The sequence below is a fragment of the Malus sylvestris genome, chromosome 2 (assembly GCF_916048215.2).
Source record: "Malus sylvestris chromosome 2, drMalSylv7.2, whole genome shotgun sequence".
Lineage (NCBI taxonomy): Eukaryota > Viridiplantae > Streptophyta > Magnoliopsida > Rosales > Rosaceae > Malus > Malus sylvestris.
This window is the reverse complement of record NC_062261.1, coordinates 11662678-11734766: the sequence shown is the minus strand read 5'-3', so window position 1 is coordinate 11734766 and position 72089 is coordinate 11662678. Positions and strand designations below refer to the sequence as shown.

General features: G+C 39.9%; 2 pseudogenes; both read right to left on the bottom strand.

Moving 5' to 3' along the window:
* Positions 1–29012: 29012 nt before the first annotated feature.
* Positions 29013–49160, bottom strand: LOC126601263 (uncharacterized; annotated as a pseudogene).
* Positions 49161–50061: 901 nt separating this feature from the next.
* LOC126601254 (uncharacterized) lies at positions 50062–63521 on the bottom strand (annotated as a pseudogene).
* Positions 63522–72089: the final 8568 nt, after the last annotated feature.

The following is a 72089-nucleotide window of genomic DNA, read 5'->3' as shown; positions in this document are numbered from 1 at the left end:
ATTTGAGGAATTGTGTGCTTGTATTGTTGTTGACTTGGGATTGGACACATTGGTATGTTTGCACCATTAGGAAATTACTATTTCCTTATCGAGACAACAATGTGTTGTTGATATCGCGGGCGATCGACTGTGATATCGATGGCTTATTCGCTGGATTCATTAAATAAGTGGGCAGGTAGACCGTCTACGATTGTTGTTATAGATTAGTTATTGTTGGGGCTCAACCCAATGATGTACACACTTATCCTCGATGTACGTGACGTTACGAATGCTTGGGTGAGACCCACTTCCGATTTCAATTTCAATTTTCAATACAAGTATTTTAACTTACCTTATTATAGTTACATATTTGTACTTTGACTTTACAAATGTTTGGTCGAGTCATCTCCATTTTCAGTTTTAAATTTAGTACGAGTTTTTGACTCCTATGGTAGTACATATCAATTTTGACGTTATCATAGTATACGTACATACTTTTGACCTTATGTTGTTAAATATTTTCGACTTTATATCTTTATAAAGTATGTTTCTTCTATTTTGCTGATGGGGGAAGAAAGTAGGAGCTTGGAGGCATGATACAAGATTTTGCAACTTGCTCGTGACGGTGTGGCATATTCTCTTTGATGTAGCCACTTTGACTTGATTTCTTCTCTCTACATATATCTTTTCCTATCTATGAGTTTTTGTGTATAGTAAGTTATTTCAAATTTTGGGGACGAAATTTTCTTAACAGGGGTAGATTGTAACAACCCGTCCTGGATTTTTACAAAACGGAAATGCAATTTTGTAATTTCACTTTGGTTGTGAGATATTTTGAAATGGTTTGCTTTTGGGTCTTAAATTATGTGCCTTGTGGGGCCACTTCTTTTGGGTTTGTCCCCCCAGCCCAAACTCTTTTCTCCTCTCCCTTCCTGTGAGCTTTTTCTCTCCCTCACTTTCTCTCTAAACTCTATCTTCTCTCATTTCCCTCACCTACCTCATCTCTCTTTCTCTTTAAACAACAACGACAACACTCCCACCACCGTCCAAACCAAGTGCACTATGAGCTTCATCTCGTCCTCACGAGCCTAGAACACCCAAACTCACCTCGAACCCAGATAGTCGAGATTGAAACCCAAGTCGGGCCGCGACCTTTCAGGCCATTTTTCGGCCAAACCACGACAAGTTAGCCATTTAGAAAGGTACCATTCTCTTCATCTCTTCAAGAAGTATGATTTTCATTTTTCAATCACTTGATTTCGTCGAGTATTGAAGAAGTTAGGAACGTTTAAAGTTTTCCTAGTTTTCCGACAAGCACTGCCACTTTTGAGGAACGTTTTGGCCAAACCACGGCAAGTTTCCATTGTACAAGGTACCATTCTTTTCTTCTCGTTGAGAAGTATGATTTTTATTTTTGAATCAATTGATTTCATCGAGTATTGAAGAAGTTATGAATGTTTAAAGTTTTCCTAGTTTTGCGACGAGCATTGCCACTTACGAGGCATTTTTCGGCCAAACCACAATGAGTTAGCATCGTGCAAGGTACCATTATCTTCATCTCGTTGAGTACTTCAACTTTGGTTTTTGAATCACTTGATTTGGTTGAGTATCGAAGAAGTTATGAGCGTTTGAAAACAAGCACAGGAACCGACCAACCCTTGGCCTGAAATTGGAACGACCCAACTCGTGACCTAAAGATCCGACCCAAAACTAGCCCAATCCTAGGGCCATGTAACCAGGCCCAACTCAACAAACCTAGCCCAGACACCTAAAGCCCAAACCCAAAACCCAATTGGAAACCCAACAAACCCAGCCCACTCACCCGTTGACCGTTAACTTCGATCAACATTGACTTTTGGTTGACTTTTTCGGATTTTTGCCCGAGACCCTCTGATGTGAAAATTAACTTGACACACAAATTAAACCCTATTGATGACAATTGTAGTAATGATGCAAGTAGGGATCGTTCTAGACCGGTGATTAACTAGGGATGCTAATCAACACAAATAAGATTCAACACACTAAACTAGACTCTATAGACTCAAAACTAACTCAAAACACTCAAAACAGCAAGAAACAAAAAGACTCAATTCTAGACCTAATAAGTGATTTGGACGAAAATAGAACTTAAAAGACTCAAAAGACCAAAAGAAAACAGGTTTTGACTCTAAAAACAAGACTTAATGAATGGGGATTTTGTTTTGACGAAATTGAAAGTTAAAACATAAACTTTGAAAACAAACTTAACAAAAACGATTTTGGATGAAAAAGAATGGTGAAAGGCTAGTTAGAGGGTTCCTTCTCCACACATGAAACATATGCATACGCCTCGATTTCCAGTTACTCTTTCAACAAACCATGAATGACAATGCCCCAAATTAACTAGATTGCACCAATTAATTCTCAGATTTCCCTAGATTCATTGAATTGAATGGAATACGCATTACAACCAAATTATTCTTATCAAGGACCCTAACAGATTCATTGAATTGAATGGAATACGCATTACAACCAAATTATTCTTATCAAGGACCCTAACTATGGAATACGCATGATAGAGACACATATCAAAGATCATTAAGTTCAATGGAAATCATAAGCATTGACGAGGCATTCATAACTATGGAATACGCATGTTACTCTTGCCAAGGATTTACTTAACACAATCGTGACTAGCAACTTTTACTACTTATGAATATAAGTTAATAACGATTAGGTGAAATTCCCTTATACTCTAGCATCAAATTCATGCATGCAAACTAAGTGTCGACCCTCAATCAACATACATAAACATGTTATCAATCAAATAGATAAGTAAACCACATTCACGATTTATGAAATCATAACTGGAGGAAATCAGGTCATATAAAACATATGATCATGGCCTTGAATTCCCCTCTAACTATAAAGAAATTAGTTCCTCATGTTCGCAAGTAAACAAAGATAAATAAATTTAAACATTGACATAAAGATAGAAAACACCTAGAAACGCTCCAACAATCCAAGCTCCTTGAATGGCATGCACGGCTCCAAGAGTCTCCTTCCTTCTCCTTTGCAAACTCACGGCACAAGAGGGATGTTTGGGTGAATGGTGTAGTGAAAATATGGTAGAGGGTGGTGACTAAATGGTGCAGCAAAGGATGGTATTTATAGGCTGAAATTCGCAGGCCCTATGTAGCAAAGGAAAAGGATTGAAAGACCCAATTTGTATAGGATAATAACACACAATCCTTGAAGGAAAAGGCTAAGGCTTTTAGAAACCAAGGGGGAAAGGAATAATCAGGTTTCTAGAAGTTCTAGAAAGGTTTGGGGCGTCACTTTTGTAGGACAAGGGATAAGGCCTTCTAGAATGGTTGTTTTGTGGCTGATTTCTAGAAAAACAAGGGATAAGGTGTGGCACCTTTGTAGGAAGGGATAAGGCTTCTAGAAATCAGGTTTTAAGTCTCCAAATAGGAAAAGAAATCCCTTTTGTAGCTGAAATATAGGTAGATTAGGATTAGGATAAGATAGGATAGGATAAGGTTATGGATAATGTTTTGGATAAGGTTTCTTCACTTGAGCTGATTCTTTGGCTTTTAACTTTCCTTCTTCAAGTAGGAAACCTTGTTTGAGTAGGAATCTTTAATCTTCTAGAAATCCAACTTCAACTAGGAATCATTCTTCAACTAGGAATCCATTGTTGACTAGGATTTCATCTTCAATTAGGCACTTTCCTACTTCAATTAGGAAACTTTGCATCTTCAATTCTTCAACTTTGAAACACATTCCTAGCTTCTTCAATCCTTCAAATTCGTCCATTCTTTGTGCTCTACATGCATGAGCTCCATTCTAGCTCAATTTTGCTCCAAAATGCTCCAAAATGCATCTTTTTGCTTACTTTGTCCTTAAAACCTGAAAACACATGAAAATAGCTTAAAAGACTAACTTAACTAAGAAAACACAACATAAATGCATAAGAACTAGCTAACTAAGGCGCATAAATATGCTCCTATCACCCCTTTTACGTTTTTTGACATCCTGAATCCGTTTATGATGTCCATTTCCTGAAATTCAATCATTTTAATATAGTTTTATTAATTGGTCCCCTTATGTGCTTAGGTACGTTTATTAGTGGCGTTTCCATCCACCATTGTTTACTTGGCTCTTCGCCAACGGTGTAAGGTGAGTACACCCCTTCTAAAATGCATGATTTTACTATTAGAAATGGATACATGAAAAGCATGATTTTATGGCTACGTTTTATGAAACATTTTTGAGTAAATTAGTTTCACACTTTATGAATTATCATGCTTTATCGATTTTACGTTCTTTATGGTATATATGATTGATGACTATATACCTACTTATGAACGTGGTTTTACGATATGATGTTTTAGCTACTGAGCTTTATGAATTAGTATGCTTTATCGATTCTACGTTCTTTGTGGTATATAATGGATGATTGTATACTCACTTATGAACGTGGTTTTACGATATTACGTTTTAGTTACTGAGCACCGATTTGAGATTGTTTTATATATATATATTATGTTCTTGTTATTATGTGCTTATTCAGTGGTCTTGCCTACGAGCGAATGATACTGCCTACAAGCGAATGAAATCATTAATTGCTTCGATCGGGTGATGTAGGGCCTACGGGCGAATGATACTGCCTACGGGCGAATGAAATCATTAATTGCTTCGATCGGGTGATGTAGGGCCTACGGGCGAATGATATTGTCTACGGGCAAATGATATTTATATGTGGCTTCCGTCGGATGATGTAGGGGCCTACAAGCCGAACGATATCTATATGTGGCTTCAATCAAGTGATGTAGGGGCCTATGAGTCGAATGAAGGCCTATGGGCGAATGAAGAGTTCTATATGCCTATGGGGGAATGAAGGCCTTCGGGCAATCTTGATACCACTACTTAGCACACTATATATGATATATGTTTTACAAAGGTTTTATGGCATGCTAGGATTTTTGGAGAACCTATTACTTATTATGCTATATGAGTTTTCTAAAATTGGGGGTTAGTACGTTGTTGAATAACTATTTCAGTATTACTTATATATCAACTTAGTCCACTCATGTTTTGTTTTGCGCCCCTTTTAGGACTTAGAATCGAGGCGAACAATCTCGGCGTCAAAACACTCCCGCATCGGCATCTTTGAGTCCTCTCGGTGTAGGACCCATTCCTTTGTTCTTTCAATTTTATATTATTTCTTGGGTTAAACTCTATTTACTACCGTGAAGTTTTGTGGGTTTCAACATTTAGTACGTCAAGTTTTTTTGGTCCCAGAATCATACCTAAAGTGTAAATTTTGGGATAGTCTCATACATCCGTTAGTCATATTGTTAAGTCTTCCATTAAGTGATGACATGGCATCCATGTGGATAATGACTGGGTGCCACGTGTCATTAAAGGGTCCACGTGGATTTTTTTTTGTTTTTTTTTTCTTTCTTTCTTCTCTTCAATGGGGTTCATGTGGATTGTTTTTTCTTCTACCTCCCTCATCCCCCCGCAACCTTTCCCTCCCTTATTTCTTCTGCAACTTGGGTCTTTGGGTTTCAAATTCGAGTACGAAACCAAGACATTGATGACTTGACTCGACACGTCTTCTACCTCCTACTTTTTTTTGGGCTTCTCCTACCTCACCCCTTTCGTTTCTTCTCCATTATCCCGCCTTTGCACCCACCCATTTGCACTCACCCTTCCGTACCCACCCTTCTGCACACCAACCTTCAATTCTTCTCCCAAACCCTCAATTCTTCTTCGATTCTACACAGAAAACAACATAACTCTTACAACCATTCTCGTTTGAAAACAAAAAACGAGTAAACAGAAAATCAAAACAAAAACCAAAATCAAAAGAAAAGGAAAATCAGAAATGATTGAAGGAATTTTAGACTTACTATTCAACTTTTGTAAGCTGTTAAGCTGTAATCGTCTGAGAGGTACAAAGCCGAAATTGAGTATGAAATAGGAGAGTGCAAAGTCACGGTCAATTCAAGGGCAAGGGTTTAGGGATGTTGAAAAACTAAAATGCCCTTTTAATCTTTTCTTCTTTTCTTTTTGGCCCTCAAAAGTCACCTAGTGTTTGTGGACTTCTCCGAATTAACATTTTTTAGCTTCAAAGTTTGGATCTTTTTATCTGAATCAATCAGAGGAAGTGCTGGAGATGGCGAGTGTGGTGGACCCAGTGAAAGATCCAATCCCAACGTCGACGGTGCTGATGGCGGCGGCGAAGCACATTCATTTCAGTTGACAGGCCGAGAACATGGCTTTCCTCAAGTACAAGAAGAAGGACTCGAACCCCGAGAAATGTCTCAACAAAGGCCGTCAAGTCACCCGATGCATCCTCACCCTGTAAGCCAATCTTAAATCCACTTCCTACTTTCTTCAATTTGCTAAAGTGGTTGTGCCTAGGAGCAATGACAGTGAATCAGCGGCAGGAAGGTTGAATTGAAAGGTGTGGTTACAAAATTGAAGGTGATTTGGGGGAAAAAAAAAATAGGGATTGGGAAAATTAGGGCTTGGGAGGAAGGCTCAGAGGTGGTTTGCCAGAGAGAGGGTGCGGGGAGGATGGGTGCAGGGAAGAGAAGGGAGGGAAAAGAAGGGAGGGGGTCAGAAGGGGTGAAGGTGAACCCCTTCTTTGAAGAGAAGAAAGGAAGAAGAAGAAGAAAAAAAAAATCTACGTGAATCGCTCTAAAGAGAAGAAAGAAAGAAAGAAAAGAAAAAAAAAATCCACGTGGACCCTTAAATAACACGTGGCGCCCAGTCATTATCTACATGGGTGCCATATCATCACTTAACGGGAGACTTAACAGTTTGATTAACGGATGTATGAGACTGTCCCACAATTTACACTTTAGGTATGACTCTGGGACGAAAAAAATTTGATGTACTAAATGTTGAAAACCACGAAATATGAGGGTAGTAAACAGTATTTTGCCTTTATTTCTTTTTAGTGTCTTGAATTAGTTGTATGCTCTGAACACGTTCCATAATTGCATAATCATTGTATTTAAATTTATAAGTTTTAAGTATGTTCGTTACTTCTCATGCATGTTAGTATGGTTTCGTCATCTTCGGGTGTCGGCCAACACGTGCCTACCATGGTGTTTGGAGGATATTAGGGTTGGGCGTGTCAAAGTGAATTCTTCTGCTTATATTGTTGAATATTCCTCTCATTTTTATGGCATTTAAGTTTAGCACATGTAAATTTTAGCTCTTTAAAATATATGCGTACGTACTTAGTTTGATTACTTGCAATGATGATTATAATGATAAATGTGAAACATGTATTCAAGGAAAAATGATTAAGAAACCTTTTCCAACTGCTGAAAGAAATAAAAATTTATTAAACTTAATACATTGTGACATATATATGTGAATTTAATGGTGTTTTAACAAGAGAAAAATGATATTTTATCACATTAATAGATGATTGTTCAAAGGTCACTTACGTTTATGGGTAAATTACATTTTGCCCCTTAGGTTTGGGGTTGATTGCAACCTCATATAATATCTTTAAAACATTTTAATTTTATACATTTACTTATCATTTATTTAATTTTCATACATCCATTAGAAAATCAATTAAGTAAACTAGTAAGTGATGATGTGGCAAAAATAATAATTTTTCTATGCATTTAAGAAAAATATAATTTAATAGAATATTAAATACTAAATTAATTAATAAATAATTTATTTATATAGCACGTCATTGATATGGTCCAGCTTTCATGGGACGTCCGTACAATGTTGTTTGAGGTGGTTGGTATTGGCCCATTAAGGCCTTGCCATGACTCATTTGTGGAACATTATGTGACCACATTACTTTAGTCTAAAGTAGAAGGGGGAACGACACTGTGCAATGTTGGGGTAGATTTAGACACTGCAGTTTCTGACACGACATGAAAATAACGGGTTTCGGGTCAATACGATAACTAATCGGATCATTATCGGGTGACCCGTTAATAACAAGTTCTTAACGGGTAATACGTGGGTAATCCGCTTCGACCCGTTAAGAAACAAAATTATTTTGATAATTTTAAAGTTTAATTACTAAAAGATTTATTATAAAATACAATAGCCATATTAATATATACAATATATTCTATATCAAATATATAGTTTTGTATTAATATTCTATACAAGTTAAAAAAAAGTTTTAGTCATTATTTATTTTTATTATGAGAGTTCCTTATCATCTTTACTAGGATAAATTTTACTTAATATGTTGTTGTCCAAAATTAAAATAAACTAATATAGTATTTATATAGGCAATAACTAAAAAGACATACATACAAGTATGAAAAAATGTGAAAGAATATATAAACACTCGTGATTCATCTTTATTCCTCCATGAGTAGATAATGATTATGAAGGAAATATTTGTGAAAACAAGTTCATTTGAGCAACATCTACAACATGCAATTAACAATTAAAGGCGGAATCATGCTTGTATGCACTCAAAAACAAAACTTTACCCATGAAATTCAAGGCCTAGTGAGTGTGGTGAACCAAGACTCAACTCAAGAACAAAGTGAGTTGAGAAATATTATACCTTTGTTGATTCCTCTTTGCATAAGCAAAGGCTAATCACCCAAGAGATAGGGCATTCATTCCTTACTTCTTAGCTCTATGGATTTCTTGGATGAGGATGGTAGAATGGATTCTCCAAGTTCCCAAAATAGAGAACCTCTAAGTCTCCACACCAAGGAAATACTAGAAGAAGAGATGAGTAACCTTTGAGAAGGGAAGATTGCTAGCTAATCTCCTCCAATGGGGCAGCCTCCTAGAGGGAAACAGAGAGACTTGTTCTATCCAATTTCCTTTAAAAGAAACCTTAATGAATTTTGACTATAAAGTTCTTTATATAGTCACTTCACTTAAGTGATAAAAAGAGCCAAAATCCTATATCATCAATATGGCCGGCCTTCTATGGTCTTTGGGCTGTTTGGGCCCTCTTGAATCTTTATTCATTAAGTTGTCATACAACTTAAGTCAATGGGCTTGCCATTCGAAGTCCATTGGGCCTTGAGGCCCAAAACTAACCCGAGGTCTAAAACAAACTTATTCGTTTGATTAATTAACATATTAATTAATCATAGTCATAAACAATTAAACCATCTAATTGCTCTTACTCAACTCCATTATTTCTTCAATCTCTATCTTACATGGTGGACGATCCATTAGGTTCCTTTTAGCGAGGCAGTGGGCAATTGTTACTCTTAACGATCGATTGTGAATTGAAACTTACTTTCAATTCTCCCTTTAGTGCTTATACACCTTTAGGGCTTCCACAAACCATGAGTGACACCTAGCAGTATGTCATGGCTACCCAAGCTAATCAGAAGAGGTGGAGAACCTATTTAGTTTAGGATTACAATACAATACAGTCTTTCTGTAATACAATACTCTTGACCACATTGTTTGGTTTGATAGTTTATTCATGTCTAATATCCAATGTGATTCATTTACTTATATGATTACCTTGAATGTGATTTGGAACGACTTCCTAAATCTCATTCATACTTTGGCCAGAGATTCTTAATCATATCATAGAGTATTCTCCCTCAAATGGTTTGACGGTTAGAAATCCCTTGTTGTGCACTCACTTGCCTCTATGGCTAAGTGGCTTAACCCCGACTATGTCGTGTACACCCTTTGACATAGTGACTTTGATATAGTCAAAGATCAAGGACCTAACCACAAGACAACTATGATGCCTTAGGTCAAATGACTACTTTGAATTATCCCAACCATGAGTTCTCATGTATGAGAACTCCTTGTTGATCGTGTTTAGGTGACTCATTCTCTATTGAGCACCTACATGCTTGTCTTGTGTCAATCACATCAATGACTCGAGAATAGTCACTCTCCCTAAGAGAAGACACAACACGTACTGATCTTAACAGACTGTCAAAGCCCAATTGGCAATTCTATGATCAGGAATGTTTAGGGTATGTATACAAAAGAGAATGGTCTCATGAATCTAACTTCTTTAAATCACATTCTCCCAATTACATATTCCTTGGACTTATCATTTAAGCATATAACATTTATATGAGATGGCTTAAAACAATAATCTTTGCCCTTTATATTAAACTAGATTAGTTTAACATGTGAAATGTCTGTAAAGTATCATCATATGATTATTTTTAGGGCACATTTCCAACAGGTTACACTTACATTATCGTTTAGATTTTTAAAATCCTCCAAACCCTCATGAATAATGGTTTTTATTTGAGTGCAAAATTAATAAAATTACTAATAATTATTGTAGAAGTGTAAAAAAATGTAAAAAAAAAATATACAATCACTCATAATGACAAGCTTTACAACTTTCATGAAGGGGCCAGCTTCGAAATCCAACACTATATTCCATAAACCTTAAATTTATATTTAACAGTCGATTGCCATTTACACTTTATTCTTCTTATTGCCATTTACACTTTATTCTTCTTACTGAATTTCATTTTTAAAATTTTCTTTTTTTAAAACATGATCATATGACGGATGTAAGAAGATGAACGGTTTAGATCTTTGATATCACGTTTCGATATTTACGGTTAATTGAAATATGAGTCGATGTCATATAGTTTGTAGAAACTTTATAAACATCAAGCAATATTTTCACTAATCGTAAAACTTTGAACATAATATCAACGATCCAAACCGTTCATCTTCATACATCCTCTAATAGATCATGTTTTCAAAAAAGAAAACCCGAAAAAACAAAATTTGATGAGAAAAATGAAGCGTAAATGCAAACAACAATCAACGGTTAAATTTTGATCTATGATTTATATGATTATAGGGGTAAATTTCGAAGTTAAGCTCTTTACGAAAGTTGTAAAGCTTGTCATTACGAGCATTTATATATATTTTTTTCTATATTTTACATTTCTTTAATTAAAAAACTATTAAAGACTTTACTTAAATAACAGTCGTAAGATAAATGAGAGCAAATATGTACCGTTTGAAGAAAATGAAGGGTTTGATTGGAAGAAAATGTGCAAGGTTCCAATGTTCTAATGTTCCAATGTCCTTAATTTTGCAAATCTTTTGAATATTTGATATTTTGTGATGTTCTAATGTTTTTATTATTATTATTTTCGGTATGTAAATATATACTTAAAAGAAAATTATGTTTTTATGTTTTGGATGTGACAATATGATATATATATATATATATACATACATATATATACTTACTTAGTATAATGTTTTTCATTTGATTATTTATTGGTTTAAAATATTTTTTCCTTAACAGGTAACGGGTCAAGTCATATTACATGTTAATATTATCGGGTCGATTTCGGTTCGGGTCATTTTACCCCTTTATTTTAACAGGTGTTACACGACACGACCCATTTAAGATATTGGCTATGACACAAAAACGACACAAACACGGAAAACACGACACGAATGTCAGGTCTAGGTAGATTTCACTTTATTTACGAAATTGACACTAAAGCTTCTAGCCAGAGATTTCGGTTTCTTTATGAAATTGACACTGAATCTCCCTACTCCCAGATTTCACCTGATTTGCAAAATTGCCACTGGGCGTCAAATTTTTTTTTATTGTGTTAAATGACGAGACTACCCAACTCATCTTCAGATCCCATGATGAGGATGATGAGCTAGAGGGGTATAATCATCGTTTTATCATTAGGGTTTCAGATTGGGGTTAGGTTCCTTCCACATCTTCATTCTGTCTTCGGCACAGGCAAAGCCATGTCGATCCTGGCATTGGTGAGTGTGAGGGCGACAATGAGAGAAAGTGAGAGTGACAAGGAGAGAAAGAGATTTCAAGGATCTGAAGGTAGAGAGAGTGATTTCAGGGATTGGTAATCCCATCCCATGTTTTCCCCCCATCAATTCGTTCTGTCTTCGGCACAGGCAAAGCCATGCCGATCTTGGCATGGGTGAGTGGGAGGGCGATAGTGAGAGAAAAAGAGATTTCAGGGATTTGGGGGTAGGGAGAGTGATTTCAGGGATTGGTAATCCCATCCCGTGTTTTCCCTTCATCTCTGTCACACTCAACCTCTCTCTAAACCTTTCTCTTTCACTCTCTTTTAGACTCTCCCTTTCTCCCAACTCTTCATCTCTCTCAACTTTAGTCCTAATGATAGGAGCATAATTATGCGACTTTGTTATCTTATTTCTTTGCATTTACTTCGTTAATTTCCATTTATTTTGGTAATTTATGTTATTTTCATATTATTGTAGGTCCACTTGGTAAATATGACAATAAATAGCTAAATGGAGCAATTTGGAGCAGTTTTAGACTTGGATTGGATAGCATGCATGGATAGCATATGGGTTGAACGTTTTTGGTGTTTAAATGGTGCTAGATATGTGCTAAAATCTGAAGAAATTAAATTTGAGGCTTGGAAGGCAAGGAATTAGACAAGAAAGAGGAATCCCAGTTGGAGAAGAAAATTATCTCATCCTATCTTATCCTACCTTATCTTATCTTATGCAATCTTATCTTATCTCCAGTTGGAAGAAGGATTCCTAATCATATTTCAACACTTTCTACCTGATTTTTAGAGTCCTAAAATAACTCAAAAACATCAAAACCCTTTCCTCCTTAGATTCAACCCTTATATATATGAAATTCCTGCAAAGATTTAGGGTGCCATGCCTACCATTCATCCATTGAAGTTGCTGAAGTTTTCAGAGTTCTTTCTATCTTTGTTTTAGGTTTCAATGTTTATTTTAAATTGCTTTTCAGTTATGATGAACATGCGTAACTAAGTTTTTTTTTAGTTAGAGGTGAATTCGAAGCTATGATCATATGTTTTATATAAATTGATTACATCCAATTATTGTTTCATAAAACATGAATGCGATTTACTTATCTGCTTTATAGAGAACTTATTCTTGTATGTTTATTAAGGGTGCACACTTAGTTTGCATGCAGGAATTTGATGCTAGAATATAAGGAAATTTCACCTAATCGTTATGAACTTATATTTGCAAGTGGTAAAATTCACTAGTCATGATTGAGTTAAGTAAATTCTTGGTAGGAGTATCATGCTTTTCATAGTTACAAATGCTTTGTCAATGCTTATGATTTTCACAAAACTTAATGATCTTTAAGATGTATCTCTATCATGCTTTTCATAGTTAGGGAAATTGAGAAGAATAATTTGGTTGCGTCGTTGAGTCCAATTCAATGAACTTAGAAAAATCTGAAAGTTAATTAGTGTTGTTCACAATTAATTTGGGGCATTGTCATTCATGGTTTATAGGAAGAATAAATAGAAATCAATTTATATGCACATGATTCACGTGTGGAGAAGAATCCTTTAGCTATCATTTCATCAATATTTCATTCACAACTTAATTTACTTGCTGCGATTTAATTTTGTTTTAGTTAAATTCGTCCAAAATCCCATCAGTCATTGTTTTGATGTTAGTTTAACTTAGTTTTCAGTTTTACAAGTTTAATTTGTGTTGATTAGCATCCCTTCTAATCTCCAGAATAGAACGATCCCTACTTACTCGTATTACGATTGCATAATATATAGGGTTTAATTAGTGTGTTAGTTTTGATGTGGTAGAAACTAACCCTAATTTGTTCTAACCCTAATTTTTTCTTTCATTCCTCAATTTTCTCCATCCGATTCAAACTGGGTTTTCAGATTATTGATGCACATGGATTCACGGAGAGAGAGAGAGAGAGAGGGGGAGAAAACGATTGCACATAGACAAGGAGAGAGAAAGAGAGAGAGATCGCATAAAGAGGAGGATGACAAAAATTGAGGAGGAACCCATGTCTGCAGAGAGTGAGTAAGTTCTGAACCTTTTTTCTCTAATTTTTGGCTATGCGATAACAAATTTATGAAGCAGAAAAATCAAGGAACCTTGCGTTTAGAATTTAATCCTAATTTTTATCTTAATTTATCTAATGTTGTAGAATCCATGTCCTATTAAAATTCTGAGATGGTTGATCGGATCATATTTATATATATTTTTACTTTAAATTCACTCGTCTTTTCTTGGTTAGTTCCTTATATTTTTGAGCTATTTACGTTATTTTTGTGTTTATAGGATTTGTTATGCAAAGAAAATAAAAATAGAACAAGTGAAATTTTATGTAATAAATTCGTCAAAAGCAAATTTAAATTACAATATTGCTAACCCATTGTGACGCTAAATGATAAACCAATATTTAAACTATATATTTCATCATTTTATATTTCTTTTCTTGTCTAATTTAGTTGGAAGCTTTAAGTATTTATGATACTTTTGATATATTGTGTTTGTAGGAGTAACATGATCGAAAGAACTTATTTTTCTGCTATATGAGGCTGCTAGAAACTAAATGAAAATAAAAGGAGACAGCTAAGGGGAATAAAAGAAAGCTGCCTTTGCAGCTGGCGAGAAAAGAAGAAGTAGAAAATAAACGGACTGGTCAGCGGGGAAGAAAGGGAAAAGCACTGAGCAATTAAAGAAAGAGTAGTGGATATAGACAAAATGAAGAGGGAGAGTAGGTGAGAAAGGCAGAAAGAATAAAAAAACAGCTGCCTTTGGCAGCTGGCGTGGATGACAGAAAATGGAAAAATAAAAAGATGAAAAGAGAGACACGTGAGGAGTCAGAAACGAAAAGAAGGGGAATAAGAGAGAAGTGAAGGCATACTGCGGGGGGAGCTGCCTTTGGCAGCGTGAAGGATAGAAGCGGAAAGAAAAAAAAAGGCTGCCTTTGGCAGCATGAAAGAAAGTCAGGCGGGGAGAGAGAGAGACCACAGTGCACTGTGATCAAGAAACAACAACAACAACAACAACAAAGCCTTTTCCCACTAAGTGGGGTCGGCTATATGAATCCTAGAACGCCATTGCGCTCGGTTTTGTGTCATGTCCTCCGTTAGATCCAAGTACTCTAAGTCTTTTCTTAGAGTCTCTTCCAAAGTTTTCCTAGGTCTTCCTCTACCCCTTCGGCCCTGAACCTCTGTCCCGTAGTCACATCTTCGAACCGGAGCGTCATTCGGCCTTCTTTGCACATGTCCAAATCACCGGAGCCGATTTTCTCTCATCTTTCCTACAATTTCGGCTACTCCTACTTTACCTCGGATATCCTCATTCCCAATCTTATCCTTTCTCGTGTGCCCACACAACCCACGAAGCATCCTCATCTCCGCTACACCCATTTTGTGTACGTGTTGATGCTTCACCGCCCAACATTCTGTGCCATACAACATCGCTGGCCTTATTGCCGTCCTATAAAATTTTCCCTTGAGCTTCAGTGGCCTACGACGGTCTCACAACACGCCGGATGCATTCTTACACTTCATCCATCCAGCTCGTATTCTATGGTTGAGATCTCCATCTAATTCTCCGTTCTCTTGCAAGATAGATCCTAGGTAGCGAAAACGGTCGCTTTTTGTGATCTTCGCTAGATTGCTCCGGTCATTAGTGTGGATAAGTATATAAATGGATAGAGATAGGAAAGCAAACACAAGATGTACGTGGTTCACCTAGATTGGCTACGTCCACGGAATAGAAGAGTTCTCATTAATTGTGAAGGGTTTACACAAGTACATAGGTTCAAGCTCTCCTTTAGTGAGTACAAGTGAATGATTTAGTACAAATGACATTAGGAAATATTGTGAGAGAATGATCTCGTAATCACGAAACTTCTAAGTATCGGAGTGTGGTGTCGTCTTGACTTGCCTTATCTGTCTCATAAGTAGATGTGGCATCTTCTCTGGGAGTACTCTTCCTCCATCCAGGGGTGGTATCTTTAACTGGTGGAGATGCACAAGGTAATGTATCAATTTCACTTGAAGCTTACTTGTAGTTTCAGGCTTGGTCAAGCGCGATACAAACCATGTAGTAGGAGTCCTCCAAGTCGCCGAGCTAGGGGGTCTGCTGAAAGAGGTGACAGACAAGGTAAGCAATCAGAGCTCCGACTGATTGTTCACCTTCTCCCCATCTTGCAGCAGCATGAAGGATAAAGAGAAGAAAAATGAGAAGAGATGATATGAGATACTTTTGCTTTTGAAGAAGTAACTTTCCACAGGCTTATTCTTGAACTGAGCTGGAGGGTTTTCTGGTTTCCTCCAGAGTATAAGGCCGGCTGAAGAATTTGAGGGTCAAAACAAGTCCATCAAATCTAGAGTACGTTCCACCCTGCTGATATGGGATACTTTTGCTTTTGACAGAGTAATGGATGTATCGGCACGTGTGCTGTTACGCTTGTCTCCACATGCTTCCTTGTATCCTTCGCACTTGCCCTATCTGTTCCTCAAGCAGATGCGGAATCTTCCCTGGAAACATAAGATGTTGAAGATGAGTACTCGAGAGCAATGCCAGGTAAGTAATCAGGTAAGGGGTTCCAGGCAGTCAGTTCCTGGCTGGAAGCTTGATTCCAAGTGCTGACTGATTGCTCTCTTTCTCCTTGTCTTGCAGGTAAAAACAAGGTCAAAGGAAAAGACAGGGAAAAAGCATGATATGGGATACTCTTGCTTTTAACCCTGATGATATGAGATATTCTTGCTCTAGTATAGCTTGTTTGCAGAGGTATTATCGGGGGGAAAGAAAGCTGAATATTTCGAAAGGCTTCGTTGGGAGTGCCCTCTCAGATATGATGAAGGGTTGAGCATTTTTGCAGGTCTGCCTGTCCGTTGGGGATGGAGGTCGACATATATAGGAGTCTCCCTAACAAGTAGTAATGCTATTCCTTTACCCTGCTTGGTCATAGCACGGTAGTGGGAGCTGCCAGTTTCACATGTTTTAACTCTGTCAGAGCACTTTGAAAAAGTGGTCTGTGGTATCTGGCTCTCGAGATTCGGAGAACGATGCCTCTTCGATTTTTGAGAAAGCAATCATGCTGGGGGTCTGGCTCTCGAGATTCGGAGAGCAGTGTCTCTTCGATTTTTGAGGAAGTAATCATGTTGGGAGTCTGGCTCTCGAGATTCGGAGGGCGGTGCCTCTTCGATTTTGGAGCAAGCAATCTTGTTGGGAGTGTTGTCTCGAATGTGAGTAAAGGTTAGGCATGTTTGCTAGTCTACCTTGCCACGAAGCACAAAGGTTGACACACAGGGACTTTCCAATTATCCAGCAATGGTACTGTTCCTTTACCCTCTCTTCGATTTTGAGAAAGTAGTCATGTTGGGAGTCTGGCTCTCGAGATTCGGATGACGGTGCCTCTTCGATTTTGGAGCAAGCAATCTTGTTGGGAGTGTTTTCTCGAATGTGAGTAAAGGTTGGGCATGTTTGCTAGTCTACCTTGCCACGAAGCACAGAGGTTGACAAACAGGGACTTTCCAATTATCCAGCAGTGGTACTGTTCCTTTACCCTTGTGGGTAATAATATGGTAGCTAGACCTTCAAAATTTATGTGTCTAAACTTTGTTAGTGTTGTTTCTTTGCTATTCTTTTACCTTTCTTGGTCAGAGCGATGTAGTGGGAGCTGCAAGCTTCACGTGCTCAACTTTGGCAGAGAACTTTGGCAAAGTTATCTGTGGTACCCATGAGCTATTGTTGCGTGTGGGAAGTGGGTGATTGAACAGTAAGATTCATGTGCTTTCTACTTCACCAGAAGTCTTCGACAGAATGCCCATAATTTCTGCAAAGCTGAGTGTGCGTGTGACAGGTGCTGACAAGGCTAGAAAAGTAGGTGCCGCTTCGATTTCTGAGATCGGCCCTCGTGGTCTCTGAGCAGCCCAGCTTTTGAGAAAGCGAGCGCCTCTTCGATTGATTCGGAGAACGATGCCTCATCGATTTTTGAGAAAGCAATCATGCTGGGGGTCTGGCTCTCGAAGATTCGGGGAGCAGTGTCTCTTCGATTTTTGAGAAAGTAATCATGTTGGGAGTCTGGCTCTCGAGATTCGGAGGGCGGTGCCTCTTCGATTTTGAAGCAAGCAATCTTGTTGAAAGTGTTTTCTCGAATGTGAGTAAAGGTTGGGCATGTTTGCTAGTCTACCTTGCCACGAAGCACAGAGGTTGACACACAGAGACTTTCCAATTATCCAGCAATGGTACTGTTCCTTTACTCTCTCTTCGATTTTTAAGAAAGTAGTCATGTTGGGAGTCTGGCTCTCGAGATTAGGAGGACGGTGCCTCTTCGATTTTGGAGCAAGCAATCCTATTGGGAGTGTTTTCTCGAATATGAGTAAAGGTTGGGCATGTTTGCTAGTCTACCTTGCCACAAAGCACAGAGGTTGACACACAGGGACTTTCCAATTATCCAACAGTGGTACTGTTCCTTTACCCTTGTGGGTAATAATATGGTAGCTAGACCTTCAAAATTTATGGGTCTAAACTTTGTTAGTGCTGTTTCTTTGCTATTCTTTTACCCTTCTTGGTCAGAGCGATGTAGTGGGAGCTGCAAGCTTCACGTGCTCAACTTTGGCAGAGAACTTTGGCAAAGTTTTATGTGGTACCCATGAGCTATTGTTGCGTGTGGGAAGTGGGTGATTGAACAGTAAGATTCATGTGTTTTCTACTTCCCCAGAAGTCTTCGACAGAATGCCCATAATTTCCGCAAAGCTGAGTGTGCGTGTGACAGGTGCTGACAAGGCTGGAAAAGTAGGTGCCTCTTCGATTTCTGAGATCGGCCCTCGTGGTCTCTGAGGAGCCCAGCTTTTGAGAAAGCGAGCGCCTCTTCAATTTCTGAGATCAGCCTTCGAGGTCTTTGAGCAGCCCAACTTTTGAGAAAGCAAACGCCTCTTCGATTTCTGAGATCAACCCTCGTGATCTCTAAGCAGCCCAGCTTTTGAGAAAGCAAACGCCTCTTCGATTTCTGAGCAGGCGCCTCTTCGATTTCTGAAGCTCCGTCGAGTGCAAATTTTTATAGGGGCTGGCATTAAGTTCCAAAGCACACTTGAATCTCCACCAGTAGAAGCTTCATTCTTGCACTTCTAAGATCTTGATTTGTCCGACCTCTTCTCTCTTCAACACCTTTGAAAATGTCTGGCCCCTCCGACCGTCGTTTTGACTTGAACCTTGTTGAAGAGGCAGCCCCGCCTTCTCCAGACAACATATGGCGCCCATCCTTCGTCTCCCCTACTGGTCCTCTTACCGTTGGGGATTCCGTGATGAAGAATGATATGACCGCTGCGGTGGTGGCCAGGAACCTTCTCACTCCCAAAGATAACAGACTACTTTCCAAACGGTCTGATGAGTTGGCTGTTAAGGATTCGCTGGCTCTCAGTGTTCAGTGTGCAGGTTCTGTGTCTAATATGGCCCAACGCCTATTTGCTCGAACCCGCCAAGTTGAATCATTGGCGGCTGAAGTGATGAGTCTCAAACAGGAGATTAGAGGGCTCAAGCATGAGAATAAACAGTTGCACCGGCTCGCACATGACTATGCTACAAACATGAAGAGGAAGCTTGACCAGATGAAGGAAACTGATGGTCAGGTTTTACTTGATCATCAGAGATTTGTGGGTTTGTTCCAAAGGCATTTATTGCCTTCGTCTTCTGGGGCTGTACCGCGTAATGAAGCTCCAAATGATCAACCTCTGATGCCTCCTCCTTCTAGGGTTCTGTCCAGTACTGAGGCTCCAAATGATCCCCCTCCGGTGCCTTCTCTTTCTGGGGCTCTACCGATTGCTGAGACTTCTCCTAAGCAACCTGTGTGAAGGCTCCCTCTTGTGTGTTTATTTTGACTCATGTATATGTACATATTTGTAGCTTATCGGGGATATCAATAAATAAGCTTTCCTTCATTTCAACGTATTGTGTTAGATACACCAAAGCCTTCTTCGCTAAGTTATTTGAATTTTCTTTTGTTGAAGCTTGTATGTTGAAGCTTTCTGAGTGGAGCATGTAGGTTGGGTAGTGTTCCCTTAATTTTTCGAGTAAGGAAAACTTCTCGGTTGGAGACTTGGAAAATCCAAGTCACTGAGTGGGATCGGCTATATGAATCTTAGAACGCCATTGTGCTCGATCCTGTGTCATGTCCTTCGTTAGATCCAAGTACTCTAAGTCTTTTCTTAGAGTCTCTTCCAAAGTTTTCCTAGGTCTTCCTCTACCCCTTCGGCCCTGAACCTCTGTCCCATAGTCGCATCTTCTAATCGGAGCGTCAGTAGGCCTTCTTTGCACATGTCCAAACCACCGTAACCGATTTTCTTTCATCTTTCCTTCAATTTCGGCTACTCCTACTTTACCCCGGATATCCTCATTCCTAATCTTATCCTTTCTCGTGTGCCCACACATCCAACGAAGCATCCTCATCTCCGCTACACCCATTTTATGTACGTGTTGATGTTTCACCGCCCAACATTCTGTGCTATACAGCATCGCCGGCCTTATTACCGTCCTATAAAATTTTCCCTTGAGCTTCAGTGGCATACGACGGTCACATAACACACCGGATGCACTCTTCCACTTCATCCATCCAGCTTGTATTCTATGGTTGAGATCTCCATCTAATTCTCTGTTCTTTTGCAAGATAGATCCTAGGTAACGAAAACGGTCGCTCTTTGGTATTTCTTGATCTCCGATCTTCACCCCTAACTCGTTTTGGCCTCCATTTGCACTGAACTTGCACTCCATATATTCTGTCTTTGATCGGCTTAGGCGAAGACCTTTAGATTCCAACACTTCTCTCCAAAGGTTAAGCTTTGCATTTACCCCTTCCTGAGTTTCATCTATCAACACTATATCGTCTGCGAAAAGCATACACCAAGGAATATCATCTTGAATATGTCCTGTTAACTCATCAATTACCAACGCAAAAAGGTAAGGACTTAAGGATGAGCCTTGATGTAATCCTACAGTTATGGGAAAGCTTTCGGTTTGTCCTTCATGAGTTCTTACGGCAGTCTTTGCTCCTTCATACATATCCTTTATAGCTTGGATATATGCTACTCGTACTCCTTTCTTCTCTAAAATCCTCCAAAGAATGTCTCTTGGGACCCTATCATACGCTTTTTCCAAATCTATAAAGACCATGTGTAAATCCTTTTTCCCATCTCTATATCTTTCCATCAATCTTCGTAAGAGATAGATTGCCTCCATGGTTGAGCGCCCTGGCATGAACCCGAATTGGTTGTCCGAAACCCGTGTCTCTTGCCTCAATCTATGCTCAATGACTCTCTCCCAGAGCTTCATTGTATGACTCATTAGCTTAATACCCCTATAGTTCATGCAATTTTGTACGTCGCCCTTATTCTTGTAGATAGGCACCAAAGTGCTCGTTCGCCACTCATTTGGCATCTTCTTCGTTTTCAAAATCCTATTGAAAAGGTCAGTGAGCCATGTTATACCTGTCTCTCCCAAAAGTTTCCACACTTCGATTGGTATATCGTCTGGGCCTATTGCTTTTTTATGCTTCATCTTCTTCAAAGCTACAACCACTTCTTCCTTCCGGATTCGACGATAAAAAGAGTAGTTTCTACACTCTTCTGAGTTACTCAACTCCCCTAAAGAAGCACTCATTTCATGTCCTTCATTGAAAAGATTATGAAAATAACCTCTCCATCTGTCTTTAACCGCGTTCTCTGTAGCAAGAACCTTTCCATCCTCATCCTTGATGCACCTCACTTGGTTTAGGTCCCTTGTCTTCTTTTCCCTTGCTCTAGATAGTTTATAGATATCCAACTCTCCTTCTTTGGTATCTAGTCGTTTATACATATCGTCGTAAGCCGCTAACTTAGCTTCTCTCACAGCTTTCTTCGCCTCTTGCTTCGCTTTTCTATACCTTTCACCATTTTCATTGGTCCTCTCCTTGTATAAGGCTTTACAACATTCCTTCTTAGCCTTCACCTTTGTTTGTACCTCCTCATTCCACCACCAAGATTTCTTTTGGTGTGGGGCAAAGCCCTTGGACTCTCCTAATACCTCTTTTGCTACTTTTCGGATACAACTAGCCATGGAATCCCACATTTGGCTAGCTTCCCCCTCTCTATCCCACACACATTGGGTGATTACCTTCTCTTTGAAAATGGCTTGTTTTTCTTCTTTTAGATTCCACCATCTAGTCCTTGGGCACTTCCAAGTCTTGTTCTTTTGTCTTACTCTTTTGATATGTACATCCATCACCAACAAGCGATGTTGATTAGCCACGCTCTCTCCTGGTATAACTTTGCAATCCTTACAAGTTATACGATCCCCTTTCCTCATTAGAAGAAAATCTATTTGTGTTTTTGACGACCCACTCTTGTAGGTGATCACATGTTCTTCTCTCTTCTTAAAGAAGGTGTTGGCTAAGGAGAGATCATATGCCATTGCAAAATCCAAGATAGCTTCCCCATCCTCGTTTCTCTCCCCAAAACCATGGCCACCATGAAAACCTCCATAGTTGCCTGTCTCCCTGCCCACGTGTCCATTTAAATCTCCTCCTATAAATAACTTCTCCGTCTGAGCAATTCCTTGCACCAAGTCTCCAAGATCTTCCCAAAATTTCTCATTCGAACTCGTATCCAACCCTACTTGAGGTGCGTACGCACTAATCACATTGATAAGTTCTTGTCCTATTACAATCTTGATTGCCATGATTCTATCTCCTACCCTCTTGACATCTACAACATCTTGTACCAAGGTCTTGTCTACGATGATGCCAACACCGTTTCTCGTTCTATTTGTGCCCGAATACCAAAGTTTAAACCCTGAGTTTTCTAGATCCTTTGCCTTACTACCAACCCACTTAGTTTCTTGTAGGCACATAATATTTATCCTTCTCCTCACCATAACTTCCACTACTTCCATAGATTTTCCCGTTAAGGTTCCTATATTCCACGTTCCTAAACGCATTTTGCTCTCTTGAACTCTACCCTTCTGTCCTAGCTTCTTCACCCTCCCCCGTCTAATAGGATCAAAGTACTTCTTTTGTGTGTCCCGGGTAAAGTTGATAGGAGCATATGCTCCCAAACAACTTTGAGTGGAGTCGTTCGAAAAGAAGTTTCTATGGCCCCCTTGCTCATTTAACACTGCATCCGGGTGCCGATGGAGATACAGCGACCCTTGCTCACTTATCACTGTGCTCGGGCCACACAACGCGCCACTTACGGGTGACGCCCTAGCTTTAGCGCGATTTTGTTCTGGATTCATTTTCATAAGGATTCGACGTGATCATGGAGTGCCGGCTGTCGACTACCTGACGCCCTCCCCCTCCTCCTTTATCCGGGCTTGGGACCGGCCATGTAAGACATAGGCGGAGTTACTGTGATCAAGAAAACAGAAAAAAAAAATATAAAGGAGAGAGAGGTCAGAGGGGGTGCGCAGAGGGAGTGGAGAAAGAAGTGAGCACTGTGCAGGAAGAGAAGCATCGTGCAGAAAAGAAAAGAGGCGCTGGGAGAAAAACAGAAGCACTGAAGCACTCTCCTCTTTCGGTTAAATCTTTCCAAACTTATATTTTATTTCTGTTTTAATAATGTGTAATTAAATTTATTTTGGCTAGAGGTTAATTCAAAGCCATGAATATATTTGTAATATGAATTGATTACCTTCAGTTGTGATTTCTGAGTTGTGATTTAATTTGCTTAACTGCTTGATTGATAACTTATTTTTGTATGTCGATTAAGAATGCATATTTAATTTACATGCATGAATTTGATGCTAGAATATAAGTGAATTTCACCTAATCGTTATGAACTTATATTCACAAGTAGTAAAGGTTGCTAGTCACAATCACGTTAAGTAAATTCTTGGCATAAGTTTCATGCAAATCATAGTAACGAGTGCCTCGTCAATGCTTATGTTTTTCATAGAACTTAATGATTCTTGCTTGTATCTCTATTATGCAATTCATGTAGGGAATTTGTAGGGAATGTTTTGGGTTGTCGTATGCAATCATCCAACCCAATAACCTGTGGAAAAATTAAGGGTTAATTAGTGCAATTCACGGTTAATTTGGGGCGTTGAGATTTACAATTTATTGAAAGAACAACTGAAAATCAATTTAGGTTGCATATGTGTCATGTGTGGAGAAGAACCCTCTAGCCAGTCCGTCACCTATCATTTTATCTTAATTTCATGCTTTTGTCAATTCTGTAATTTATTTAAGTTTAATTTACTTCTCGTCAAAACCAAACCCCCCCCCATTATTAAATTATATTATTTAGTTAGTTTTCATTGTTGTTAGTCTTTTAATTCAATTTCCGTCCATTTCAGTTCCTAGTGTCTAATTTGATTGTTTTCATTATTTTGAGTCATTCTAAGTGTGTTTCGAGTTATTAGAGTTTTTAGCCTAGTTTTGTGTCCTTGAGTCTTGTTTAATATTTTTAATAGATTAGCAATCCCTCCTAATCCCCGGCCTAGAACGATACCCTACTTACATCTATACTACAATTGTCAAAAAGGGGGTTTAATTTGTGTGTCAAGTAATTTACGCATCAATGGTAAAGGTTACAGAAAAATTAGAAGGTATATAGAAACTCCAATATGAGTTCTCATGCCGATTTGAGGTGGGTAACACAAACTTTTATGCTAAGTTGATTTGTTTTGGTTTTTTGGGATGCTTAATTTCATCTGGAAACAAGGCTAAGCATCCAAACGTTTCAATTTTATACCCATTATTCAATACTAGCTCAATAATCATCAATTTTCCTCTGACTTTGTTTATGAATTCTGATATATAATCATATTTTAGAGTTTTCCATTGGAGAAACGTTGGGACCCGATTGTCCCACGTAAAAAATACAGCAGCAACGGGTCCTATTTAAAATTAATCTAATTGAAGAGACTAAGGACTGGGCACCTTTTACAAACTGCAGTACTACTACTCTTGCGAGATCTATTTCATTTCCTCTTTGCTCTCTCAATCTTCATAACTTGCTTGTAGCTGTATTTTCAATTTTTGATCAAGGTCCTTGGGTATTAATAACATCATTAATTATTTGAATAATAGCATATTTTTATTTTAAATATAATCCTTTAATGTTAAAAATGTTACAATTAGTATATTTATATTTATGGCTAAATTTTGTATCATATATTTTTACTTTTAGTTTGTACCTATTTTTAATTTGCAAATTTTTTTTAATTTGTACCAATTTTCTTTTCATTTTTAATTTGTACCCATATATTAGTTTCTTTTTGTGCCCATATTTTTAAAGTTTTATTTGTGTTTGTACCCATGTGTAAACCGTCACGTGACATTGTATATTTAATCAATGATAGAAAAATTACATATGGTATATTTATGTTTTATGCCTAAACTTTGTATCATATATTTATATTTTTAGTTTGTACCCACTTTTAATTTGCAACATCTTTTTTTAAATTTGTAGTATTTTCTTTTTAGTTTTATTTTGTACCCATGTATTAATTTCTTTTAGAGCCTATATTTTTAAAAATTCATTTGTATTCATAATTTTTAATCTTTTATTTGTACCCTAATTTATTTCTAATGTACCCATTCTTCTTTATTAATGTGCCATGATAGGAGCATATTTATGCAACTTAGTTAACTTGTTTCTTGACATTTATGTTGTTAGTTCGTAGTTATTTTAGTATTTTAAGCTATTTTCGTATGTTTGTAGGTCCAAAGGGTTAATGTGGCAAAGAAGTGCATTTTGGAGCATTTTGGAGCATTTTTGGGCATGGAATTATGCTTGGAGCAAAAGGAATGGACGAAATTTGAAGTTTGTGCATCATCATCTCCTTATAAATAACCATTTTAGCACACTCATTTCACCCAACACATTCACCTACCACTACATACACTCATTTCACCCAACACATCCACTCATTACAACCACCCAACACATTCACCTACCACTACATCCACTCATTACCACCACCCACTACATCCTTTTCCTAGCCTATAAATACATTCATCCACCCTTCATCAATGGGAGATCAATCCAAACACATCCATTCATCTTCACATCCATTCCTCCATACAAACAAACATTCAAACACTTACCAACACCTTGTGCCGTAGCAAAAGAAGGGAAGGAAAGTGCTTGGATGTGCTTGCTGTTCAACTTGGATCGTTGGAGCGTTTATGTGTTTTCTTTCTTTTGTTTCCAATGTTTAAATTCATTTTATTTTGTTTTGTTGTGAAGATGAGTGGTTAAACCCCTCTTGGCTAGGGGTGATTTCAAAGCCATGATTATGTGTGTAATATGATTTGATAAATTCCAGTTATGAACTCTTAAATCGTAAATGCAATTGGCTTAACTATTTGATTGATAACTTATTTGTATTTGTTGATTAAGGGTCGACACTTAATTGGCATGCATAAATCCGTTGCTAGAATATAAGGAAGTTTCACATAATCGTTACAAACTTATATTCACATGTAGTGGAGGTCGCTTATAAACGATCACGTTAAGTTCAATTCCTAGCATGAGTGACATGATGTCATAGTTGCAAGTGCTTTGTCAATGCTTATGATTTTCATTAAACGTAATGATCTTTGATTGTATCTCTATTATGATGTCATGTAGGGAACTTTAGAAGAATGTTTTGGGTTGTCGAATGATGTCATCCAATCCAATAAAACAAGGAAAATCTAAGAGTTAATTAGTGATGTCACGGTTAATTTGGAGCATTGTCATTCATAATTCAATGAAGTAGTAACTGGAAATCGAGTTATTTACATACATGTCATGTGTGGAGAAAAAGCCTCTAGCTATCCCATCCATCATCTTATTTCTCAAATTTATTTTACAATTTGTCTAGTTTTTCATACTTGTTTGTTTGTTTCAACTTCGTCCAAAACTCAATCCCCTTTTACTTTAGAGTGTCTAATTAGTTAGAATCTGTTTTAATTTGTGTTTTTAAATGTTTTGATTCAAGTAAAAGTCAATTTTTGTCCAAAGTCATTCCTAGTGTCTAGTTTAAGTTTATTTAGTTGTTTTAAGATGTTTTGAGTATTTTAAAATTTGCTTTAAGTCTTGTGAGTCTTTTTAAGTATTTTTAAGTTTAGTTTTATGTTTTTGAGTTAGTTTAGAGGTTATTAGCAAGCCCTCCTAATCCCCGGTCCAGAATGATCCCTACTTATACTTATACTACAGTTGTCAAAAGAGGGTTAAATTTGTGTGTTAAGCTAATTTTCGCATCATGCCACTTTGTTTTATGTGAAATGTACCAATTTTTTTAACACTATGGATACATTCTTTTGCCATTTATTATTTCTTATTTTTACATAGTTTTTATCCATTCATTCAATCAAAATATTTGTATTTTTATTGTAACCGTTTCTAATAGTATTATAATGAGGGATTTTAAATTTATAGGATTATAAATCTCATAAAATATCAAACAATTAATGTCAAAACTATAAAAATATAAATATTAATAGTAATATAATGAGGTGTATAAAGTCAAGGGACATTGATTAATCTTTGAATATTATTAAGGTTTTAATAAAAGAATGTTAAGGATTAGAGATTGCATCTAAAATATATTTTATCCTGGGGACGAAATTGTGTTTGTGAACTGCTTGCACACTTTGAGCAGAGCCACGAAACGTCTTAAAGAGAACAACTTAATCCGTAACTCATCCCAAAAATCATTCAGCACTCAAGACTTTTACATTTTCCAGGTAACTTCATTCATTTCTATTTTAGTTTACAACAAGGTAAGTGGCTCGAAAAGTTGATAGGACCTTGGATGGGCGAGATGTTGACTACTGGATCAGGATTACCAAGTCAACCCCAATTAAAGAAGAAATTAAGTTTTTTTTTTTTTTGAAAAAAAGAAGAAATTAAGTTATTTATTAATCTACATCCATAACCATAAGATGGATTAATATGCTAATGAAATATAGAAAGTCTGAAGGTAGGATGACAAGGAGAGAAAAGAAGCTGGTTCAATGAAATTTCAAAAAAGGTTCAACCCCATCAAGCACAAAATCTTTTCATTCTACTCACTGTGGGAACATAAAATATCCCGACCACACCAGTTGTACTACTCATCAAATATGACTATTCTGATCTTTAACGAAGTATGTTGATGGTTAGTAAAACCCTTGTGGGCTAATAGTATTAACGTATATATGTCCTTGTCAGCATGTATTCTCTACCTTATCCTTATCTTATCCACATCAGCAAGGTGGTTAGCTTAGTTACTGAGTTTGACAGTTGTAGTAGTTAACCTATATATAGTTGCATATCATTGTAAAAATGTAACAGATTATTATTACAGTGAAGATTTGCTTCTTCGTCTCCTTGTTTCTTCATCTTCTTGAATCCCTGTGATATTGATTTGTTTGATTCCACCATAGTTATGAAATAAGTCCCATTCTCTATAAAGGCCCTAGACACCCATAATTAGCAGGCCCTCATGCCCAATTCATAGCCACAGTCCAATTCCATCGTCACGCGACCTAGGCAAATTACCTTGATATTGCCCATCAGTCTTTTAGCAAGGCAATACTCATCAAAGCATATTTCAGGAATCTCAAAGGATTATTCATCCACCGGTGTGCAAATTAGGTGGCACTTTGCTAACAAGTTCAACGAACTTGGGAGTTAGGGTTAACTCCATGGTTCTCCATAAATAGCGAAGACCAATCACCCCTTATGCCGGTAACCAAGAACTCTCATGATACTCTTATTACTTCCAACAACTCTTTTTTTTTAATTTTTTATTCTTCTTTATTTTTATTTATTTTTTTGTCAAGGGAACATAAGGCCAAACCCGAACCATTAAATAATTCATAAAAGCAAGTCAAAACCTCTTTCAACAAAACTTATGACAAGGAAGCTTAAAAAGGTTATGAGAATAAGCAGTTACAGCACAAGGAGTGCATAAATACTTCCAACAACTCTTGACTAACACCACAATGGTGTTAGTCTAACCCCGTTTATCTCTTTTATTTGTGTAGGTTTTCATCAATTCAATTTGCGACACAAATTTGCTCTCACGCTAATGATTTCAGTCTGCTACTAATTATAACTAAGCAAGGTTTAAGGTTTGTTCTCATTCAACTTTACTTCAAGGCAAATTACTAATTAACAAATAAATCCTTCCTCTCTTTAATTTATAGCTACGATGAACTCACAACCAAGCTCACCAATGGCTGATGGAGGAAGATAACATGTTGCTATTACAATTCCAGCAGCGAACCATATTCAGACAACATCATTGGATCGAAGAATCGAGGAAACGAAATGACTGCTGCACAATCAGGTGGATACAGCTCTTGTTGCATCTTCAGAATGCCTCAATACCTCTTGCAAATACACAAAAAGGCTGATAGAGCCCAATTTCAACCTTTACTCAAATGCAAGATATACTAATAAGAACACTATACAATTAAATGTTCATTCACACTTTGCATCTGCACATATCTTAGCTTATATAGCTGGTTGCAGGCTAAAGAAATCCAACACAACAATTGACATCTGGCTAACTAAGGGCTGCAACTTGGCTTCCTAACATTACCCCTTCCTTAGAAATCAACCTTGTCCTCAAGGTTTAGCTTTGAAAGTTCCAGTAGCATTCTTTTGATTATGATTTGGCAATGGATCCAACTACTATAGGTTGATCTAGAGACAATGAGTGACATAAGCCAATAGTAAATAATAATAACAATCCTATTAATTTGCTGCAGCAATATGCTTCCACAAATAATACGAAGACTGATATGTTTTTCCCTTGTAAACGAGCAACAACATATGTACTGAACTAATGAAACCATAAGTCTGTGCTTCCACCAAGAGCTCACTGCTGAAAACATTAACTCCACATTACACCCTCTCCAAAATTGAGTAATGATATTGACCATACAATCAGAGTTTCCAGCATGCATAAGGATACCCAATGCAACTATGCACACTACTACTCCATACATTTCAATACCCACTTGAACAACATGACTCGTACCTCTGCTCTCAAAGTATCCAGCAAGCAAAGAATTCCAAGAAATATTTGGTTTAGTAATTTCGCACAAATCTGGGTCCAAGAAAAACCTCAAGGCATTATGCTCATTGCCACACCTAGATTACAGATGCATAATGACACTACTCACATGAACTGAGCACCTATATAGAAAGTCCACTTGTACACCAACCCTATGAATTTGTTTCCTTTCTTTCTCAGCAAACAAGGCACCAATCACAGCAGTAAGCACAAAATTAACAATTATGCTCGTAGTATTATTTGGAAAATTGTGTGTTAATACCAGCGGCCATATCGGTTGACAAGAATCTACCTTATCAATTGGCAAGCCCTATGTTTTGCGCAACACAGTATTTCCCACAATCCCATTTATTTTACCAATTGAGATGAGTATCAAACATAAAGCCTCATATGCTACATCGTTGTTATATGCAATAGCATTTTCAGATTCCTTTATATAAGAGGAAAATATTGTTCCAATCTTGTACCTGTCTCCAGTAGATGACTTTGCTGTCTCCAAAACATTGTCCCCAGTAGACTTCAAATTAAAGAGGCCTGGACTAGATGTTCCTCCTTTGTCACGAATCAACTCATGGAAGCCAAACTTCGAATGCACAATAGTACCATTTTTCATGACTTCACTGTTACAAACAAGAAATTTAGAACTATAAGCATCTTTGGTCTGAACATTTAAAGTAAAGAACCCACGAATGAGGGTAACCCCGGTGTCAGAAATCGGCATATGATAGCCTAATTGAAGATTGCAATCATTTGTTGAGTGTGACCTTTCATCAAACACATGGCATGCAGATGAATCAATTACCACAAACCCATCATCAGAAACATGAATTTTGAAAATGAAATCTTCGGCCATGTCATTCTTGCAATTAGATTCACAACTAGACAAAGGCATCATTCCTAACTGATTTAATTTATCTCCAAAAGTAGTACTCAAGCCGTTAGGAATTGCAGACCCCAAAACACAAGCTTGAACCTTGGATTTCAAGTAATCATAATCAAGAAATGGAGAAACTATCACAGAATCTTCAACTTTCTTGTCGAGTAAATCGAAAACCTTTTCATTCTTCCCAGCCAAATCACTTCAAAAAAAACCACAACTTTCTTGAAATTTGGAATTGGAATGAAACATTGCAGAACCCTCTTCGTGGTATTTGGCGTAGTCGCGAACCTTCTTGAATTTCTTCAATATAGGTTGTAAAGAAGGATGAGTCTTAGGCTTGTAACTTTGACAAAATTAAGAGAAGAACTGATTCTGACATGCCCCTATCCCTATATACCTCGAATACCAAGATAGGTACGTGCTGGCCGACACCTAAGGGTGACGAAAGCCATTTATTGAGTGCAAATGCTGAAAACAAAGGATTGATAAAACTTATAAATATAAAAGAATAAAGAATATGCATTTAAGGAACGTGTTCACAGCATACATCTAATCTAGAACACTAAAAGAATTTTGTTGATGCACAAAATCAGTGAGGACTTTGGTACAACAAAAAGTGTTAGGTTTGTGACATTCGCTAGATTGCTCTGGTCACTAGTGTGGATAAGTATGTAAATGGATGGAGACAGGGAAGCAAACACAAGATGTATGTGGTTCACCCAGATTGACTATGTCCACAGAGTAGAGGAGTTCTTATTAATTGTGAAGGGTTTACACAAGTACATAGGTTCAAACTCTCATTTAATGAGTATTAGTGAATGATTTAGTACAAATGACATTAGGGTTTATTGTGGGAGAATGATCTCTATTTATAGAAAATAGTTTCTAGTTTCATTATGACATTGACACGTGTCGTGTTGTGATTGGCCCTTGATGTCGAAACGTGTCGCGTTATGATTAGCCTCTGATGTTGACATGTGTCGCGTTGTGATTGGTCTCCTGGTTGGAGGGAGACTCTTGTGGGTCCTTGGTGGTATAATGTTGACCGGTGCTTAGTAGTTTCAGGGTTGGTCAAGTATGGTACAAATAGTGCTCTCCTAAGTTCTAGAGTGAGGGAAGCTTTTCGATTGGGGACTTGCAAAATCCAAGCCATTGAGTAATCATGAAACTTCTAAGTACCGAAGTGTGGTATCATTTTCACTTGCCTTATCTGTCTCATAGGTAGATGTGGCATCTTCTCTTGAAGTACTTTTCCTCCATTCAGGGGTGGTATCTCTAACCGGTGGAGATGCACAAGGTAATGTATCAATTTCACTTGAAGCTTACTTGTAGTTTCAGGCTTGGTCAAACGCGATACAAACCCTATAGTGAGAGTCCCCCAAGTCTCTGAGTGAGAGGGTCTGCCGAAGGAGGTAACAGACAAGGTAAGCAATCAGACTTCCAAGCAAGCAACCCTGGATCAGAGGTTCGACTTCGGCTTCCGGTTGATTGTTCTCTTTTTCCTTGTGTTGTAAACAACAACAAGGATAAAGAAAAGCAAATGGAGAAGAGATGATATGAGATACTTTTGCTTTTGAAGGAGTAATGGATGAATCGACACATGTTTTTGTTGTACTTGTTGACTTTTCACAAGCTTATTCTTGAACTGGGCTGGAGGGTTTTCTGGTTTCCTCCAAAGGAGCGAGTTGACTTAAGAATTTGAGGGTAAAAAAAAGTCCCCCAAATCTAGAGTACGTTCGACCCTGATGATATGAGATACTTTTACAGTTGACAAAGTAACGGATGTGGCGTGGTGAGGTTTTGCTTTTTGGTGACGGTGTCAGTGAAAGGTTGTTGAAGCTTCTCGAGTTCTTCGAATAGGGCAGCGATGCTGGGTTTGGATTTGATTTAAACTCTTTTGTCTAGGTTGTGCGGTTCTGCAAGAAAAGCATCGTGTTGTAGTGATCTGTTCCAGCTCATCATTGATCCTTGTGCTTTAATCTGTTACAGCATTTGTCCTCGATGCAGGAGTGGAATGCAACCTTTGCATTTAAATGGTCCTTCAGAGCACTACTTCTCAGTGACTCATCCATGCGTGGCAGCTTCATTGTAAAGCGTAAATATCATATCAATTGTTCTGAGGTATTTGCCGAAGGACTTCGTGACCTTGACAATAGTTGAGGATGAGTACTTGAGAGCAATGTTAGGTAAGCCACCATGTAAAGATTCTAGGCAATCAGTTCCAGATCGGAAGTTTTATTTCAGGTTCCGACTGATTGCATTTTTTCTCCTTGTCCTGCAGGTAAGAGCAATGGCAAAGGAAAAGACAGGGAAAAAGCATGATATGAGATACTCTTGCTTTTAACCCTGATGATATGAGATACTCTTACTTTGGTGTGGCTTGTTTGCAGAGGTATTATCGGGGGGGGGGGGGGAAGAAGTTGAGTATTTCGAGAGACTTTGCTGGGAGTGCTCTCTCGGATGTGAAGCAAAGTTGAGCATTTTTTTTATTTGCAGGATTGCCTGGCCATGGAGGAAGGAGGTTGACATATATAGGAATTGTCCTAATAGCAAGTAGTAACGCTATTCCTTTACCCTTCTCGGTCATAGCAATGTAGTGGGAGCTGCAAGATTTACGTGTTTTAACTTTGTCAGAGCACTTTGAAAAAATGGTCTGTGGTATCTGGAAAGCTGCTGTTGCGTGTGAAGATTGCAGACAAATTTTATCAAATGAAATCTGGCTCTCGAAGTTTGGAGAGCGTTACCTCTTTGGTTTTCGAATAAGCAATCTTGTTGGGTCTGGCTCTCGAGATTCGGAGAGTGCCTCTTCGATTTTTGAGAAAGCAATCCTAGTGGGAGTCTGGCTTTCGAGATTCAGAGAGTGGTGCTTCTTTGATTTTTGAGAAATCACTCATGGTGGGAGTCTAACTCTCAAGATTCAGAGAGTGGTGCCTATTCGATTTTTTGAAATAGCAATCCTGGTGAGAGTCTGGCTCTCGAGATTCGAAGAGTGGTGCTTCTTCGATTTTTGAGAAAGCACTCCTGGTGGGAGTTTGGCTTTCGAGATTCGGTGAACGGTGCTTCTTCAATTTTTGAGAAAGCACTCTTGGTAAGAGTCTGGCTTTCGAGATTCGGAGAACAGTGCATCTTCGATTTTTAGCAAGTAATTTTGTTGGGAGTGTTTTCTCGGATATGAGTAAATGTTGGGTATTTTTGCCAGTCTGCCTTGCCACGGAGCACGGAGGTTGACACACATAGGTACTTTCCAGTTATCAAGCAGTGGTGCTGTTCTTTTACCCTTGTGGGTAATAGTAGGGTAGCTGGACCTTCAAATTTTATGTGTCTAAACTTTGTGAGAGATCTTTGGCAAAATTATCTGTGGTACCCGAGGAGCTGACGTTACGTGTGGAGATTGTTGACAGATTTTACTCAGGGAAATCCTCTTCTCGAAATCCGGAGAGTGGTGTCTCTTCGATTTTGAACAAGCGATCCTTTTGCCCTTTCTTTTATAGGGGCATCAATTGTGTGCAAGAGATACGTTCAGAGAATTATTGCTTGTAGAAATTTTCCCCTTATTTTTTTACTTCAGAGATTTATTGCACTCATCTTTCCTTTATCATTTCTGAAAATGTCTGGTCCATCTGACCGTCATATTGACTTGAATATTGTGGAAGAGGCAGCCACGTCTCCTCAAGAAAACATATGGTGCCCATCTTTCTTATCCCCTACTGGTCCTCTTACCATTGGGAATTCTGTGATGAAGAATGACATAACTGCTGCCGTGGTGGCAAAGAATCTTCTCACTCCCAGAGACAACAGACTACTTTCCAGACGGTCTGATGAGTTGACTGTTAAGGATTCTTTGGCTTTCAATGTTCAGTGTGGAAGTTATGTGTCTAATATGGCCCACCGCCTATTTGCTCGAACCCGCCAAGTTGAATCATTGGTGACTGAAGTGGTAAGTCTCAAACAGAAGATCGGATGGCTCAAGCACAAGAATAAATAGTTGCACAAGCTTGCACATAACTACGCTACAAGCATGAAGACGAAACTTGACCAGCTGCAGAAATCTGATGGTCAGATTTTAATCGATCATCAGAGGTTTGTGGGTTTGTTCGGAAGACATTTATTGCCTTCATCTTCTGAGGCTGTACCGCGTATTGAAGATCCAAATGATCAACCTCCGGTGCTTCCTCCTTCTGGGGTTCTGCCCAGTACTAAGGCCCAGAATGATCATCCTCCGGTGTCTCCTCTTTCTGGGGCTCTGCCGACTGCTGAGATTTCTCCTAAGCAACTTTTGTGAAGGCTTCCTCTTGTTTGTTTATTTTGATTCATGTATATGTACATATCTATAACTTATCGGAGATATCAATAAATGAGCTTTGCTTCATTTTAGCGTATTGTGTTAAATACACTAAAGCATACTTCACTGTGTTCTTTGATTTTTTTTTTGTTGAAGTTTGCATGTTGAAACTTCGTGGGTGGATCCTATAGGTTGAAATAGTGCTCCCTTAATTTCTCGAGTAAGAAAATTTTTTCGTTTGGAGACTTGAAAAAATTCAAGTCACTGAGTGGTCGTGAGATTTCTGAGTATTAAGGTGCAATAGCATATGATTGGAGTCCTCCAAGTCTCCGGGAAAGGATAGTTGTCAAGGGAGGTGTCTTGATGGTAACCGAGTTGTCAAAGTGACAAGGCCTTATTTTTATGTCACACCTTCATATACGCCTCATCCCAAAAATATTTCCAACTTTTGTGTGTTTGATGCTGCATGCTGCTAACCAGACAATATCAAGTGCAATTAGTAGCTTTTCTCTCTTTTTGATGAGTTCTTCTTTTTTTTTTTTTTGATTTGACCGTGTCCTACCCAGCTCCCTTTTCTATGTTACTCTTCTTTTTTCTTCTTTTCTTTGGTGTTTGGAGCTTGCCCTTGTTGCTGTTCACTTTTTTTTTTGGTGGAATTGCTTTTCATTTCCACTAACAACCTGAGTCGCTGCAGTATAACACTATCCTCTATAGTTCAAATCGCAAAGCCATCTTCATGAAAGTTGTTCCTTAACTCATTAACTACAATATATCCATGTTCGTTATTTGTCTGTCAACCCGTCATACCTGTTGTGGGCTTCAAAACTCCATGTTCTCTTGCTCAGATCAATATACTTTCTTCATAAAAGTTGTTCCTCATCCTTTCTTTCATATCATATCAAAAATTTAGAACAAAATAATGGTTGAATATTTCCAGATCTTCGAAACACTACAGCAACTTTGAAGCCTGCAGAAATCCGACCGTCATGTTTGGAGTTTCAATACTCTAACTTCCGTCGCTCAAACAGAAACATTTCTTTCTTGAAAGTTGTTCATCTGCTCAAGAACTATAAGATATCCAAAATTCAGCTCTACTGAAGAAGAGCAAGAGTTGCAGAAATTTGATAGATGAAAGGAGGCGGAAGAGGGAGAGGGAGAAAAAGGCTGCTTGGATTGGATTTTTAGTCTGTGGGAGACTCCAGTTTTTGTAACACATTCACTACTGGTGAATTTCTTGTACTTTTGTCCATTATTAAACTTGGGACTTTGGCTTGTTGTTTGATCCATTATAATATGTTTGGGAACATATATATAATTGTATGTCTGTTTATGATAGGGATGTTGCGGATGTAAAACAAAAAATGTTTGTGTTTACCCATGTGTTTTTGTATAGGTTCAAGAGGATCTTGATTTCGTGAACAAAATTTGTTTATTTGCAGCAGGGCTTTGTGTTTTGGGTATGTAGCTTGAATAGTTGAAGCTATTTTTAGGACATAAAATTTGATTTAGCTTTACACTATCTTGATCAAGAGTGTGTGAAGCTCTTGCATGTTTTAGTGTTGAAATTTTGTAGTGAAGCTTTGTGGGTGAAACTTTGTATGGTGAAGCTTTGTAGGAGCTTTGTAGGGTGAAACTTTGTGGGGTGAAGCTTTGTAGGGTGAAGCATGGGTGTTGAATCCTTGTAGGTGAAGCTTTTGTGTTGAAGCTTTCTAGGTGAAGCTTTAGTGTTGAAGCTTTGTAGGTGAAGTTTTTGTGTTGGAGCTTTGTAGGTGAAGCTTTGGTGTTGAAGCTTTTGTTAGTACCATAAATTTATTTTGCTTCACATTGTCTTGATCATGGACCAAAATATCGATATTTTGCCAATAATATCGTTTTTGTGAGAGGGCGATATTTTCACGAGTATCCATTTAATTATCGTCAATATATCGCAATAATATCGATAATATCACGATATTATCGGAGGAATTCGTCGTTGTCGTATGGAACCCTACTCCCCCATTGACGACGACCTCTTCGATCTCCTCCTGGACTCTCTCCTCCTCCTCGTCTTCAACAAGATCGGTGACTTGAAGACCCTCGGCCGCCACTGCGTCGTTCTCTGTGGCGGTGAACGACTCCCGACGATGTGGCAGTCATTGGATCCCATTCTTTCGACGGCGGAACCTACTCGAACCATTTTCGTTTGCCGTGAAACGACCTGTGGTGGTCGGAATATCTCTAAACACCCACGACCTTGCCGGAGATGGGTGTGGCTAATCCTGAGCCGATTTCGTCCCAAAAACCTTAGAAAAACACGAGATATAACTTAAAAATTCACATCTAAGCTTCAATCTAGACCGGAGAAGATTAAGAAGCTTGCCAGAGAGTTCCTGCGCTTGCCGAGTTGCAGAGATGAGAAGGAAAGGGAGAAAGACGAGGTTTGATGACGATGATGATGATGGTAATGATGTTTGCACGATGGTGTTGCCGTGTGTGTGTCTCGGCGACAGAGAAGGAAGAGATAGAGGGTTTCGAGAGAGAGAGAGAGATAAAGTGCAGAGAAAGAAGAAGAAGAAAGAGAAATGAAAGAGGGTCACGTGGTAGGGGACGGAAAGAGAGAAGAGTGAGGAGTGATATGGTGCTGCCACGTGGCAGTTTGGGAATGTTTAGGAATCTAGATAAAGGGTCCAGATTTAATCAAAATGGGGGGGGGGGGGGCAAAATGAAATCTCAATAAAACTTTAGGGGACTTACGAAATTATACATATAATTGGGGGTTGGGGTGTTACACATCGCACCCACTACCTGTAACCCAGGAAAAATAAATAAATAAAACCCTAATAGTTGAGGTAGTTTTGTGTGAAAATAAAATAAAATAAATAAATAAAACCCTAATAATAGTTGAGGTAGTTTTGTGTAATTTACCCTAATATTTATTATCTAGGATAAATTTCTAAATTTAAAAAAAAATCCTAGGGATTCGAACCCCTCCCATTTTACTCCTTCAACACCTTGACCACCATATCACTTATGTTTTTGCAAAAATATGCAAAAATATTTATATATATGGTTTTGTTTTGAATTCTTTTTGCAAGAAACAAATCTACACATAGAGATGATGAAGATAGTGAAAATTTTGAACCTCATAGGAACTCTATGTGGTACTAAGTCACTCATGTATCTTACCATGCAATGTATAAAGTGTAAAATATTGTACTAATTCATTATATATAAATGATTATGGTGTGTTTAAACTTCTTTCATTAATTACTACATATTTTCTACACTCACAATGTTTGCCAGCTTGCTTTATAGTCAACTTAAATTAGTTAAATCCATCATGCAATGCATTTCCTTCCAATGTTTTGTGATAAATTAATAGATAATTGACTAAATAAACATCCTGCAAAGTTTCAATAAAAATTTCCAAGTTTTTCTTACAATTTACGTGGTTTTTATTCAATTTTTATCAATATCGATAATATCCCAATATTTCCATTTAAATTTTCGTGTTTTTGGACTACTGATATTTCCGATATCATTGATATTTTATACCTTGGTCTTGATCAAGAGTGTGTGAAGCTTTTGAGAATTGTAGTTGCCTTCCATTGATGAAGCTTTGTTGGCACCATAAATTGATTTTGCTTCACACTGTCTTGATCAAGAGTGTGTGAAGCTTTTGAGAATTGTAGTTGCCTTCCATTGATGAAGCTTTGTTGGCACCATAAATTGATTTTGCTTCACACTATCTTGATCAAGAGTGTGTGAAGCTTTCGAGGTTTGCACTTGAATCCCATTGATGAAGTTGTTGTGTTCCCCCTTCCATTTTTTTTTGGAGTGGGGGAACTGAACATTAGAAATTTGAAACTCCCTAGCTTGTGTGGAAGTTTGAAGATTTTTCCATGTGGGGCTTTCTCATGGTTTGAATTTGAATTTCGAATTTCTTTGGCTATGTTGAACTATCTATATAAGAATGATAAGTTTCCACTTTTTTCCTTGCCTTTATTTGCTCATTTTGTAGTGACTTTTTAAGACAAAGTGCTCTCTAGTTGAGAGGGATTCCTACATTGCTTTGCACCATCTTCAAGTTGGTAGTCTTATCCACTAGATTGCATGCTTTCATTCTTGTTGAATTGTTTGAGTGTTCATGTATTTGGTTGAGAACATGATGAACTGGTTGAGCTTTTCTTCATGCCCTAGGAACTTCCTTATGTTTCGATCTTTCATGTAGTGATAGAGTTTGTTTTTGTTTGTTGTTGATATCAGAGTCTGGAAGTCCTAGTGATGAGGGCTCCCTTAGCTCTAGCTCTGGGTTTGAGCTTGCACTGTTGGAGTCTTTAGGGCCTTTATTGGAGTCTTGTACCAAAGAAACATTGGGTGATCTTCGCAATTGCCAAACCTTAGCCAATATTGGTTCTTCCTCCTTCATGTCAGTGGGAAGGAGAGAAGATTGTTGCCTCATTTTCCTACCATCAATCCCATCTTCCCTCAAACTATAGAGTCTACTGGCTAAGAAGGTGACCCTAGCTCCAGCCGTAAGAGGAAGTATAAGGAAGAGGTTGGCATCATCCATTGGAAGGACTTGAAGGTTTCCATGCAACCAAGTAGTTTTAGGTATGTTAATAATTGCCTGGCAGGATGTCCATCCACTGTTGACGAGCTTGGCGAGCTGCTAGATGAGAACGAATCAGATCGTGATCGGATGATGAGGTTATCTTCTTATGTAAGTGTTACTCTGTCATTTCTTTACTTTCTCCCCTCTTTTTCCTGGCAGTGACAATTATCTTGTCATGTAGGTCATGATGAGTACGACGACAGATTACGAGAGGTCGAGCGGTACAAGGCAAAGTTTAAAAAGAATAAGTAGCTTGTGAATGACGCCAGAAAAATGAGCAAAGCTTTAGTTGATGCCATCTGCCTCAAGGATCAAAACTTTGAGAGTTTAAAGAGGTGGAATGGTGAGAACGTGAGGCTCAAGAAACAATTGGAAGTGACTAAGAAATAGTTGGAAACAACTATCCTCGAGGTTTCCAAGGGTAAAAGGGAGTTGGATAATGCCTTGGTTGAGGTTTCTGGGTTGAAGAGGAGTATCCCAATTGAGAGGAATGCTGTCGTGCAGAAGTTTTTAGGTTCCTAAGCCTTTCACGATGCCTTTAGACCTCACTGCATTCGGGCGACTAATTTTGAGAAAAGGAAATGGATGGTCGTCCTTGAACGTTATGACAATGGAAGCATTATCCGAAAGTATCGTGATAAGATGGATGAGTACCGACAAAAAGGTGAAGACTTCATCCTTGCAATTGATCCTAGCAGTGAGGATGACTCTAATAATGAGGCTAGTATCGGTGAGCAGTCTCAGGAGAGTGAGGATGGTCCTGGAGATGCTAAGGATGGTGGTGATGGCGATGGGGTTGAAACGCAAAGTGATATTGTCAGGGGTTCGGCCTCAGATGAGGATGACTCATAGTGCCCTCTTTTTTCTGCATGTAATCTGGATGTACGAGTTTGTTGTTTGTATGGTATGTGCCATGTACTCTGGATGTACTAGTTTGTTGTTTGTGTGGCATGTGCCATGTTGTAAGCGTGAGAGCTTTTTATTTATGGATGTTTACGACTTTGTGTTGTATAGTTTGATGTTAATTACCAAGTATTTGCATTATCATTGATGAATGCTTGGCTATGTTTGAGCAAATCCTTTGTTTGGATATAAGCCATAACTTGGGTAAGATTGAACGAATATACTGTGGAGCTGTTCGTTTATTTGTATAGTCTTGTTGACATATACTTAGACTTTATTTCCTGTTGGGAGCATTCATGTTGAAGCTTTGAACCCAAGTGTTTCATTGCTAGGAATGTAAGGGAATTAGGACCGAGTTGTCTAAATCACCTCTTTATTGAATTTATGCCAAATGGTCTCCATTACATAGGATGCTGAACGACTGAAGCTTAACACTTGTACAATGTGAGTTTACTTGTAATAGTACTTCAAGTGATCAGTGTTCCATGGATGGCCAAGGGTCTTGCCATTGGAGCTTCTGAGCTTGTATGAGCCAGGGCGACTAATGCCAATAATTTTAATACCCAGTTCCCCACTTTGAAAGAGCGAGGTTTGACCTTTGAGTCATAGTAGTTGGAGATGCGTTGCTTGTAGGCGACATTCCTCAAGAGAGCCTGGTTTCTGTGTTCCTCGACTAGATCTAAGTTGAGGGTAAGTTGTTTGTTGTTTTCACTTTGCACGTAGTTTTGGACTCAGAATGTTGCTTGCTCAAGCTTAACTGGGACAACTGCCTCTATACCAAAAGCAAGTGAGAATGAAGTTTCTCCTGTTGAAGTCCGATACGAAGTGTGGTATGACCAAAAAACTTGGGGTACAAATTCTGGCCAACAACCTTTAGCCTTGTCCAAGTTGGTTTTTAAAGTGCGCTTGATTATTTTGTTGATGGTTTCAACTTGTCCATTAGACTGGGGATGAGCTAGGAAGGCGAAACATAAGTTGATGTTGAACTTAGAGCAGAACATCCTGAACTTATTGTTGTCGAACTGTGGCCTGTTGTTAGTGATTATCGCATTGGGAATGCCGAATCTACAAAGGATGTTCTTCCATACGAAGTCTTCTATTTTTGCCTCAGTGATGGTTGCCAAGGGTTCTACTTTGACCCACTTTATGAAGTAGTCAACTGCAACGATTTCATAGCAGACCTTGCCTTTCCCTGTAGGCATTGGGCCGATTAAATCAAGTCCCCATTGGGCGAAGGGCGAAGGGCTGATCATAAGAGTGAGCGGTTCGGGAGGAAGTGAGGAATAGTTGCGTAACGTTAACACTTATCACATGAGTGAGATATTCTGATGGCATCTTGGTGAAGTGTTGGCCAATAATATCCTTGGCGAAAAGCCTTGTGTACAAGGGATCGAGATCTAGCATGATCTCCACAGACTCCTTCATGTATTTCCCGAAGGATAATTTCTGCCTCCGCGGGTGTAAGGCATCTTAGGTACAGCAGGTTAAAACTCGCTTGTAGAGTTGGTAATTAATGATCAAGTAATGGGTAGACTTGTACCGAATCAACTTAGCTTGGACTTTATCATTTAAGAGGGTGCCATGAGCAAGGAATTTCTAAATCAGGGTAATCCAACTATGCCTTTGTTGTAAGTTGCACACTTCCGCGGCCATGGTGCTGCCAACAATTCAACCTAAATTTTCCTCCCAATCTTGTCTTCCACTACTGAGGTGAGGCGAGCCAAAACGTCTGCATGACTGTTTGTCGCTCGAGGAACTGGGGTGATCTGGTAGTGGAAGTGCTTGAGCAACAGTTGTGTTTGCGTAAGATATGCTGCCATGGAACTATCCTTAGCGTCAAAGTTGTTGGTGACCTGGTTAACCACCAATTGGGAGTCACTGAAGATATCATTTCGTTTAACCCCAAGGTGTTTGGCTAAACGTATGCCTGCTATGAGGGCTTCATATTTGGCCTTGTTGTTCGACACCTTGAATTTGAAACGAAGGGCATACTCCGTTGCCACTTTGTCGGGGGTAGTAAGGACTAGCCCTGCTCTACAACCCTGTTGGTTGGACAAGCCATCAACATATAGACTCCATGTCGGGGTTGTTGGTTCTATTTTCTAAGCTTCCGAGGGTAATGAAACCACTTCTTTAGGCATAAAAGCAATGTCAACAGGATATGTGAAGTCGGCGATGAAGTCTGGCACTGCTTGGCCCTTCTCAACTGGCTTTAGTTGGTAGGAGATGTCAAACTCACCCAATGTTATCGCCCATTTGATCATTCATCCCGAAGTGTCATGACTTTGAAGTATTTGTCGAACATGATGATGGTAAGCACGATGATGGAGTGTGCTTGGAAGTAAGGGCGTAGTTTTCTAGCAGACATGACCAATGCTAGAGCCAATTTCTCAATGTTGGAGTATCGTGTCTCCGCATCTTGTAAGGTCTTGCTAGCGTAGTAGACAGGCCGTTCGATGTTACCATCATTTCAAATGAGAACAAAACTTACTACTGAAGCTGATACTGATAGATAGATAATGAGAGTGGTACCAACCTCAGGTTTGGAGAGCATAGGGGCTTTACTCATGTAGTCCTTGAGGCTCTTGAATGCCTCGACACATTTATCAGTCCATGTAATGTACTTCTTACTTCCTTTAAGTATTTTAAAGAAAAGAGCACATCTGTCTGTGGCTTTAGAGATGAACCTGGTTAATGCTGCCACTTTGCCAGTAAGGCTCTGGATGTCTTTTAAAGTGACCGGTTCCTTTATGTCGAGGATTCCTTTGATATTCTCGGGATTAGCTGCGATGTCTCGTTGGTTAATCATGAAGCCCAATAATTTGCCAAAGCCTACGCCGAAGGTGCATTTGTTAAGTTTCAACCTCATTCGATACCTTTTCAGAATGGTGAAAGTTTCAGATAGGTTGGCGATGTGTTGGTCAGCATGTTTGCTTTTGAATAGCATATCATCAACGTATGCTTCCATGCTCTTCTTAATCTGTTCAGCAAACATTGAATTGACTAGTCTCTGATGAGTCGCCCCCGCATTGTTTAGGCCGAACGGCATGACTTTATAGTAGTATAGTCCTCTGTCAGTAGTAAAGGCCATGTGTTCTTGGTCCGGAAGGTTTATGAGGAACTGGTTTTATCCTGAGTAAGCATCCATGAAGCTCAGAAGTTCACACCCTGCCGTAGAGTCTATAAGTCTGTCTATGAGAGGAAGAGGAAAGTTATCTTTCAGGCATCATTTGTTTAGGTCGATGTAGTCGACACACATTCTCCACAAGACCTTTTGGAGCAGGAGACTTTCCTTAGTCGGATTCTTCTTAACAAGGACAACATTTGCTACCTACGTGGGATAATTGACTTCATGGACGAAACCTATGCCCTTGAGTTTTTCAACTTCTACTTTCATTGCCTCTTATTGTTCAGTGTCATAAGATATTCGCTTCTATCTCACTGGTTTGGTCTTGGGGTCAATACTTAAATGATGACAGATGATATCGGGAGAGATGCCTGGCATGTCTCGTATGACCAGGCGAAGACCTTAGTGTTCTTTTGCAAAAACGAGATCAATGCCAACTGAATGGGTGGTGATAAGGTGGTGCCAATCTTCACCATGCGATCCGGATAATCTTTTGAGATAGAGACCTTCTTCAACTCTTCAGCAGGTTGTGCTTGCTAGGTGAAAGAGTCATCTCGAGGATCGTTGGGTTGACTGTTGCCACCGTGAAGACCCAAGTTGGCTTCGCCCGAGCTGGTCTTTATGACTTGGTCGTGTATAGAAAGGGTTTCCTTAGGCACATGCAGGTGTTGTTGCTTGACTGAGGTGTTGTAGCATGATCGTGCACTAAGTTGATCTTATCTGATGTAACCATTGCCATAGGGGGTTGGAAATTTCATCAACAACATATGTGTGGATACCATGACCTTAAGATCATTGATGCATGTGCGCCCAAATATGACATTGTATGCTGTTGGGCAATCAACCACCAAGAAGTTAGTGGTAATGATAGCTGTGTAAGGGCTATACCAATGGTGAAGGGTAAGTGTATACTCCCTAAAGGTTGCACGATATAACTAGAGAAACTTATCAGAGGAGAAATCGAGTGATCGAGCAAGTGTTCAGCTACATTAAGCGCCCTGAAAGCTTCAGCAAACATGATATTGACTGAAGCCTCCATCTCTACCAGGATTCGTCGTACATCAAACTTGGCTACGTGAGCTTCCATGATTAATGGGTCGTTGTGAGGGTAGATGATGCCTCTTTCTTCCTCAGGGTAGAAACATATTGGATCCCAATTAGGCTTTTGATACTTGCCTCTCCTGATGTCTTCCACTTGAAACACTTGGTGGCCAGGCCTTAACGTTCGTTCACTGTTTTTCATGGCCCTGTTAAAAGATTCAGATATAGGTGTGCCGCCGCTTATGGAATATATCACATTCACTTGGCGTTGGTTGCGGTTATCCCTTGGAGGGTGAAGGAGGAATTAATCAATTTTTCCTTCACGTGCCAAAGCTTCAATATGATCGCAAATGATGATACACTTCTTGCCATCATGGCCGTTATACTCATGGTAGTAGCAAAACACGCATATGTTCTTCGTGGACTTGTAGTCCGGTTGTCTGGGCTTTGGCTTTGGTATTAAGGGAGCTATACTTGGGTAAATGGCCACGCATGTGGCATTCAAAGGCATATATGTCTCATACCTCGGGGTAGGGCCTCTCTTGACACGTTCTTGGCCCCCTGTGTTGACTGCCTGGGGCTGGGGATTATCGTGGCAATACATTTGGTTATCGTGGTAGTGTCCTTTACTCATTTTACTAAAATAAGACTGGTAAGGATGTGAATCTTTCATTTTGCCTTGAGATTGATATGTTTGTTGACTTGGCAAAGTATTAGTAAGGCAAGGGGAGGCACCGCTGCCATTAAGAAGGTTAAGATCTTCTCATTTAGTTGGATCTGGCTTCCACTCCCTACTTGTTGATAAAATATGGCTGCAGGGGGTTTCCCTTGATATGTCCTTACTTCGGTGGAGGCGTGGTTGTAAGCCTGTGCCATCACGTCAGAGTAAGTCTTCCACTTGTTGGCATTGATCATGTACTTGAATAAACAGTCACGTAGGCCTGCCTTGAAGGCCTTAAGGGCGATTTTATCATCTGCCTCAGCACAGTGAGAATACTCATGGCCGAATACCGGCATACTCTCGTAGTGACTCGTCCGGCTTCTGGCGAATAGTGTACAAGTCATCTACATAATGCAAGCGATCGATCTAGAAGATGTGTTAAGAGACAAACAGTTTCATCAGTTCCTCAAATGAGCCTACTGTCTCAGGTGGAAGACTGCAATACCATTTTAGAGTTTCGCCAAAGAGGGTGGAGGGGAAGAGAAGACATCGCTCTTCGTCGGTGCGCATCCGGTATGCCATAGTGGACTCAAAGAGGTTAAGGTGTTCAATCGGGTCCTTCTTTCTAGTATAGAGTTGCAAGCCAAGCTTCTGCTTTGTCTTTGCTTGGAGGGGGTGTTGAGGATCCTCCTTGTAAAAGGGCCAAGCCTAGGTTGGTTCTAATCAGGTATCTCAGCTTGTCGTTCGGCCTTCAACTTGTTTACTTCCTTAAGGAGCTGTAGGACAAAAGGGTCCTGAGTGAAGTCATGTACCACTGAAGCTTTCTTTCATAAATCTCCGTCTCCTCTTGGAGGTAGGAAGGTTTGATCAAGAGCATGTGATTTTTCCCTGGACTCGCCGTACTGACTTCCAAGGTATGTTTGTCGGAACATCTCTGAGTCCTCTAGACTTTCGTGTTTCTCTAGGACTTGTTACCCCTTCCCCAAATTGGTACCCGACCTGGGCCGTGGTAGGGGACCGAGTCTCTCAGAAACCCTTAGGTCATTAATCTTTGAGCTTATGTGGATGGAGTTCTCTCGATGTTGCTTCAGGAAGTCCCGACAGTCGCGATAAACAGCTTTCGATCAATCCGCCCCTTCCGTAAGGAGGTGTCTTCCTCCACTTCTCCTGCTTTGGGTTGAAGCAACTGGGTTGAAGAAGTCTCATGTTGATTATCACATCGATGGGTAGCTCGCTCCCTATTAGGGATATCTATGTCGAAGACAGGTGACCCTCCGTGTTGGGGGGCACCCACTTGATGGTTAACTTCCACGGAGGCAACGAGCTCGTGTGTTTGAGCATGCCTAGCTTCGTGGAGCATCTCGAAGAGCTTCTCATATTGCTCTTGGTAGTTTTTTGGTTGGTTAAGTATGGTACAAACAAATTTAATATAAAAATTGAATGAAACAAATGATGGATCCTACACCGAGAGGACTCGAAGATGCTAATGCGGAAGTGCCTGGATGCCGGGATTGTAAGCCTCGATTTTAAGTCCTAAAGGGGGCGTAAAACAAACATGAGTGGACCAAGTTGATATATATATATATATATAAGAAAACAGTTATCAACATACTAACCTCCATGTTTTATGAAAACTCGTATATCATGATAAACATAGGTTTTTTGAAACCTTGCATGTCGTGCAATGTCTCAAATCATAACTTGTATATATAATAATCACTAGTGAATGTCCGATAACCCCCACGCCCCATACCAGCTCCCCGTTTCTGAGCAGACAATCAGAGGAAAATTACCCCAGGCCCCATGATGGCTCCCCGTCCCTATGCTAAATAGCCAAAGGAAACATACTTTAGGCCCTATGCCAACACCAAACTGTCGCCCAGGAGGGACTGAAATCTATCCCTACGTCCCGTAGCGGAAATGACCACTAGGTAAGTACAAAACCATTGAACATATATATATTGAAAAGCAACTTCATAGTCTAAAGTTATCCATCATCTATACTATAAAGAGGTGTTCGAAACATGTTCGATATATCATATCGTCATCCATTAGATATTCTATAAGAACACAGGTTATTGGAAAAATAGTAATAAATCAAAATAGCCCCAGTAAGCATTTTATCTCACAAAACGTTTCATAAAACGTAATCATCAAATCATGCTTTCATGTATGCATTTCTACTATTAAAACATGCATTTTTAAAAGGGGTCCACTCACAGTACTTAGCCGCCGAAGAGCCACACAAGTAGCGAAGACGGAAACGCCACAAATAATTGCCCCTAAGCACATAAAAGGTCCAATTAATAAAACTATATAATAACAATTGAATTTGGGAAAACGGACTTCAAAAACAAATCCAGGAAATTAGCCTAGGAGAAGACCTGAACAACAACCTGAAAAGTCAACGGTCAAAGTCAACGTTGATCGTTGACCGGTCAAAGTCAAAGTCAACGCTGACCATTGATCGGGTCAACGGTCAGATCAGGTCCGGGTCAATGGGTCAAATCAGGTCAACCGGGTCTAGGCTTGGATCTGGGTTGGGTTTGGGGTTCAAAGGCCCAAGGATTTTGGGTTAAAAGAGCCTACGGGCCTAAGGCCATAACTGAATGGCCCAAGGGCCTTTGGGTTTTTAACAGAAAATAAACAAATAAAATAAATAACAAAATAAAAAGATTGGGATTCCCTAAGGTTTTGGGCTTACGCTCAACAGCCCGAAGGCATGGTTCGAAGGGGCTTTAGGGCTTGAAAGCCCGGCCTGAGTTCCAATTGTGGGTCGCTAGACCCATTTGAAAGAGAAGGCCGGATTTTGACCGGAAAACTGAACAAACTTTAAACGTTAATAACTTTGTCAATACTCAACAAAATTGAGTGATTAAAAAACAAAAATCATAGTTCTCGACAAGATGAAGAGAATGGTACCTCACACGACATCTAGCTCGTAGTAGTTTGTTCGGAAAACTCCTCGAAAGCCTTGGAGGTCGCCGGAAACTGGGTAAGATTCAAATGAACATAACTTCTTCAATACTCAACGAAATTGGGTGAAACTAAAAGGAAAGTTGTAGTACTCAGTGAGACGAAGAGATTGATACCTTGTACACCAGCTAACTTGCCGTGATTTAGCCGAAAATTGGCTCAAAAGGGACGGTGCTTTTCGTCGAAAATTTACGGAAGTCTCCCCGACATGTTTCTTCATGGTTTGACGTCCAAAACACAACCACATGGTCAGAAAAGAACTATGGGCATGAAAAGATAAACCTTTGGGGTGTTTCTGAGACTTAACAAGTTGGAAGGATGAGGAACCTCGTTAGAGTTCCTTTAAGCACTACCTAGACGAGAGAGAGAGATAGAGAGAGCATCGCGGAAATGAGGTGGTGATGTCGTTGACGTCGGGAAGGTGGTGTGGGTGTGGGTGTACTTGAGTGTGTGTGGGTTGGTCCTCGGGAAGAATAAGAGAGTACATAAAAGGGGCTCGGGGGAAAAATAGAAAAAGAAGAGAGAGAGGGAGAAGAGAAAACCGGGAGAGAGAAGAGAGAAGAAAGGGGAACCGGGGACACCAAAAACAAAGTGGGCCCCCTGGGCACACCTATTAAGGCCTTAAAAACAATTTTTAAATAAAAACCCAAAACTACCTTTAAAATCGGGGGTGGGGTGTAACAGATTCACTCTCTCTTGGGCATGAATTTTTTCCTCATGGAAGGATTGAAGCTTGAGAACGACTTGGTTTGATTTCTCAAAGGAGATAGAAGATGCCATTTTGATGAATGGCGGATGCGAGCCCACATCACATTTGTCCACAAAATCGCAGTATAGTTTTTTGAATCGAGCATCAAAAGAATCTTCACGAGCTTCCATGGTGTCAAATCGCTGGATTAGCACATTAAGAGTGTTGTTAATCACATCAAGATGGTTTTGAGATTCCATGGCTTCATTCGCCAATGCACGATTCAATCAGCAAAAGAGAAGGGATTGAGGGATCAAGACTGGCTTGATACCAATGATAGAACCCCACTTCAACCTTTACTCAAATGCAAGATATACTAATAAGAACACTAATACAATCAAATATTCATTCACACTTTGCATCTGCACATATCTCAGCTTATACAGCTGGTTGCAGGCTAAAGAAATCCAACTCAACAACTGACACTTGGCTAACTAAGTGATGCCATTTGGCATCTTAACAAAGGCCTATCACCCTCAACGTTGCAGCTACGACAGAGTCTTCACAGAATGAAATTAAAGAGAGAGTGAATCACATTGACTAGCTAATATACTAATACATAAATACTCTTCTCAAAACAAATAATGCAAAAAGATAGAGCACATTTAACCCTTTGAAACTAGGGCTCCATTTTTCTTGTCTAACTATGTAACCTTTTTTGTTAATTCAATAAAATTCCCTTCTTATCACTAGGTTTTATGAAAAATAAAATAAAATAAAAACCCTTTTAAAATTAGGATGTATACACATATAAAGAGACCCAAAAGAGATATTATGAGATAAAGATACGAACGGAGGGGAGGAAGTACAGAAAGTAAGGCTTGATTTACAAGCATACACATGTGAAGGGAAAACAGTGAACTTGATATATAAAAGAGAGAAATTGACACCAGATACTGTTATTGTAAAAGGTTTCAATTCCAAATTGCATGCTCGCAAATCATCTACTGTTGACTTGTCCCTGCCCTGCCCTCCTTTTGTATTTGTCACGTCTCTTCCTCTTAGGTTTGGAATTTTGATCTTGATGAATTGAGGAGCAAACGGAGGGAAAGCATTGTACACCTAGCAAGCGTTTACCAGCCCAGCCACTACTTCCCCCTTTCATTTTTGGTCATTCTGCTGCTCCCACTTTGGCGGCTCCTTTTTGAGCTCCTTCCGCCGCTCCAGTTTTTTTTCATCATGGCTATAACCTAGATCGAGAAATAATGTACCTTGAATGCACTTCACAATGTCCTCTTGGTAACTGAACTGAAGTTGTTTAAACGACCCTATAAATCTTCTGAGCCTGAAGTCTTCCATACTCTCATTGGGGAGTTTCTCAATTGTGTGATCACCTTCTTTATCAACTCCGAAAAGTACTTGAACTGGATTTCTTGGATGATTGGCACATCGCATTTTGAACCAAATAATCGACAGCCCAATGTAAAATTCAGCATAACGGGACTGTTTGATTTCATCTATCTCTTCATTACTTGAAGTCAGCAGTACCAGAGCTTTTAAGCTCCTCTTATGAGCTTCATTTGGGATGAAGTCATCTAAAATCTTCCTCACTTTCCTCAAAGAGTCTCTCGAATATGACATCTTTGACATCTTTCCTTGCCCGCTTCATTAATCGACCAAACATTTCTTCGATCCTCACTTGTTGATCACTAGAGCTGAAATTCCTGAACAAAGTAATCGAATCACATAAGCGTCATTCACTCAAGAAATTGCTTGTACACTCCTTGAATATTTGAACTCAGGTAGAGACAGAAGCTCTATTAAACAGTTTTGTGAACGTTTTCCTTCTCCAATCTTCCTCTGTTTCCCCTGCAACTCTTTCCATTAAAACAACTTCAGCAGTAAGTTTGTTAGATATTTGTTTGATCGTGTCTTGCTGGATAGTGGGGGACGGTAGGCTGAACCCAAAACTTGAGAGCTGCGAAAGTAGTTCAGCAGCGCTGGCAGAATATTGAGGCTGAAGGAGCACCCGGTGCGGAAGATATCTTCATCGGCATAGCAGCCTCTGTTCGGCCTCGTCCAGGAAATGAACTTGAACACCAAAGTCAAACACTTGCTTGCATAGCAATGTGAATCTTCTGAGCTTCAAATCTTTCTCACTTTCTTGTAGAATTTTTTCAATTCTTACAGCGCTTTTAACTCCATAGCACAGTTGTTGAATCAGATGCCACTGATCATACGAGCTTTGTCCCTTGAACCAAATAATAGAAAATCCCATGAAAAAATCATTGAAACGGGACTACCAATCCCAAGAAGCTTCTTCCTCGTCATCGGATGTCTCCTTTGCTTCCTCTTGTTTTTTCGATTGCCTGAAAGCGAAAAGATGCATACATAGTCTGGATAATCATTACACAGCTGTGTAAATCTTCTGAGCCTCATATCCTCATTGGTAAGTATCTCGACATCATCTGCAACATGTGTTTGGATGAAAACTTGATTTTTTGGCCCACGGATGGAGTCGGCCCAAAAGGAGGCCTGGAGGAATAAAAGATCAAGGCCCGGCCGAAACTTGGGAAAGCAGGAAAGGGCCTTTTCTGACTTGATACAATTCATAAGGGCCACTTGCCTACCTACCCAAGGACCAAGTGATGTAGACTGATTAGACTGCACAGCCCATAAAGTACTTTATGGTGGCATTACATGTAATAAAGCTGATGAGTCATCACCTTCAGACCGCATTCGGACAAAGCTGTCGCTACAGGAGCCAAACCGAGTCATCTATAAAAGGAGGAAGAGAAGACATGAATAAGGACACTCAATCAAACAAACAAAAACACAAACTCTGCTCAAAAAGCTAGATTTGCCTTTCAAAACAAAGCTGTAATCAGCCCAAGCCTTCATCCCCCACGGGATAATCTTTTCTCCCAACCTCTGTAATAGCTCTGCTACCTTGTTCGAACTTGTTGTAGTATCGATTCACCCTTTGTATTCTCCTTTCCCCTCTCCCCCTCTAAGCTTTCAGACCTTTGACAGAACTACAAAGATAGGGACCTGCATGACGATCAGCCTTAATTGATAAGGTTTAATCTTGCCCGACCTGCTTTGCTCTGTCTTTGTCTTCTCTTTCTTTAAAGTCTAGCAATATGTTGTATATTTCCAGTTATATGCAAGTTGTTTCTAGTAAAATCACGATGACAAAGCTTTCTCAGTACTTGGATCCGATTTGAATATATCTTCGATGCTTAAATAAGATCCAAGTCCTAAGCCCTCAGGCATGTAAATCTGATTAGTTTAAAAGTCCTTGGCCTCAAGGCATAAAAAAGAACTTTATGTGGACTTAACCCATCCACGACAATCCTTGATAAACGAGAAGTCCGAAGTTACTTGGGGCGCAAGTAATTGACCTACCTCTTGGTTTTATTTCTATTATATCATGATTATCATAGAACGCTTAAGTATAGAATGGATTCTAATAGGAAGCCTCAAGGCCTACACCTAAGGCCCCACAAAGGCACTTATTTGGATTTATTCTATTCTGCGGTCTAGATGGTTTGAGTATAAGAACGGACTCTAATGGGAAGCCTCAAGGCCTACACCTAAGGCCCCACAAATGCACCTATTTGGGTTCACTCTACCTCTCAGACTCGGATAATCAGAAATATAATAGTTATAAGACCCCGACAACCATAAAGACCAAATATAATATGCTCAAGTACTGGTTTAGTTTGACAGGAAGCCTCAAGGCCTACACCTAAGGCCCCACAAAGGCACCTGTTATATCTAACACTGTTTCTCGGGCATATGCATATTCACAACTAAAACTTGACATCTATTCGACATCTGCCATGCTGAAGATGGCAGTGGCACGCCTGAGCACCAAAATGTTAACCTTGATTGTGAGCCTCAAGGCCTACACCTAAGGCCCCACAAAGGCACCTCTCAAAGTTAACGATGTCCTTCTCTTTCAGCCTTGCCCGAAGAGTCTTGCCTGACGAGACTTGCCCGACAGGAAAGCAGAAGCCCGACAGCAGCCCTCAACCGGCGCCGAACCTCCAGGGGAGCTGTGTGCTCGTCGGCCAGGAAACATCCCCGACGGGAATTCCTGCCACGAACATAGTTTTGGCACGCCCGGTGGGATCTCTAATAAGAAGATAGAGAAACAGATATGCCAGAAGACTTACAGACCACATTGTTTCAGATGCTGCAAAGATTGGAGAAAGCCTCCACAGGCTCTAGAAGTGATACAGATGTGGTTCCTCCCAAAGGAAAAAGAAGTAGAAACAGCCAGCCAGACGAGATGGACGTAATCAACCCTGCATTTCCTTTCTCAGAGGCCCCTATAAATATGATCAATATGACATGGGCGGAGAAAAGAAAAGGGAAGATTACAAGGGAAGAAGAAGAAAGACTGGCCGAAAAACCTACAGAGAGAATAATCAAACTGCCCGAGTATCCAAAGGCTGCCATAATCAAGGGGTTGGTTATGTGTAGTAAATGCCAATGTGAATGTGAGCTCGAGATTCCCTCGGCTAGAGTCCTTATTGATCACGAGTTAATCAGGAGGAAGGAAGAAGATACAAGAAGAGAAGCCCGCGAAAGGAGTAAGCAGGCAACAAAGAAGGATACTTCCCGAAGTGTTTTTCAACGCTTAGGAGGTGATTCCCAACCCAAGGCTTTGTCAGAAGTGTTTCGAAACCATGAAGCTTCTGACGAGGCAGAAATGGAGGCCAAAATCCAAAGAGGTGCAGATCATCTTCAGAATGGCCAGATGAAGGGGGAAGTCAAGAGAACTGATGGGATAGCTAATCTCGGCAGAAAAGGGAATCCTGCCCACCTCGGGAGGAAATGGTATGTAGTTGGGAAGAACGGACAGCCTACCAAACCGATGGGAGCCTCTATGATCAGGAGGGTTCAAAGGCAGCACAAGGCCTACATGAATTCCTTGAAGACCCACACTACCTCTGAAACCTCAAAAAATCAAAAGTTGGAAAGAGTAACATCTGGAGGTAGTAGCCAGCTCCGTTGGCGAAATAAGAAGGAGGTAGAGAAAGCCAATAGCAAAGCAGAAGGGGTAGGGGATCATGTGCCGCAGAGCCAACATCCTGGGAAGTATAGAATCTTGAGAAGAGCTCAAGAAGATCTGATCATGGTACCAATTCCTGGGTGGAAGCCGGAGCCTATTCACATGGGAACTGTTGCAAGACCACTTTCTCTGCCATTGGTGGATCCCTTTGGTGAAGTTCCAAAACAAACGATGTACGAGGGCATGGATCAACCACAACAGGAAGGGATACCAGAACCACTACTTCCAGCCGATGCGATGGCCTGGTTAGATGAATTCATGGACCAAATGGGGAGCAAGAAGGAGGACGTACTCGAGCCGAGTAATTTCCACATCAACATGGCGTATGTATTATCCGCCACGTTTGGTGCCAGACCTGATCAGCCTGCTACTATGGAGGGTGATTACTTAACAACGGAGCCAATGATGGCACAAGTCAATGTGGAGATAGCAGAAGAAGAAGACTCGGGCAAGGCTGAGCCCTCAAAAGCATCCAAAGGTGGTCCTATAAGGATTTACACAGACGAGATGGTGTTCAGTCGCCCGAGTATTTCGTTGGCCAACCATCTGAAGCCTATATATGTTTCAGCTCACTTAGAAGGTGTGCCCTTCAAAAGAATTTTAATTGATGGAGGAGCAGCTGTTAACGTGTTACCGGCCAAGCAGATGAGGAAGATGGGGAGAGGTACGGAAGATCTTATTCCCACGGACCTTACGGTCTCTAGCTTCTCAGGTGCTATCATTAAGACTCATGGGATATTACCTTTGGAGGTGGACTTAGGATTCAAAAAGATAATGCTGGCATTCTTTGTGGTGGACTGCACCTCCACCTACGGAGCCTTACTCGGAAGAGATTGGATCCACCAAAGTTTAGCCATACCTTCCACTCTTCATCAATAGGTGGCTGTATATCATGAGGCAGGTACTGAAAGACCAGGTTTTTGGGAGATAGTAGAGGCCGAATCACGGCCATTTCTCCCCACAGCCAATGTGGCGGAAGCAAGTTTCTACAACCCCAATGTAGGAATCTTGAAGTGTTCAGGAGCTGACGAGAACGGCCGCTCTACCAAGGTGACGGCCCAAAAGCTTCTGGAACAAGGAATGCTCCTTACTAAGGAGGAGTGGGATAGACCCTGTCTCATACCAAATTCCCTACACCATCAATGACTGAACAAAAGAAGAAAGATCAGGTCACGGCAGTCAGATCCCTGATTAAAAGACTGTTGGTATATGGGAAGGGAAGAAGACAAGAAAGGGAGCAGGAAGAGCAAGAATGGCAGGAAGAAGCTTCAACCAGCCAGCATGGAAATGGAGAGGAATCTTGCAGTGAAGAATTGGATAGGGCCATTCAAATGGCCGAATGCATATATGATCTAGATAGGCCAGACGACTTGCCCGAGAGCCCAGAGTTGGTCGAATTTTTATGTGCAGAACCTGATAAGCCATCACCCGAAGTTCAGGATCATTTGGAAGTTATTGATCTAGGCACGGAGGAGGATCCAAGACCAATACAGATCAGTGGTTTGTTAGGGGTTGATGATCGGGCAAAAATTATTTGTCTTTTGCAAGAATTCAAAGACTGTTTTGCTTGACATTATACCGAGATGCCAGGGTTAGATTCAACCTTGGTGGAACATAGAATGCCCATCAAGGAAGGATATAAACCGGTCAAGCAAGCACCACGGAGGATGTCAAAGGAGATAGAAGAAAAGGTCAAAGAAGAGATTGAGAGGCTAGTGAAAGCTGGCTTTATCAGACCAACCAAATATGTGGAGTGGTTGGCCAATATCGTACCCGTTTTAAAAGCTGTAACAAAAGCAGTACGATGTTGTGTCGATTACAGAAATATTAATGGCGCTACACCAAATGATGAGTACCCCATGCCCATGGCTGATTTATCCATAGATGCAGTAGCAAAGCATAAAGTTTTATCTTTTATGGATGGAAATGCCGGATATAATCAGATAAAGATGGCTCCAGATGATATTCATAAAACAGCTTTTAGGTGTCCTGGTCATGTGGGGGCATATGAGTATCTGGTCATGCCATTCGGGCTCAAGAATGCTGGCGCAATATATCAAAGGGCAATGAATGCTATTTTTCATGATCTAATTGGCCAGAACATGGAGGTATATTTCAACGACATCGTGGTGAAATCTAAAACAGAAGAGCAGCATCTAGTATATCTCAGGCAAGCATTGATGAGGATGCGGATCCACAAGTTGAAGATGAATCCAAAGAAGTGCGCATTTGGAGTAAGAGCAGGCAACTTCTTGGGATTCTTGGTGCATCAAAGAGGTGTGGAAGTGGACAAGAACAAGTCTCGGGCAATATTGGAATCACCTCCACCCACCAACAAAGTGCAACTTCAAAGGCTACTAGGCAAGATCAACTTCTTGAGGAGATTCATTGCCAATTTAGTGGGTAAAATCCAGCCGCTAACTCCTCTACTAAGATTGAAAGATAAAGAGAATTTCGAGTGGGGGCCGACCCACCAGCAGGCATTTGACAGCATCAAGGCCTACCTAACTTCTCCACCAGTGCTGGTACCACCTCAAAGGGGAAAGCCCTTGAAGTTGTATATTTCTGCTTCGGAAAAATCAATTGGGAGTTTGCTAGCCCAAAATAATGAAGGTGGAAAGGAGCAGGCCGTATACTACCTTAGCAGAATTTTGACCGAGGTAGAAACAAGATATTCTCCGGTGGAGAGATTGTGTTTGGCTCTATATTTTACTGCCAGCAAGCTAAGGCATTATATGTTACCTTGTCACGTGCACATCATTGCCAAAACAGATGTGATAAAGTACATGTTGTCAAAACCTATGCTAGCATGAAGGATTGGAAAGTGGATTCTAGCACTGTCAGAATTCAGCTTTCAATAGGTACCCCAAAGGGCAGTCAAAGGCCAGGCAATTGCTGACTTCTTGACCGAGCATCAGGAACCTCAAAGTGAGGTAATCAATATCCTGGGAAGTTTGGAGGTTACTAGCGTTTGGATCCCACCAAGAAGTGATGTTTCGGGCAAAGAAGATTGGATCCAGCAAGAGATAAGAAGAGTAACGGGCCTCTGGATTACTTCTTGGAAGCTGTATTTCGATGGATCCCACACTCAGAAGGCTGCAGAGGCTGGGATTGTGATTATAAATCCTCAAGGGGTTTATCATTATTACTCATTCCTGCTCGATTACCAAGAAAATACTAATAATCAGGCAGAGTATGAGGCATTGATTATTGGTCTAGAAATCCTGTTAGATTTGGGGGCAGCAGAAGTAGAAGTCTTTGGTGATTCAGAGTTGGTAATAAACCAGCTAAATGGCGAGTTCAAGTGCAGACATATCACTATGGCGGGGTACTATATGGCAGCAACACAATTGTTGAGTTTCTGGGAGTCGGAGATATCAGTCAATCATATTCCTAGGGGGTCTAACTTAGCAGCCAATGAAATGGCGCAACTAGCCTAAGGAGTGCCAATACAGGAAAGAAAGTATGGAATAGATGTCGAGATCCAAACAAGAAACCTTCCTTCCATCTTAGACAGGGGATTTAGTTTGGATGTAATGGTTCTAGAAACCAAGATGGAAGATTGGAGGGCACCCATTATTCATCATTTGAAGGATCCCTCTTCACCTACAAGTAAAAAGAATAGGCAGCAAGCGACCAAATATGTCTTACGGGCGAAGAACCTGCTAAGAAAAACCCCATATGGATTACTGTTAAAATGCTTAGGCCAGGAAGAATCCATGAAAGTGATGGCCGAAGTACATGAGGGAATATGTGGAGCACATCAAGCAGGGACAAAGATGAGATGGCTACTCAGAAGGTACGGTTATTTCTGGCCCGACATGGAAAAAGACTGCAAGTCTTATGCCCGCGGTTGTGAAGAATGTCAGAGGCATAGACCTCTCCAGCACGTGCCTTCAGTGCCTCTGAATCCAGTGGTCAAGCCTTGGCCGTTCCGAGGATGGGCGATGGACTTCATCGGGTAAATTTATCCAGCTTCTAGTAAAGGGCATACTTTTATAATTGTAGCAACGGATTACTTCACCAAGTGGGTGGAAGCATCAGCAGTAAAATCCATAACTTCCGCCGTAGTCAAGAATTTTATCGAGACCAAGATCCTGCACAAATATGGGGTGCCCGAGACTATAGTGACGGACCGTGGGCCATCTTTTATTTCAAAAGAAGTCGAGGAGTTTGCAAGCAAGTACAAGATAAAGATGATCCAATCCAGTCCGTACTACCCTCAGTCAAATGGGCAGGCTGAAGCTAATAACAAGATCCTGGTCAACATTATTAAAAGAATGGTGATAGATAGTCCAGAAAAGTGGCACGAGATGCTGGGGAATGCGTTGTGGGCATACATGACTTCTAAAAGAGCGGGAACAGGCACAACTCCTTATGCCTTGACGTTCGGGCAAGATGCAGTGCTCCCCATGGAGATCAACGTTAGTTTCGTAAGAATTCAGAACCAATTTGGGTTACATAGTGCAGAATATATCGAAGCCATGTGTCAAGGTATTGAAGACCTGGATGCAGCCCGAATTGAAGCCTTGAACCAGATTCAAGAAGGAAAGATAGCTGTTGCCCGAGCTTATAACAAGAAGGTGAAGGTAAAGTATTTCAAAGAGGGAGATTTAGTATGGAAAACAGTCCTCCCGCTGGGAGCTCAGCTTCGGGGTTTTGGAAAGTGGAGCCCGACATGGGAAGGTCCTTTCATTATTAGTCGAGTCTTGAATAAATGAGGATACTACCTAGCGGACCTCGAAGGAAATGGGCAGAAACATCCCATTAATGTTAGATTCTTGAAAAAATATTGTCCTACATTATGGGATGTTAGGGATTGTTACATTGAAGAGGGGGCAGAGTGAAACAGGCTTCGGGAGTCTCATATGCAGTGTTTTTGTTCATCAAACATTCAAAGAAAGCAGAAAGACAGAAATTGCTAAAATAGTATTTATTTCATGTCGACAAATTGATGAAATTTATAGAGTTCCAATCCTATGTGTTACATTTGATTCGCTCTAAGTATGGTGGTGTCTTCAACTGGTTTCCCGATGTCTTCATGGATGGAACCCAATCGGGTGATCGGGTTGTGCGGCCAACATGGGCCTGGTAGAGGATCCTCCGACGGGGCTGTCACTATATGTGATGGTGAAGCCCAACTTATCGCCGCAGCTTGCGGGAAGATAAACCATCAAGAGGAAGCCGCCTGACCAAGGGTGTTGGAGATAGAGGGGCGGTTGACCAAGGGTGTTGGAAATAGCAGTCATCGGGTGAAACCTCCTTTTCTCGCGAAAGGGGAGTTTTAGGAAACTCCACTCAAAACCTGAGGAACCCATTTCTCAGTTTCTAAGAGGAGACAAGAACGCTCAAGATGGATGGAAGTTGAAGGCCAGAGCCAAAGCGGGTATGGTAGTTTGATAAGAGAAGTCCCGAGCTAGATTTTATAGGGCCCAAAGGACAATTCAAGAGTCGTGCGAAGAGCAAGGGGCACCAGAAGCACAAATTCCCAAGGACGGATATGCATGCATGCGGGTATTCAATTAATGACGACGCCTGGGATTCCAACCTTCACATTAATTGAAGGGGGCACTATTTGGATTAAAACTTGATTTTTTGGCCCACGGATGGAGTCGGCCCAAAAGGAGGCCTGGAGGAATAAAAGATCAAGGCCCGGCCGAAACTTGGGAAAGCAGGAAATGGCATTTTCTGACTTGATGCAATTCATAAGGGCCACTTGCCTACCTACCCAAGGACTAAGTGGTGTAGACTGATCAGACTGCACAGCCCATAAATTACTTTATGGTGGCATTACATGTAATAAAGCTGATGAGTCATCACTCTCAGACCGTATTCGGGCAAAGCTGTCGCTACAGGAGCCAAACCGAGTCGTCTATAAAAGGAGGAAGAGAAGACAGGAATAAGGACACTCAATCAAACAAACAAAAGCACAAACTCTGCTCAAAAAGCCAGATTTGCCTTTCAAAACAAAGCTGTAATCAACCCAAGCCTTCATCCCCCGCGGGATAATCTTTTCTCCCAACCTCTGTAATAGCTCTGCTACCTTGTTCGAACTTGTTGTAGTATCGATTCACCTTTTGTATTCTCCTTTCCCCTCTCCCCCTCTAAGCTTTCAGACCTTTGACAGAACTACAAAGATAGGGACCTGCAAGACGATCAGCCTTAATTGATAAGGTTTAATCTTGCCCGACCTGCTTTGCTCTGTCTTTATCTTCTCTTTCTTTAAAGTCTAGCAATATGTTGTATATTTCCAGTTATATGCAAGTTGTTTCTAGTAAAATCACGATGACAAAGCTTTCTCAGTACTTGGATCCGATTTGAATATATCTTCGATGCTTAAATAAGATCCAAGTCCTAAGCCCTCAGACATGTAAATCTGATTAGTTTAAAAGTCCTTGGCCTCAAGGCATAAAAAAGAACTTTATGTGGACTTAACCCATCCACGACAATCCTTGATAAACGAGAAGTCCGAAGTTACTTGGGGCGCAAGTAATCGACCTACCTCTTGGTTTTATTTCTATTATATCATGATTATCATAGAACGCTTAAGTATAGAATGGATTCTAATAGGAAGCCTCAAGGCCTGCACCTAAGGCCCCACAAAGGCACTTATTTGGATTTATTCTATTCTGCGGTCTAGATGGTTTGAGTATAAGAACGGACTCTAATGGGAAGCCTCAAGGCCTACGCCTAAGGCCCCACAAAGGCACCTATTTGGGTTCACTCTACCTCTCAGACTCGGATAATCAGAAATATAATAGTTATAAGGCCCTGACAACCATAAAGACCAAATATAATATGCTCAAGTACTGGTTTAGTTTGACAGGAAGCTTCAAGGCCTACACCTAAGGCCCCACAAAGGCACCTGTTATATCTAACACGGTTTCTCGGGCATATGCATATTCACAACTAAAACTTGACATCTATTCGACATCTGCCATGCTGAAGATGGCAGTGGCACGCCTGAGCACCAAAATGTTAACCTTGATTGTGAGCCTCAAGGCCTACACCTAAGGCCCCACAAAGGCACCTCTCAAAGTTAACGCTGTCCTTCTCTTTCAGCCTTGCCCGAAGAGTCTTGCCCGACGAGACTTGCCCGACAAAGCCCAACAAGAAAGCAGAAGCCCGACAGCAGCCCTCAACCGGCGCCGAACCTCCAGGGGAGCTGTGTGCTCGTCGGCCAGGAAACATCCCCGACGGGAATTCCTGCCACGAACAACATGAACTAATTCTCTAATCAGTTGTTGTTGATCACTTGCATCTAGGTGAGTACTGAACCAAGAAATTGACTTGCCGATTTTCCTCTCACGCTTGATTTCTATATAACTGTGGACAGGAAATTATTCTGGTGAAGGAATGGAAGTTTTTTGAATAACTCCATGAATTTTCTGAGTCTGAAATTCTCTTCACTTTCCTCCGGGAGTTGATCCACTATGACATCTTCAATTACTTTATTAGAAATTTCTTTCGTCATCTCACGTTGATCACTGGCAGAGAGTTGGCTAAACCCAAAGATTGAAAGACTTAAGAGTAGTTCATCAAAGCATCGGTAGAGCTGAGGCTGGACTGACGGACTGGTTTCCGAAATACAAACATCGAAATGGCAGAAATGGATTCCCAGGTTTAACTTATCCCTGAAAGAAGTGCAAAAATTAAGCGATACACATGGTAAGTCAACACATTATATAAAGTCTTTTTTCATGTCTAATTATAAAAGCTTAAACTGCATCTAAGTGTAAGTGTTTTGCTTTGAATCCAAAGGTCGAAACATACTTTGTATCCTAATATTCTGTTCTAACTTCTCATCCTTATTCCCTAGAGTAGTTGTAGGTTAAATTTTGAGCTTCATGAAACTCCTCAAATTCAATGATATCAAGTGAAAAAAATTTTGAAAAGAAAAACAAATCGAATAGTTCGCAAGAAGTACCGGAATACTAGTTCTTGATTCAGCCTTCAATTTCTGAAGCAATAGCCAATGCAGTTTCTTTTGTGTATTTAATTTTGTTATAAGAACCGAAGGGATTGCAGGCACACAAAAATTCAGCACGTTACGAGGAGTTACAAAGGGTAAAGAGAAAAATCGACCTTCAGTCAGTCTTCTTTGAAACTGCAAGGAAGCATCAACTGTTGGCATTTTACAAGGTTAGGCAGGCTTGTCATGGTCATGCCATTTGTTTGTCACAGGCACATGGTAAGGCCTAAGCACGTCTTGGGCTTGTATTATCGATCTGCTTACAGATTAATGAGTCCTTACAAGGACTTATAAAGGGTAAAGAAAGAAAATTCGACCTTCAGTTAGTCTTCTTTGAAATGCAAGGAAGCATCCGATGTCGGCAGTTTGTATGGTTAGTAGACTTGTCATCGGTAAGTCATTGACATGTGTTTGCACCCAATGTGCACCGCTAACCCAAGCAATTGAGGCTGTTAAGTGAGCAGGGGTGTAGACCGTTGAATGTGAAAGGTGTTATGTTAAGATAATTTTTAGTAATTTTTGGAAGATGATGTTTGTACCATACTTAGGGCCTCCGTATTTAGATCTCGTATAAATACTCGGGAACTAAAATGTAATTATGTAACAAGGAAGGGGCAAATATGTAATAAGTGATGAGACCTTATTCTATAAAAGAGACTCATCACCCTCACAATTGGGAGAGGCCAACTCTTAGGCCCGAAGACACCTCATCCTCTCACATCTCCTCTCACATTACAGAGGCTCTCTCCCTCTTCAACATCTCAGAGAAATACAATATCAGTGTGGACGTAACCCAAATCTTGGGGTAATCCACGATACATCTTGTGTCATTTACGTTTCTTGCAGATTCACGGTCGGATTTACGTTGTTCCAAGACCTTCGGTTTTGTGCATCAACATTTGGCGCCGTCTATGGGAATCGATAAGAAAAGTGATGTCGGTTCTCTCTCAATTTTTCACCTCCGCCGTGAATCTGCAAAAACCCAAACAAACGGTTACAAAAACCCAAAATTCTACCTCCATTTTCATCTATAGTTTTCCAAACAAACCGTAACATATGCAGCTGCACATGCTATCCCATGCTTCTGACAAAGGCAAAGACATCTCCTCTTCGTCTTCAACCTCCTGCTTTACCAGTGAGAAAGAGTGAGGTTTCACGGTCTAAGGCCTTGTGTGGCTGTCCCAAAATGTCCACCACCTTCATATTCGACCTCCTCCACCTCCTCCTCCTCTAATTTTCTCTTTCCTTCATCCTCACCGCCCACCCCAAACCCCTCACTTCCCCTTACCTTTCACCCATCACGATCCACCCAAATTACCAAAACATGTTCAAAATTTTCAAGATCTTCATCTACAATCCAAACAGCACCTTCCCTTTCACTCCCCATCCCAATCGCTCTTCTACACGCGCCTGCAGGACAGCCACTTCCCCACCGAAAACCCTGAAAAAGCCTACCTCTTCTTCGTCCCCTTCCCTTCCGACCTCCCCCCGCGCTCCGTCGCGCGTCTCATCAGATCCCTCCGCTCCGAGCTTCCATACTGGAATCGCACCCTCGGCGCTGACCATTTCTACCTCTCATGTGTCGGCATCGGGTACGAATCAGACCAAAATCTCATTGAGCTTAAGAAAAACTCGGTCTAGATCTCGTGCTTCCCGAAGCCGGCCGGTAAGTTTATCCCCCACAAGGACATTTCGCTTCCGCCAGTTCTGAGCACTCCCGCGCTGATGATGTGAAAATTAACTTAACACGCAAATTAAACCCTCTTGTATTAATTGTAGTAAATAATGTAAGTAGGGATCGTTCTGGACCGGGGATTAGGAAGGCTTGCTAATAACCTCTAAACTGACTCAAAAACGTAAAACAAAGTTCAAAACACTTAAAAACACAAACGAAATCACTTTCTAACTAATGTGACTCAACAAAGTAAAAGGGGATTTGGTTTTGACGAATTTGAAAACAAAACAAGTAAAGTAAAGAACTAGTGAAATCTGGACGAATTTGAGTAAAGTGAATGGATAAAAGGCTAGCTAGGAGGTTCTTCTCCACACATGTCACACTTGCATACAAAACGATTTCCAATTGCTTTTCAATAAACCATGAATTCCCAATGCCCCAGATTAACCGTGAATTGCACTAATTAACCCTCAGATTTTCCTAAAGTTATTGAATTGGATGATTGCATACGACAACCCAAAGTATTCCCCACAAGTTCCCCACATGAATTGCATAATAGAGATACAAGCAAAGATCATTAAGTTCTATGAAAATCATAAGCATTGACAAGGCACTTGTTACTATGAATTGCATGAAACTTATGCCAAGAATTTACTTAACGCGGTTGTGGCAAGCAACCTTTACTTCTTGTGAATATAAGTTCATAACGATTAGGTGAAACTCCCTTATATCCTCGCATCAGATTTATGCATGAAAATTAAGCGTGCACTCTCAACCAACATACACAAATCAGTTTTAATTCAAACGAATAAGTAAATTGAATTCACAACTTATAAATCACAACTGAAGGTAATCAAATCATATTGCAAGCATGAACATGGTTTCGAATTCCCCCTAGCTAAGGGGGGTTTAGTTCCTCATACTTACAAAGCAACGATAAACAAATTTAGACATTGAAAACATAAGAAAGAAGACACCTAAACGCTCCAACGATCCAAGTTGGACAGCATGCACGTCTAAGCACTTTCCTTCCCTTCCTTTGCTACGGCACAAGGTGTTGGTGAATGTTTGAAGGTTTGGTTGTATGGAGGAATGGATGTGAAGATAGTGTCTTTGGATGGATTTTTTCTGATTTTTTGTTATGGTGAAGGGTGGATGTATTTATAGGCTAGGGAGATGACCATCATCTAATTAAGGTGGTAGTGGTGTATGTTGTGGTAATGAGTGGATGTAATGGGTGTAGTGGGCGAGTGTTTGGTAATGAGTGGATGTAATGGGTGTAGTGGATGAGTGTTTGGTAATGAGTGGATGTAATGGGTGTAGTGGGTGAGTGTTTGGTAATGAGTGTAGTGGATGGATGTTTGGTAATGAGTGGATGTAATGAGTGTAGTGGATGAGTGTTTGGTAATGAGTGGATGTAATGGGTGTAGTGGGTGAGTGTTTGGTAATGAGTGTAGTGGATGGATGTTTGGTAATGAGTGGATGTAATGAGTGTAGTGGATGAGTGTTTGGTAATGAGTGGATGTAATGGGTGTAGTGGATGAATGTTTCTATTTGTAGGTCAACACACTTGCACACACACATGTTGATTTCTAGCCTTCTAATCTTCAAAAACGTCCATCCTCATGTCTCCATGCTTGCACTATCCAATCTTGGCCCAAAAATGCTCCAAAATGCTCCAAATAGCACTTTGTTGCCAACTTTGTTATTTGAACCTACAAACACACGAAAATAGCTTAAAGTACTAAAATAACTAGAATTAAACTAAGTAAATGCCAAGAAACAAGCTAACTAAGTTGCATAAATATGCTCCTATCAGCTGACGAACAACACGGCGAAAGTAATACTTTCGCGGACAGACTCAGCGGGAGTAAGTTCTGTTTGTTCGAGTGCAAAGGAGGTGATGTGTCGGGGATCAGGGAGGTGTTACGTTTTGGTTGCGTGCCGGTGGTGATCACGGACCGTTCCAATCCTGGACCTGCCGTTCTTGGACGTGCTGAGGTGGGAGGAGATTGCGGTGTTCGTGAGAGGTAGTGGAAGGGTAGTGACGGAGCTGAAGCGTGTGATGGGGTGCGCATGTTGGGAGCAGCATAAGAAGATAAAGGAGTTGGGTGTGGTTGGAGTCGGCACTTTATGTGGAACGAGACACCGGAGCCATTCGATACGTTTTATACGTTGATCTGGTTCAGATTTCTCGTCCAACCTCCGACTCCGAGCATGGGCCAGTGACTCAACTCTTGAAAATGAGAAACCAGACGAGGCCACGCCGCATTACATGGACTTAATTGATCAGATAATTTTAGGCCATTAATTTATTCTGAAAGAATTTGGTCAGGTTCCTCGAATCGGCTGGCAGATTGACCCTTTTGGTCACTCGGCTGTTTAAGCTTACCTGCTTAATGCTGAGTTAGGATTCTGTTCTGTGCATCAACTTTTGGGTCGGAGATAATTGCAAAAAGCAAAAGAGAAAAAGCAGAAAGCATGGATACCCACTGATGCACAGCAGCCTAAGCTCCAAGTTAATTAAGGGGATCAACTTGGAACGATGACAGCGCAGAAGATGCCCACCAACTTTCATCATGCATGTTCCCACTCTTCACAGACGACACCATGATGTTAAAGAAAAAGAAAAAGGAGGAAAAGAATAAAAAAAGAAAAAGACATAATTGTGGTGAGGATGGCATGCAGAAAAGGGAATTATGGGCGTGACCCATTGAGCAGAGGATCATATTTATTTTTTAATGATGTAATTTATTTTTCTTATCTTCCGGAGACATTTGTATAACCCCATCAGAGGGTAATAAAAAATTTAAAAAAAAACGGCAAGCCCAAAATAGCCGCTATTATCACCAACCAGGTGACCAAAAGAACGCCCAGTACTACAAAAAATTATTCGGCACCCCGCTGCTATTATCACCAACCAGGTGATCAAAAGTACGCCCAGTACTTCAAATTATACATAAGCATTACTCATATCAATCATACATAAACATTCATAAGCATTACTCATATCAATCATACATAAACATTCATGAGCATCACTCATGTCAACATTCATGAGCATCACTCATGTCAACATTCATGAGCATCACTCATGTCAACATTCATGAGCATCACTTATGTCAACATCCATGAGCATCACACATGTCAATTAACATAAACATTCATGAACATCACTCATGTCAATCAACTTCAAAAGCTTCATTTACAGAGCTCTAGCTTCAAAAGCTTCATTTACAGAGCTACAGCTTCAAAAGCTTCATTTATAAAAGCTCTAGCTTCAAAAGCTTCATTTACAAAGCTCTAGCTTCAAAAGTTTCATTTACAGAGCTACAACTTCAAAAGCTTCATTTACAAAAGCTCTAGCTTCAAAAGCTTCATTTATAGAGCTACAGCTTCAAAAGCTTCATTTATAGAGCTCCAGCTTCAAAGCTTCACTTGCAAAGCTTCACCTACAAAGCTTTAGTGCAGGGTATACAAATATCGCCTTCGAACAACCGCCACTTCGGCCCATACATGGATTCAATTTGAAGTTTCCAGCCAACAGACTCTATTGACCGAAGACTTGGGGGACTATATTATGTACCATATATTGGGCCTCAACTGGGCCTCATGAAAAATACTTAGGGGACTCTAACCCATCATTTATGTACTGAGGAACGAGCCCTTATTCTATAAAAGGGACTCCCTCACTTTCATTAGAGAGCACCCATTCTTCATGTATTGAGGAGCGAACCCTTATTTTATAAAAGGCACTCCTTCACCATCATTAGAGTGCATCAACTCTAACCTATTATTCATGTATTGAGGAGCAAGCCCTTATTCTATAAAAGGGACTCCTTCACCATCATTAGAGAGCATCGCCGCCTACTGAGCAACCGCCTGGCCACGAGCATCGATTCTAGCCCATCATTTATGTATTGAGAAGCAAGCCCTTATTCTATAAAAGAGACTCCTTCACCTCTAACGCCACAAGCCGAGCTAACCAAGACAACATAAACCACAAGCAGAGCAAACTCGCAACATGTGCTACTTCTAGTTGAGCATCATTACAGATTGGGCACCGCCTCATATCGAGTATCATTTCTAGACGACATCTAATTACTTCGGCCCACACATAGACTGAATTTCAAGTCTCCAACTAAAAGACTCTTTTGACTGAAGACTTGGGGGACTACTGTCTGTATCATACTTAGGGCCTCCGTATTTAGATTTCGTATAAATACTCGATGACTCAAATGTAATTATGTAATAAAGGAAGGGGAAAATATGTACTAAGTGAGAAGCCCTTATTCTATAAAAGAGACTCTTCACCCTCACAATTGGGAGACGCCAACTTTTAGGCCCGAAGCCCCCTCACCCTCTCACATCCCTTCTCACATTACAGAGGCTCTCTCCCTCTTCAACATCTCAGAGAAATACAATATCAGTGTTGACGTAGCCCAAACCTTGGGGTGATCCACGATACATCTTGTGTCATTTACATTTCTTGTAGATTCACAATCGGATTTACGTTGTTTCAAGACCTCCGGTTTTGTGCATCAACAGATGATATTGTGATTTTTAATCATAATAAGTTTCTCTTCATAATGTATAAATTATTTTGGTATTTTTTATGCGAGATAATTGAGATGCAAACTATATCGAAGAAAGCAGTACAGTTCAACTTGGTTTGGGATTCTTAGCATCTAGATGTTTGAATTGGAGCATCATAACATTATGTGAAGAGTCCTAGTGTTCGGGCAGGAAATCTGGCTAATGGGTGTTCTTGGCTCGAGCACACAGCTCCTCGAGAAGTTGGCACTTTAGTTGATTGTTGGGCTCTTTCTTGTCACAATACTACAATAGGAAAACAAAGTTAGTTCTGAAAGGTGCCTTTGTGGGGCCTTAGGTGTAGGCCTTGAGGCTCCCAATCAAAACCAACTAAGTGCTTAGACGTGCCACTGCCATCTCTGTATGGCAGATGTAAAACAAGTGTGTTTTAAGCTGATTACTTGTGCCCCAAGTTCTTTCTGACTTCTTGCTTATCAAGGGATTGTTGTAGATGGGTTAAGTCTACATTAAGTTCTTTTCTAAGCCTTGAGATTAAGGACTTTTAGTTATCTTGTATGTTTAAGGGGTGAAGGTCCAAATCTGATCAAGTCATCAGTTTAATTCATTTCAATCTTCTTATGATGATAAAACCATTAAGTGAACTAGATCTGAGAACTAATGGGGGTTTGAGTCATCAAAAGACAAGGTTAAACGTCTTGCGGTCTCTCCTCTTTGCAATTTACAAAAGGGTTAAGTACTAAAGGAGATGATTGGAAAAAAGTTTATACAAGAGGGATTGATACTACATCATTTAGGAAAAAGGTAGCAGAGCTTTTACATAGAGAAAAGATGTCTTTCTAAGGAAATCTAAGGCTAAAATGGTGCAGAATCTGGACAAAACACAACTTTCGGGGTATTTGCTTAGCTGAGAGACAAGTTGTATGTTTGTTTGTTTGATTGGTTGAGTGTCTTTGTCTCTGGGCCCTCTTCCTCATTTTATAGATGAATTAACTTGATTTGTGTTGTTTCTGTTCTTGCCCGAAAGCAATTTGGAGGGTAGGGAACCATCAGTAATTTACATGCTATGCCATTCATAAAGTGCTTTTAGGTCGAGAGTTGGTGGATTTCCATCAGTTGTCACTTCCTTTGCAAGCACCTAATCTTTTCATTTAATGGTTAATGGGGAGTAGTCATGTTGTCTCGAAGTGGACATCTGGGCTTGGCGCTGGTCTTCGAGCAAAAACTCTTCTTTTTGAACTCTTTTGGGCTTCCTTCCCTTTTAAGCCCAAAGTTAAATATTAACCCAAACACCTAGCACGTGGTGATGTAAGTTGGTGATAATGATGTAGTAAGGAGCACAATTTGGCAAATGGATAATAATTGGCAGAAAGATCGATGTGTGCATGTGGATAAATGATGGCAACCAATTTTTATTGGTTTGTGACTATTCATTTAAACAACACTTCAATATTTATTGCATGAAGATAAGGTGGAGTCACTAGATAACTAAAATTAGTCTTTTTAAGTCTCGAATTTTTGTGCTCGCAAGTATACAAATCAAACGACAATATAGCATATAAGCATGGATATCGTCCCACAAAGATCAAATTGATTCTAAAATCTTAATAACTAAATTGAACAAACCATAGTGGAGAAGCTTTAATGGAAAAGAGAGAAAATTTGAATTAAACTAAAAATGAAATATGACTTGAAAATAAAATGAATGAAATAATAAAATTAAAAATATAAGAAAATAAAACCTAGGGCATCCGAATTCACCGTAACCAATTCTACTTAATTCCCTTAATATGTTATGCTCAAGTAGTTCCCCAATATTGATGATCGATTTTCCCTAAATTATTCAACAGCCATGACATCTGGTTACGTCAAAAAATATCTTTACATGTTAACCCTCTATGGCATCTAGATGGATTTAAACAAGACTACAAGAAAACATGGATTAGGTGACGTATTTTTTGTGGCGCCTAAAAATTCATCACATTTGGCTAAAATGAGTGAGGCTTTTTTAGAAATCGTCACATAAAGATTTTCACAAACACCAAAATATTTTGCGTCACATAAACATTTTGAATTCGTCACAAACTATTGGGCGGGAAATTTTACCGTCGAACTAAATGTTAATATGTGATGAAATTTTTACATTCATCACTTATATAAAGAGTAGGCCACGTAATAGTCAATTCATCACTTATAATATTAAAAGTAAAAATTAAAAATATTGAAATAATAATGTCAAAACTCCCAAATTGTAAAACCTAATAACCTATTTTGTTCTGTTCTCACCCCATCTCTTTCAGCTCCCCTTGGTTCTACTCTCTCACCCCGCCTCGCCGACCAGCCACTTGGTGGTTGCCATCGACGGCGACTACGTACCACCTCTCCTTCGTATCCCTCCCTCGGCCTCTCAATCGACAACAAGGTACTTATTTCTTTAATTATTTTTTGATTTTCTTCTTCAATCAGTCTTTGTTTGCCAAGCTTAGACACCCAGTTATCAATTTCCTTTCTCTTTTGAAAATCAATGAATAATGATTGTTATTTTTCTATTTTCTCTTTGGAATGTCATTGATGGCCATCTATGAACATTATCCTTTGTTAAATTGTAATTTTCTTAATTCTAATTTAGTTAGAACACAATTATTGCAGTTATTTAAGCTCTTGATTAGTTGCATAGTTAATTCTCTGAGGTAGGATAAAAACTACAGCATCTCGGCTATAGCACAAATCCACTTCTAAAAATAAAATATCATGTCCTGCTACACCATAACAAATAAGAACAAAAAGGGGAAAACAGAAGAACTGAACAAAATGAAAAAAAAAAAGAGGAGGAATAATTTTTGGTAGGTGAAGAAGATTATACTAGTCGCAATATTCGGGAAAAAAAAAACCGGAACTACTCCTTTTTTCGTGTAACTATTTTTTCAACACGTAGACAAGAGTAAATTTGTGGAAATTTTAAGTTTGTTTGTTTGTTTGATTGCATTTTTCATAGATTGATTGAATGTACAAGGGGGGATATATAATGAGATAGAAGGTTACACGCAACCCTACCTTGGCAAATCCTACTAACCCAGTAAACCCTAAAGCTATCACTCCTTAAATTAAGGAAGTGCATCAAGTAGCTAGCACACAACTATTAACAAGTCATCTAGATGTCAATCTTCCTCAAATTAAGGGATTAGACTAAATAGAGAATCCCATGGAAAGACGAAACATAAAATCTGGTAGCATCAATCATATGTAGCATCAATTATGCAGCATTAGTCATATGCAACATCAGTCACCCAGTATGCAGTATCAGTCACCCAGTATGCAACATCAGTTATGCAGCATCAGTCACCCCATATCGTCTAATAAAATTCTCAAACAAAATAATATTTTGTTAATTAATTTGAGTTTGATTGAATTGATTAAATTTTGGTGTTTGTTAGTTCATGTACAATTACAATTTTAGTATTGTGTACGATTCTAGAATCCAGAGGACCCTTCGCGTTCTTTAGAGGGTTTCCTATTCTATTTCTCACTGAAGCACTTTTTGTCATGGTACTCTTCCACTTTCCCACACATATATTTATCTATCTATTAAGTGCAATGCTTTTAGCACTTCAAACTGAGTATTTTACAGTTTTTATACACGTAATATATGTAGCGCCAAAAGTTAAACATGAGAGTGCCAACGGCGCGGTGCCATTGCCCTTCTGTAATTGGTTTATTATGTGATTTGGTGCATTGCATTGCAGGCTACATGGGGTGTTTTTGAAAATCTTAAGAAATTAGAAAAATGAGGGTTGAATTTGGCTTTGCCACTTTCTTGACCGCATTTCATTTTTAGGGCGTTGGACATGCATTATGCAAGCTTAAATTTGGATTTCATGTTCCCCATCTTTTTAACCTGCCAAGTTTGG